The sequence below is a fragment of the Scyliorhinus torazame genome, unplaced genomic scaffold (assembly GCF_047496885.1).
Source record: "Scyliorhinus torazame isolate Kashiwa2021f unplaced genomic scaffold, sScyTor2.1 scaffold_268, whole genome shotgun sequence".
Lineage (NCBI taxonomy): Eukaryota > Metazoa > Chordata > Chondrichthyes > Carcharhiniformes > Scyliorhinidae > Scyliorhinus > Scyliorhinus torazame.
Genome location: NW_027307995.1, coordinates 62,765 through 134,853, shown reverse-complemented (window position 1 = coordinate 134,853; position 72,089 = coordinate 62,765). Strand labels below are relative to the sequence as shown.

Genomic DNA, 72,089 nt, shown 5'->3' with positions numbered 1-72,089 from the left:
TTGTGTACAGTGGGAGTGAACGGGAAGGGGTTTGGGCCCATTGGGATTGTGTAGAGTGGGAGTGAACGGGAAGGGGTTTGTGTCCTTTGGGACTGTGTACAGCGCGAGTGAACGGGAAGGGGTTTGTGTCCTTTGGGATTGTGTACAGTGGGAGTGAACGGGAAGGGGTTTGGGTCCATTGGGATTGTGTACGCTGGGAGTGAACGGGAAGGGGTTTGGGTCCATTGGGATTGTGTACGCTGGGAGTGAACAGGAAGAGGTTTTGGGTCCATTGGGATTGTGTACAGTGGGAGTGAACGGGAAGGGGTTTGGGTCCATTGGGATTGAGTACAGTGGGAGTGAACGGGAAGGGGTTTGGGTCCATTGGGATTGTGTACAGTGGGAGTGAATGGGAAGGGGTTTGCGTCCATTGGGATTGTGGACAGTGGGAGTGAACGGGAAGGTGTTTGGGTCCATTGGAATTGTGGACAGTGGGAGTGAACAGGAACGGGTTTGAGTCCAAATTGGATTGTATACAGTGGGAGTGAATGGGAAGGGGTTTGTGTCCATTGGGATTGTGTACAGTGGGAGTGAACGGGAAGGGGTTTGGGTCCATTGGGATTGTGTACAGTTGGAGTGAACGGGAAGTGGTTTGGGTCCATTCGGATTGTGTACATTGGGAGTGAACTGGAAGGGGTTTTTGTCCACTGGGATTGTGGACAGTGGGAGTGAACGGGAAGGGGTTTGGGCCCATTGGGATTGTGAACAGTGGGAGTGAACGGGAAAGGGTTTGGGTCCATTGGGATTGTGTACAGTAGGAGTGAACGGGAAGGAGTTTGGGTCCATTGGGATTGTGCACAGTGGGAGTGAACGGGAAAGGGTTTGGGTCCATTGGGATTGTGTACAGTAGGAGTGAACGGGAAGGAGTTTGGGTCCATTGGGATTATGTACAGTGGGAGTGAACGGGAAGGGGTTTGGGTCCATTTGGATTGTGCACAGTGGGAGTGAACGGGAAGGGATTTGGATCCATTGGGATTGTTTACAGTAGGAGTGAACGGGAAGGGGTTTGGGTCCATTGCGATTGTGGACAGTGGGAGTGAATGGGAAGGGGTTTTGGTCCATTGGGATTGTGTCCAGTGAGAGTGAACGGGAAGGGGTTTGAATCCATTGGGATTCTGGACAGTGGGAGTGAACGGGAAGGGGTTTGGGTCCATTGGGATTGTGTACAGTGGGAGCGAACGGGAAGGGGTTTGGTTCCATTGGGATTGTGTACAGTGGGAGTGAACGGGAAGGGGTTTGGGTCCATTGGGATTGTGTACAGTGGGAGCGAACGGGAAGGGGTTTGGTTCCATTGGGATTGTGGACAGTGGGAGTGAACGGGAAGGGGTTTGGGTCCATTGGGATTGTGCACAGTGGGAGTGAACGGGAAGGGCTTTGGGTCCATTGGGATTGTGTACAGTGGGAGTGAATGGGAAGGGGTTTGGGTCCATTGGGATTGTGTACAGTCGGAGTGAATGGGAAGGGGTTTGGGTCCATTGGGATTGTGTACAGTGGGAGTGAACGGGAATGGGTTTGGGTCCATTGGGATTCTGTACAGTGGGAGTGAACGGGAAGGGGTTTGGGTCCATTGGGATTGTGTACAGTCGGAGTGAATGGGAAGGGGTTTGGGTCCATTGGGATTATGTACAGTGGGAGTGAACGGGAATGGGTTTGGGTCCATTGGGATTGTGTACAGTGGGAGTGAACGGGAAGGGGTTTGGTTCCATTGGGATTGTGGACAGCGGGAGTGAACGGGAAGGGGTTTGGGTCCATTGGGATTGTGTACAGCGGGAGTGAACGGGAAAGGATTTGTGCCCATTGCGATTGTGCACAGTGGGAGTGAACGGGAAGGGGTTTGGGTCCATTGGGATTGTGTCCAGTGGGAGTGAACGGGAAGGGTTTTGGGTCCATTGGGATTGTGCACAGTGGGAGTGAACGGAAATTGGTTTGTGTCCATTGGGATTGTGTACAGTGGGAGTGAACGGGAAGGGGTTTGTGTCCATTGGGATTGTGGACAGCGGGAGGGAACGGGAAGGGGTTTGGGTGCATTGGGATTGTGTACAGTGGGAGTGAACGGGAAGGGGTTTGGGTCCATTGGGATTGTGTACAGTGGGAGTGAACGGGATGGGGTTTGGGTCCATTGGGATTGTGTACAGTGGGAGTGAACGGGATGGGGTTTGGGTCCATTGGGATTGTGGACAGTGGGAGTGAACGTGAAGGGATTTGTGTCCATTGGGATTGTGTACAGTGGGAGTGAACAGGAAGGGGTTGGTGTCCATTGCGATTGTGGACAGTGGGAGTGAACGGGAAGGGGTTTGGGTCCATTGGGATTGTGCACAGCGGGAGTGAACGGGAAGGGGTTTGTGTCCATTGGGATTGTGTACAGTGGGAGTGAACAGAAAGGGGTTTGGGTCCATTGGGATTGTGGACAGTGGGAGTGAACGGGGAGGGGTTTGGGTCCATTGGGATTGTGTCCAGTGGGAGTGAACGGGAAGGGGTTTGATTCCATTGGGATTGTGGACAGTGGGAGTGAACGGGAAGGGGTTTGGGTCCATTGGGATTGTGTACAGTGGGAGCGAACGGGAAGGGGTTTGTGTCCATTGGGATTGTGTACAGTGGGAGTGAACGGGAAGGGGTTTGGGTCCATTGGGATTGTGTACAGTGGGAGCGAACGGGAAGTGGTTTGGTTCCATTGGGATTGTGGACAGTGGGAGTGAACTGGAAGGGGTTTGGGTCCATTGGGATTGTGCACAGTGGGAGTGAACGGGAAGGGGTTTGGGTCCATTGGGATTGTGTACAGTCGGAGTCAATGGGAAAGGGTTTGGGTCCATTAGGATTGTGTACAGTGGGAGTGAACGGGAATGGGTTTGGGTCCATTGGGATTGTGTACAGTGGGAGTGAACGGGAAGGGGTTTGGTTCCATTGGGATTGTGGACAGCGGGAGTGAACGGGAAGGGGTTTGGGTCCATTGGGATTGTGTACAGTGGGAGTGAACGGGAAGGGGTTTTGATCCATTGGAATTGTGTACAGTGGGAGTGAACGGGAAGGGGTTTGGGTCCATTGGGATTGTTTACAGTGGGAGTGAACGGGAATGGGTTTGGGTCCATTGGGATTGTGTACAGTGGGAGTGAACGGGAAGGGGTTTGGGTCCATTGGGATTGTGTACAGTGGGAGTGAACGGGAAGGGGTTTGGGTCCATTCGGTTTGTGTACAGTGGGAGTGAATGGGAAGGGGTTTGGGTCCATTGGGATTGTGTACAGTGGGAGTGAACGGGAAGGGGTTTGGGTCCATTGGGATTATGTACAGTGGGAGTGAACGGGAAGGGGTTTGATCCATTGGGATTGTGTACAGTGGGAGTGAACGGGAAGGGGTTTGGGTCCATTGGGATTGTGTACAGCGGGAGTGAACAGAAAGGGGTTTGGGTCCATTGGGATTGTGGACAGTGGGAGTGAACGGGGAGGGGTTTGGGTCCATTGGGATTGTGTACAGTGGGAGCGAACGGGAAGGGGTTTGTGTCCATTGGGATTGTGTACAGTGGGAGTGAACGGGAAGGGGTTTGGGTCCATTGGGATTGTGTACAGTGGGAGCGAACGGGAAGTGGTTTGGTTCCATTGGGATTGTGGACAGTGGGAGTGAACTGGAAGGGGTTTGGGTCCATTGGGATTGTGCACAGTGGGAGTGAACGGGAAGGGGTTTGGGTCCATTGGGATTGTGTACAGTCGGAGTGAATGGGAAAGGGTTTGGGTCCATTAGGATTGTGTACAGTGGGAGTGAACGGGAATGGGTTTGGGTCCATTGGGATTGTGTACAGTGGGAGTGAACGGGAAGGGGTTTGGTTCCATTGGGATTGTGGACAGCGGGAGTGAACGGGAAGGGGTTTGGGTCCATTGGGATTGTGTACAGTGGGAGTGAACGGGAAGGGGTTTGTGTCCATTGGGATTGTGTACAGTGGGGGTGAACGGGAAGGGGGTTGGCACCATTGGGATTGTGGACAGTTGGAGTGAACGGGAAGGGTTGGGTCCATTGGGATTGTGTACAGTGGGAGTGAACGAGAAGGGGTTTTGGTCCATTGGGATTGTGGACAGTGGAGTGAACGGGAAGGGGCTTGTGTCCATTGGGATTGTGCACAGTGGGAGTGTATGGGAAGGGGTTTGTGTCCATTGGGATTGTGCACTGTGGGAGTGAACGGGAAGTGGTTTGGGTCCATTGGGATTGTGTACAGTGGGAGTGTATGGGAAGGGGTTTGGGTCCATTGGAATTGTGTAAAGTCGGAGTGAACGGGAAAGGGTTTGGGTCCATTGGGATTGTGCACAGTGAGAGTGAACGGGAAGGGGTTTGGGTCCATTGGGATTGTGTAGAGTGGGAGTGAACGGGAAGGGGTTTGTGTCCTTTGGGACTGTGTACAGTGGGAGTGAACGGGAAGGGGTTTGTGTCCTTTGGGACTGTGTACAGCGCGAGTGAACGGGAAGGGGTTTGTGTCCTTTGGGATTGTGTACAGTGGGAGTGAACGGGAAGGGGTTTGGGTCCATTGGGATTGTTTACGCTGGGAGTGAACGGGAAGGGGTTTGGGTCCATTGGGATTGTGTACGCTGGGAGTGAACAGGAAGGGGTTTGGGTCCATTGGGATTGTGTACAGTGGGAGTGAACGGGAAGGGGTTTGGGTCCATTGGGATTGAGTACAGTGGGAGTGAACGGGAAGGGGTTTGCGTCATTGGGATTGTGTACAGTGGGAGTGAACGGGAAGGGGTTTGTGTCCTTTGGGATTGTGTACAGTGGGAGTGAACGGGAAGGGGTTTGGGTCCATTGGGATTGTGTACAGCGCGAGTGAACGGGAAGGGGTTTGTGTCCTTTGGGATTGTGTACAGTGGGAGTGAACGGGAAGGGGTTTGGGTCCATTGGGATTGTGTACAGTGCGAGTAAACGGGAAGGGGTTAGGGTCCATTGGGATTGTGCACAGTGGGAGTGAACGGGAAGGGTTTTGGGTCCATTGGGATTGTGGACAGTGGGAGTGAACGGGAAGGGGTTTGGGTCCATTGGGATTGTGGACTGTGGGGGTGAAGGGGAAGGGGTTTGGGTCCATTGGGATTGTGTACAGTGGGAGTGAACGGGAAGGGGTTTGTGCCCATTGGGATTGTGTACAGTGGGGGTGAACGGGAAGGGGGTTGGGACCATTGGGATTGTGTACAGTGGGAGTGAACGGGAAGTGGTTTGGGTCCATTGGGATTGTGCACAGTGGGAGTGAACGGGAAGGGTTGGGTCCATTGGGATTGTGTACAGTGGGAGTGTATGGGAAGGGGTTTGGGTCCATTGGAATTGTGTAAAGTGGGAGTGAACGGGAAAGGGTTTGGGTCCATTGGGATTGTGCACAGTGGGGGTGAACGGGAAGGGGTTTGGGTCCATTGGGATTGTGTACAGTGGGAGTGAACGGGAAGGGGTATGGGTCTATTGGGATTGTGTACAGTGGGAGTGAACGGGAAGGGGTTTGGTTCCATTGGGATTGTGGACAGTGGGAGTGAACGGGAAGGGGTTTGGGTCCATTGGGATTGTGGACTGTGGGGGTGAAGGGGAAGGGGTTTGGGTCCATTGGGATTGTGTACAGTGGGAGTGAACGGGAAGGGGTTTGGGTCCATTGGGATTGTGTCCAGTGGGAGTGAACGGGAAGGGGTTTGGGTCCATTGGGATTGTGTACAGCGGGAGTGAACAGGAAGGGGTTTGGGTCCATTGGGATTGTGTACAGTGGGAGTGAACGGGATGGGGTTTGTGTCCATTGGGATTGTGTACAGTGGGAGTGTATGGGAAGGGGTTTGGGTCCATTGGAATTGTGTAAAGTGGGAGTGAACGGGAAAGGGTTTGGGTCCATTGGGATTGTGCACAGGGGGAGTGAACGGGAAGGGATTTGGGTCCATTAGGATTGTGTACAGTGGGGGTGAACGGGAAGGGGTTTGGGTCCATTGGGATTGTGTACAGTGGGAGTGAACGGGAAGGGGTATGGGTCTATTGGGATTGTGTACAGAGGGAGTGAATGGGAAGGGGTTGGGGTCGATTGGGGTTGTGTACATTGGGAGTGAACGGGAAGGGGTTTGGGTCCATTGGGATTGTGTACAGTGGGAGTGAACGGGAAGGGGTTTGCGTCATTGGGATTGTGTACAGTGGGAGTGAACGGGAAGGGGTTTGTGTCCTTTGGGATTGTGTACAGTGGGAGTGAACGGGAAGGGGTTTGGGTCCATTGGGATTGTGTACAGCGCGAGTGAACGGGAAGGGGTTTGTGTCCTTTGGGATTGTGTACAGTGGGAGTGAACGGGAAGGGGTTTGGGTCCATTGGGATTGTGTACAGTGCGAGTAAACGGGAAGGGGTTAGGGTCCATTGGGATTGTGCACAGTGGGAGTGAACGGGAAGGGTTTTGGGTCCATTGGGATTGTGGACAGTGGGAGTGAACGGGAAGGGGTTTGGGTCCATTGGGATTGTGGACTGTGGGGGTGAAGGGGAAGGGGTTTGGGTCCATTGGGATTGTGTACAGTGGGAGTGAACGGGAAGGGGTTTGTGCCCATTGGGATTGTGTACAGTGGGGGTGAACGGGAAGGGGGTTGGGACCATTGGGATTGTGTACAGTGGGAGTGAACGGGAAGTGGTTTGGGTCCATTGGGATTGTGCACAGTGGGAGTGAACGGGAAGGGTTGGGTCCATTGGGATTGTGTACAGTGGGAGTGTATGGGAAGGGGTTTGGGTCCATTGGAATTGTGTAAAGTGGGAGTGAACGGGAAAGGGTTTGGGTCCATTGGGATTGTGCACAGTGGGGGTGAACGGGAAGGGGTTTGGGTCCATTGGGATTGTGTACAGTGGGAGTGAACGGGAAGGGGTATGGGTCTATTGGGATTGTGTACAGTGGGAGTGAACGGGAAGGGGTTTGGTTCCATTGGGATTGTGGACAGTGGGAGTGAACGGGAAGGGGTTTGGGTCCATTGGGATTGTGGACTGTGGGGGTGAAGGGGAAGGGGTTTGGGTCCATTGGGATTGTGTACAGTGGGAGTGAACGGGAAGGTGTTTGTGCCCATTGGGATTGTGTACAGTGGGGGTGAACGGGAAGGGGGTTGGGACCATTGGGATTGTGTACAGTGGGAGTGAACGGGAAGTGGTTTGGGTCCATTGGGATTGTGCACAGTGGGAGTGAACGGGAAGGGTTGGGTCCATTGGGATTGTGTACAGTGGGAGTGTATGGGAAGGGGTTTGGGTCCATTGGAATTGTGTAAAGTGGGAGTGAACGGGAAAGGGTTTGGGTCCATTGGGATTGTGCACAGTGGGGGTGAACGGGAAGGGGTTTGGGTCCATTGGGATTGTGTACAGTGGGAGTGAACGGGAAGGGGTATGGGTCTATTGGGATTGTGTACAGAGGGAGTGAATGGGAAGGGGTTGGGGTCGATTGGGATTGTGTACATTGGGAGTGAACGGGAAGGGGTTTGGTTCCATTGGGATTGTGTACAGTGGGAGTGAACGGTAAGGGATTTGCGTCATTGGGATTGTGTACAGTGGGAGTGAACGGGAAGGGGTTTGTGTCCTTTGGGACTGTGTACAGCGCGAGTGAACGGGAAGGGGTTTGTGTCCTTTGGGATTGTGTACAGTGGGAGTGAACGGGAAGGGGTTTGGGTCCATTGGGATTGTGTACAGTGGGAGTGAACGGGAAGGGGTTTGTATCCTTTGGGACTGTGTACAGCGCGAGTGAACGGGAAGGGGTTTGTGTCCTTTGGGATTGTGTACAGTGGGAGTGAACGGGAAGGGGTTTGGGTCCATTGGGATTGTGTACAGTGGGAGTGAACGGGAAGGGGTTTGTGTCCATTGGGATTGAGTACAGTGGGAGTGAACGGGAAGGGGTTTTGGTCCATTGGGATTGTGTACAGTGGGAGTGAACGGGAAGGGGTTTGTGTCCATTGGGATTGTGTACAGCGGGAGTGAACGGGAAGGGGTTTGGGTCCATTGGGATTGTATACAGTGGGAGGGAACGGGAAGGGGTTTGGGTCCATTGGGATTGTGTACAGTGGGAGTGAATGGGAAGGGGTTTGTGTCCTTTGGGACTGTGTACAGTGGGAGTGAACGGGAAGGGGTTTGTGTCGTTTGGGACTGTGTACAGCGCGAGTGAACGGGAAGGGGTTTGTGTCAATTGGGATTGTGTACAGTGGGGGTGAACGGGAAGGGGGTTGGGACCATTGGGATTGTGTACAGTGGGAGTGAACGGGAAGTGGTTTGGGTCCATTGGGATTGTGCACAGTGGGGGTGAACGGGAAGGGGGTTGGGACCATTGGGATTGTGTACAGTGGGGGTGAACGGGAAGGGGTTTGGGTCCATTGGGATTGTGTACAGTGGGAGTGAACGGGAAGGGTTGGGTCCATTGGGATTGTGTACAGTGGGAGTGAACGGGAAGGGGTTTTGGTCCATTGGGATTGTGGACAGTGGAGCGAACGGGAAGGGGTTTGTGTCCATTGGGATTGTGCACAGTGGGAGTGAACGGGAAGTGGTTTGGGTCCATTGGGATTGTGTACAGTGGGAGTGTATGGGAAGGGGTTTGGGTCCATTGGGATTGTGCACAGTGGGAGTGAACGGGAAGGGGTTTGGGTCCATTGGGATTGTGTACAGTGAGAGTGAACGGGAAGGGGTTTGGGTCCATTGGGATTGTGTACAGTGGGAGTGAACGGGAAGGGGTTTGGGTCCATTGGGATTGTGTACAGTGGGGGTGAACGGGAAGGGGTTTGGGTCCATTGGGATGGTGTACAGTGGGAGTGAACGGGAAGGGGTATGGGTCTATTGGGATTGTGTACAGAGGGAGTGAATGGGAAGGGGTTGGGGTCGATTGGGATTGTGTACATTGGGAGTGAACGGGAAGGGGTTTGGTTCCATTGGGATTGTGTACAGTGGGAGTGAACGGGAAGGGGTTTGCGTCATTGGGATTGTGTACAGTGGGGGTGAACGGGAAAGGTTTGAGTCCATTGGGATTGTGTACAGTGGGAGTGAACGGGAAGGGGTTTGTGTCCTTTGGGACTGTATACAGTGGGATTGAACGGGAAGGGGTTTGGGTCCATTGGGATTGTGTAGAGTGGGAGTGAACGGGAAGGGGTTTGTGTCCTTTGGACTGTGTACAGTGGGAGTGAACGGGAAGGGGTTTGTGTCCTTTGGGACTGTGTACAGCGCGAGTGAACGGGAAGGGGTTTGTGTCCTTTGGGATTGTGTACAGTGGGAGTGAACGGGAAGGGGTTTGGGTCCATTGGGATTGTGTACGCTGGGAGTGAACGGGAAGGCGTTTGGGTCCATTGGGATTGTGTACGCTGGGAGTGAACGGGAAGGGGTTTGTGTCCATTGGGATTGTGTACAGTGGGAGTGAACGGGAAGGGGTTTGGGTCCATTGGGATTGTGTACAGTGGGAGTGAACGGGAAGGGGTTTGGGTCCATTGGGATTGAGTACAGTGGGAGTGAACGGGAAGGGGTTTGGGTCCATTGGGATTGTGTACAGTGGGAGTGAACGGGAAGGGGTTTGTGTCCATTGGGATTGTGTACAGCGGGAGTGAACGGGAAGGGGTTTGGGTCCATTGGGATTGTGTACAGTGGGAGTGAACGGGATGGGGTTTGTGTCCATTGGGATTGTGCACAGTGGGAGTGAACGGGAAGGGGTTTGGGTCCATTGGGATTGTGTACAGTGGGAGTGAACGGGAAGGGGTTTGGGTCCTTTGGGACTGTGTACAGCGCGAGTGAACGGGAAGGGGTTTGTGTCCTTTGGGATTGTGTACAGTGGGAGTGAACGGGAAGGGGTTTGGGTCCATTGGGATTGTGTACGCTGGGAGTGAACGGGAAGGGGTTTGGGTCCATTGGGATTGTGTACGCTGGGAGTGAACGGGAAGGGGTTTGGGTCCATTGGGATTGTGTAGAGTGGGAGTGAGCGGGAAGGGGTTTGGGTCCATTTGGATTGTGTACAGTGGGAGTGAACGGGAAGGGGTTTGGGTCCATTGGGATTGAGTACAGTGGGAGTGAACGGGAAGGGGTTTGGGTCCATTGGGATTGTGTACAGTGGGAGTGAACGGGAAGGGGTTTGTGTCCATTGGGATTGTGTACAGCGGGAGTGAACGGGAAGGGGTTTGGGTCCATTGGGATTGTGCACAGTGGGAGTGAACGGGAAGGGGTTTGGGTCCATTGGGATTGTGTACAGCGGGAGTGAACGGGAAGGGGTTTGGGTCCATTGGGATTGTGTACAGTGGGAGTGAGCGGGAAGGGGTTTGGGTCCATTGGGATTGTGTACAGCGCGAGTGAACGGGAAGGGGTTTGTGTCCTTTGGGATTGTGTACAGTGGGAGTGAGCGGGAAGGGGTTTGGGTCCATTGGGATTGTGTACAGTGGGAGTGAACGGGAAAGGGTTTGGGTCCATTGGGATTGTGTACAGTGGGAGTGAACGGGAAGGGGTTTGGGTCCATTGGGATTGTGTACAGTGGGAGTGAACGGGAAGGTGTTTGGGTCCTTTGGGACTGTGTACAGCGCGAGTGAACAGGAAGGGGTTTGTGTCCTTTGGGATTGTGTACAGTGGGAGTGAACGGGAAGGGGTTTGGGTCCATTGGGATTGTGTACGCTGGGAGTGAACGGGAAGGGGTTTGGGTCCATTGGGATTGTGTACGCTGGGGGTGAACGGGAAGGGGTTTGGGTCCATTGGGATTGTGTACAGTGGGAGTGAACGGGAAGGGGTTTGGGTCCATTGGGATTGTGTACAGTGGGAGTGAACGGGAAGGGGTTTGGGTCCATTGGGATTGAGTACAGTGGGAGTGAACGGGAAGGGGTTTGGGTCCATTGGGATTGTGTACAGTGGGAGTGAACGGGAAGGGGTTTGTGTCCATTGGGATTGTGTACAGTGGGAGTGAACGGGAAGGGGTTTGGGTCCATTGGGATTGTGTACAGTGGGAGTGAACGGGAAGGGGTTTGGGTCCATTGGGATTGTGTACAGTGGGAGTGAACGGGAAGGGGTTTGGGTCCATTGGAGTCTCTGGAATGTTTTTGTTGTTGTTGGTGTGTGAGGCTGGAATGTGTCCTTCGCCGGGCAGCTCCTCTGCAGAAATGTGCAGCTGGTACTTCTCACCAATGAACAGTCCCACCCTGTGCGTGAATGGAATCCCGGTTCGCAATGGGTGCAGTCAGCAGATTGCACCATCGGATGTAATCGGGCCCCGGTTGGAGCGAGAATGGTGAAGGGAGGTCGCCCTGCCCTCCGATCTGGCGCAATCGCCGCCCCGTCGCCAGGCCAGGTGAATTGTTCCGTTCCAGTGTATTTTCGCTGCCCCAGCTGGTCTTCAGCAAACCACGTGCCATAGACTCTCCGCTCGAACCAAGCTCAGCCCCACGGCTGCATGACATTTCCTGATCTCTCTGGATTATCGCGAAGCTACGCTGGAGACCCATTCTGAGGCGCCATTTGCCTTCGCCTGTACCTCTGCAGCCCCCCCCCCCCCCATCTTTTGTGTCCCCCTCCGCACTGAGATTCCTCTGATCCCCTTCCCTCGCTACTCACAGTCGGTGCCGGAGAATGGGGCGATGCGGGGGACACTGCCTCACGTTTGATGCTCTCCGGGTCTTTCAGAGTGGACCATCCTCCACCACCCTCTCCAGGAAGACCAAACATTTCAACACCGGCCAGCCCTCATGCCATGTTTCCAGCAAGGTGATTTTTCATCCATCCAGCAATGTCGCTGTTTTTTTCCAATGAGAATATATTAAAAAGAATCATGATTTTTACAACCGTGTGTGTGTGTCTCTCTCTGTCTCTCCCGTTGCTCCAATTCTTCCGCCTCTGCAGCTTTTCACATGTGAAAATCACTCCGCCTCCAATTGAGCCTATGGCTGACCCTCCCTCGACTCCGACTCAATCGAGCCTGTGGCTTATCCCTCCCTCGACTCCGCCCTCAATCGAGCCAGTGGCCAATCCACCTCCTCGTCAATCGAGCCTGTGGCTAATCCTCCTCCTCCTCGACTCCGCCCTTAATCGAGCCTGTGGCTAATCCTCCTCCTCCTCAACTCCGCCCTTAATCGAGCCTCTGGCTAATCCTCCTCCTCCTCGACTCCGCCCTTAATCGAGCCTGTGGCTAATCCTCCTCCTCCTCGACTCCGCCCTCAATCGAGCCAGTGGCTGACCTCCCTCGGGTCCACCCCCGCAATCTCCCAGTCTCCCCTTGATTTTCCATCTCGCCGTCCAACAATCTCTCGACCAGGGTCTGGGATCCACTCGGCGACTGAGCGACCCACAGTTCTCTGGGGGAGGGGCGGGGGTGAGAACTCCCAACATTCACATCCCTCCGAGCAAAGACACGTCGCCCCGCCTCCGTCCAAAATGGCCAGACCACCCAGCCAGGGGTGGGTGGCGAAACACCGAATTTCACTCCCAAAGGGTCGGCCTCTAAATTTATCCACTGCTCCCTCGTCCTAGACTCCCCCTGAACCTGTGGGACAGCCTCCCTCTCTCTCGCCACACCATCAGGTTCCCGTGGATATCCTGAAATCTCCGATCGAATCCCCCTCTTACTGTGGAAATTATAACAAAGACAAATTCTTCGAGGTTCGATATAAGGAAATTCATTTACACAAATATATGTGCGGAGAGAGAGTCTCCTGGCTTTTTAGCCAGTCCACAACACTCTGAGATTCGATTGCAGGAAGCATATCTTTATAGTCTGAAATAACAGCTTGAAGTAAACAGCCATGTTTATATTAAATAACAGTATGAAGTTTTACAACACCAGGTTAAAGTCCAACAGGTTTGTTTTGAATCACTAGCTTTCGGAGCGCTGCTCCTTCCTCAGGTGAATGAAGAGGTTCCAGAAACATATATATAGACAAATTCAAAGATGCCAGACAATGCTTGGAATGCGAGCATTAGCAGGTGATTAAATCTTTACAGATCCAGAGATGGGGTAACCCCAGGTTAAAGAGGTGTGAATTGTGTCAAGCCAGGACAGTTGGTAGGATTTCGCAGGCCAGATGGTGGGGGATGAATGTAATGTGACATGAATCCCAGGTCCCGGTTGAGGCCGCACTTATGTGTGCGGAACTTGGCTGTAAGTTTCCGCTCGGCGATTCTGCGTTGTCGCGCGTCCTGAAGGCCGCCTTGGAGAACGCTTACCCGGAGATCAGAGGCTGAATGCCCTCGACTGCTGAAGTGTTCCCCGACTGGAAGAGAACATTCCTGCCTGGTGATTGTCGCGCGATGTCCGTTCATTCGTTGTCGCAGCGTCTGCATGGTCTCGCCAATGTACCACGCTTCGGGACATCCTTTCAGGCATCTCCACATCATATATTAAATAAACCTTTGAAGGTATGTAAGATAAAATGCGTAGTATGTATGTTCTTGCCCTTGGCTAAAAACTCAAGTACACATTTTGTTACCTTTCGGGGGACAGTGTGTTTTCATAATAAGGGTGAGCCCAAAATATTAAGCAATATTTCGTTTATGTTACCTGACCTCCTTTCGTTCAAAAGCAGTGTTAAACTATAGAGTCAAGCATTTTCCCAGCATGCTTCTAAGTTGGCAACTCATTAATTTCCCTTCCACAATTCTTTTGGTAGGAGTGGGAAGAGGGGGGAGGAGGTTCTTGTGTCCCTGAAGATAGGGGTGAGCAGAGCTGGGGGGGGGGGGGGGGGGGAGGAAGAGAGACCAAAGCTTGTGGAAGTTTTGGGGGGAGCTGGGTGTCTTTTTTTTTTTGTTAAACCAAATTTTGGCATTTTTTTTCCCTCCAGGAGTTGGGTAAAGATTTTACCAAAGTTGGGGAAAGTTTCGAAGGAGTTTGATCAGAGCTTTTTTTTTTGGGGGGGGGGGGGGAGTTTCCCTTGGGTTGGGGTAAAGTTTGATCAGAGTTGGGGAAAGTTTTCAGGAGTTGGGGAAAGGTTTCAGGAGTTGTGAACGTTTCTCAGCAGCTGGGAAAAGTTTGATCAGAGTTTGGGAAAGTTTTCAGGAATTGGGAAAGTTTGATCAGAGTTGGGAAAGTTTCCCAGGAGTTGGGGAAAGTTTGATCAGAGTTGAGAAAGTTTTCAGGAGTTGGGGAAAGTTTGATCAGAGTTTGGGAAAGTTTTCAGGAGTTGGGGAAAGTTTGATCAGAGTTGAGAAAGTTTTCAGGAGTTGGGGAAAGTTTGATCAGAGTTTGGGAAAGTTTTCAGGAGTTGGGGAAAGTTTGATCAGAGTTGAGAAAGTTTTCAGGAGTTGGGGAAAGTTTGATCAGAGTTGGGAAAGTTTCCCAGGAGTTGGGGAAAGTTTGATCAGAGTTGAGAAAGTTTTCAGGAGTTGGGGAAAGTTTGATCAGAGTTGGGGAAAGTTTTGAGGAGTTGGGGAAAGTTTGATCAGAGTTGAGAAAGTTTTCAGGAGTTGGGGAAAGTTTGATCAGAGTTGGGGAAAGTTTTCAGGAGTTCGGGAAAGTTTGATCAGAGTTGGGGAAGTTTTCAGGAGTTGGGGAAAGTTTGATCAGAGTTGCGAAAGTTTCCCAGGAGTTGGGGAAAGTTTGATCAGAGTTGAGAAAGTTTTCAGGAGTTGGGGAAAGTTTGATCAGAGTTGGGTAAAGTTTCCCAGGAGTTTGGTTAACCCCCCCACCAAGAGATGGGCGCAGTTCCTCCCGTGTTTGAGCCAGTATTACGGAAGATCGGACGCAGTTTTCCGTTCCCGCCATCAGTCTCCCTCCCGCAAGATGTGATTTTTCTGAATGAATTGTTTTCACCTTGGCTCCGCCCCTCCTCAGCTGGTTGCCAGGGCGACGGCCTGTTTGTTTGCGCCTCCCCCCTCCACCAAACTCCCCCCTCAGGCCCCGCCCACACCCTCTTGTCCCGCCTCCCAACGCCCCTCCCCCCAAAGCCACAAAGCAGCACCCCCCACCCCCAGGACAGGGCTCAGCTCTCCAAGGTGTTGGACAGAGGCTGGTGTAATTGAACTTGTTCCTTTCCCCCCCACCCCCATCCCCCCCTCCCACCAGTCCCAAGACCCCTCAACAGGCCAGAGCTACATTGGCAGGTAACAGAGAGAGGGGGTCTTAACTGTACATGGGACAAAAATGGGGGGAAGCGAGAAAGGACAGGGGGGGGGTAACCGTCCCTCTGACAGTGCGGCACTCCCCCAGTACTGACCCTCTGACAGTGCAGAACTCCCTCAGTACGGACCCTCTGACAGTGCGGCGCTACCTCAGTACTGACCCTCTGACAGTGCGGCACTCCCTCAGTACTGACCCTCTGACAGTGCGGCACTCCCTCAGTACTGACCCTCTGGCAGGGCGGCACTCCCTCAGTACTGACCCTCTGACAGTGCAGCACTCCCTCAGTACCGACCCTCTGACAGTGCAGCACTCCCTCAGTACTGACCCTCTGACAGTGTGGCGCTCCCTCAGTACTGACCCTCTGACAGTGCAGCACTCCCTCAGTACTGACCCTCTGACAGTGCGGCGCTACCTCAGTACTGACCCTCTGACAGTGCGGCACTCCCTCAGTACTGACCCTCAGACAGTGCGACACTCCCTCAGTACTGACCCTCTGACAGTGCAGCACTCCCCCAGTACTGACCCTCTGACAGTGCAGCTCTCCCTCAGTACTGACCCTCTGACAGTGCGGTACTGCCTCAGTACTGACCCTCTGACAGTGCAGCACTCCCTCAGTACTTATCCTCTGACAGTGCAGCGCTCCCTCAGTACTGACCCTCTGACAGTGCGGCACTCCCTCAGTACTGACCCTCTGACAGTGCGGCACTCCCTCAGTACTGACCCTCTGACAGTGCGGCACTCCCCCAGTACTGACCCTCTGACAGTGCGGCACTCCCTCAGTACTGACCCTCTGACAGTGCAGCACTCCCTCAGTACTTATCCTCTGACAGTGCAGCGCTCCCTCAGTACTGACCCTCTGACAGTGCGGCACTCCCTCAGTACTTATCCTCTGACAGTGCAGCGCTCCCTCAGTACTGACCCTCTGACAGTGCGGCACTCCCTCAGTACTGACCCTCTGACAGTGCGGCACTCCCTCAGTACTGACCCTCTGACAGTGCGGCACTCCCTCAGTACTGACCCTCTGACAGTGCGGCACTCCCTCAGTACTGACCCTCTGACAGTGCAGCACTCCCTCAGTACTGCCCCTCTGACAGTGCGGCGCTCCCTCAGTACTGACCCTCTGACAGTACGGCACTCCCTCAGTATTGACCCTCTGACAGTGCAGCTGTCCCTCAGTACTGACCCTCTGACAGTGCGGCACTCCCTCAGTACTGACCCTCTGACAGTGCGGCACTCCCTCAGTACTGACCCTCTGACAGTGCAGCACTCCCTCAGTACTGACCCTCTGACAGTGCAGCACTCCCTCAGTACTGACCCTCTGAAAGTGCAGCACTCCCTCAGTACTGACCCTCAGGCAGTCCAGCACCCTCAGTCCTGACCCTCTGACAGTGCAGCACTCCCTCAGTACTGACCCTCTGATAGTGCAGCACTCCCTCAGTACGGACCCTCTGACAGTGCAGCACTCCCTCAGTACTGACTCTCTGACAATGCCGCACTCCCTCAGTACTGACCCTCTGACAGTGCGGCACTCCCTCAGTACTGACCCTCTGACAGCGCAGCACTCCCTCAGTACTGACCCTCTGGCAGTGCGGCACTCCCTCAGTACTGACCCTCTGACACTGCGGCTCCCTCAGTACTGACCCTCTGACACTGCGGCTCCCTCAGTACTGATCCTCTGACAGTGCGGCACTCCCTCAGTACTGACCCTCTGACAGTGCAGCACTCCCTCAGTACTGACCCTCTGACAGTGCGGCACTCCCTCAGTACTGACCCTCTGACAGTGCAGCATTCCCTCAGTACTGACCCTCTGACAGTGCAGCATTCCCTTAGTACTGACCCTCTGACAGTGCAGCACTCCCTCAGTACTGACCCTCTGACAGTGCAGCACTCCCTAAGTACTGACCCTCTGACAGTGCGGTGCTCCCTCAGTACTGACCCTCTGACAGTGCGGCACTCCCTCAGTACTGACCCTCTGACAGTGCGGCACTCCCTCAGTACTGACCCTCTGACAGTGCAGCACTCCCTCAGTACTGACCCTCTGACAGTGCAGCGCTCCCTCAGTACTGACCCTCTGACAGTGCAGCACTCCCTCAGTACTGACCCTCTGACAGTGCAGCACTCCCTCAGTACTAACCCTCTGACAGTGTGGCGCTCCCTCAGTACTGACCCTCTGACAGTGCAGCACTCCCTCAGTACTGACCCTCTGACAGTGCAGCACTCCCTCAGTACTGACCCTCTGACAGTGCAGCACTCCCTCAGTACTGACCCTCTGACAGTGAAGAACTCCCTCAGTACGGACCCTCTGACAGTGCGACACTCCCTCAGTAATGACCCTCTGACAGTGTGGCATTCCCTCAGTACTGACCCTCTGACAGTGCAGCACTCCCTCAGTACTGACCCTCTGACCGTGCGGCACTCCCTCAGTACTGACCCTATGACAGTGTGGCGTTCCCTCAGTACTGACCCTCTGACAGTGCAGCACTCCCTCGGTACTGACCCTCTGACAGTGCAGCTCTCCCTCAGTACTGACCCTCTGACAGTGCAGCACTCCCTCAGTACTGACCCTCTGACAGTGCAGAACTCCCTCAGTACTGACCCTCTGACAGGGCGGCGCGACCTCAGTACTGACCCTCTGACAGTGCGGCACTCCCTCAGTACTGACCCTCAGACAGTGCGACACTCCCTCAGTACTGACCCTCTGACAGTGCGGCACTCCCTCAGTACTGACCCTCTGACAGTGCGGCACTCCCTCAGTACTGACCCTATGACAGTGTGGCACTGCCTCAGTACTGACCCTCTGACAGTGCGGCGTTCCCTCAGTGCTGACCCTCTGACAGTGCAGCACTCCCTCAGTACTGACCCTCTGACAGTGCAGCTCTCCCTCAGTACTGACCCTCTGACAGTGCAGCACTCCCTCAGTATTGACCCTCTGACAGTCCAGCGCTCCCTCAGTACTGACCCTCTGACAGTGCGGCACTCCCTCAGTACTGACCCTCTGACAGTGCGGCACTCCCTCAGTACTGACCCTCTGACAGTGCAGCACTCCCTCAGTACTGACCCTCTGACAGTGCGGCACTCCCCCAGTACTGACCCTCTGACAGGGCGGCACTCCCTCAGTACTGACCCTCTGACAGTGCGGCACTCCCTCAGTACTGACCCTCTGACAGTGCAGCATTCCCTCAGTACTGACCCTCTGACAGTGCGGCACTCCCTCAGTACTGACCCTCTGACAGTGCAGCACTCCCTCAGTACTGACCCTCTGACAGTGCGGCACTCCCTTAGTACTGACCCTCTGACAGTGCGGCACTCCCTCAGTACTGACCCTCTGACAGTGCAGCACTCCCTCAGTACTGACCCTCTGACAGTGCTGCACTCCCTCACTACTGACCCTCTGACAGTGCGGCAGTCCCTCAGTACTGACCCTCTGACAGTGCGGCGCTCCCTCAGTACTGACCCTGTGACAGTGCAGCACTCCCTCAGTACTGACCCTCTGACAGTGCAGCACTCCCTCAGTACTGACCCTCTGACAGTGCAGCACTCCCTTAGTACTGACCCTCTGACAGTGCTGCACTACCTCAGTACTGACCCTCTGACAGTGCAGCACTCCCTCAGTACTGACCCTCTGATAGTGCAGCACTCCCTCAGTACTGACCCTCTGACAGTGCAGCACTCCCTCAGTACTGACCCTCTGACAGTGCGGCACTCCCTTAGTACTGACCCTCTGACAGTGCGGCACTCCCTCAGTACTGACCCTCTGACAGTGCAGCACTCCCTCAGTACTGACCCTCTGACAGTGCGGCACTCCCTCAGTACTGACCCTCTGACAGTGCGGCACTCCCCCAGTACTGACCCTCTGACAGTGCGGCACTCCCTCAGTACTGACCCTCTGACAGTGCAGCACTCCCTCAGTACTTATCCTCTGACAGTGCAGCGCTCCCTCAGTACTGACCCTCTGACAGTGCGGCACTCCCTCAGTACTTATCCTCTGACAGTGCAGCGCTCCCTCAGTACTGACCCTCTGACAGTGCGGCACTCCCTCAGTACTGACCCTCTGACAGTGCGGCACTCCCTCAGTACTGACCCTCTGACAGTGCGGCACTCCCTCAGTACTGACCCTCTGACAGTGCGGCACTCCCTCAGTACTGACCCTCTGACAGTGCAGCACTCCCTCAGTACTGCCCCTCTGACAGTGCGGCGCTCCCTCAGTACTGACCCTCTGACAGTACGGCACTCCCTCAGTATTGACCCTCTGACAGTGCAGCTGTCCCTCAGTACTGACCCTCTGACAGTGCGGCACTCCCTCAGTACTGACCCTCTGACAGTGCGGCACTCCCTCAGTACTGACCCTCTGACAGTGCAGCACTCCCTCAGTACTGACCCTCTGACAGTGCAGCACTCCCTCAGTACTGACCCTCTGAAAGTGCAGCACTCCCTCAGTACTGACCCTCAGGCAGTCCAGCACCCTCAGTCCTGACCCTCTGACAGTGCAGCACTCCCTCAGTACTGACCCTCTGATAGTGCAGCACTCCCTCAGTACGGACCCTCTGACAGTGCAGCACTCCCTCAGTACTGACTCTCTGACAATGCCGCACTCCCTCAGTACTGACCCTCTGACAGTGCGGCACTCCCTCAGTACTGACCCTCTGACAGCGCAGCACTCCCTCAGTACTGACCCTCTGGCAGTGCGGCACTCCCTCAGTACTGACCCTCTGACACTGCGGCTCCCTCAGTACTGACCCTCTGACACTGCGGCTCCCTCAGTACTGATCCTCTGACAGTGCGGCACTCCCTCAGTACTGACCCTCTGACAGTGCAGCACTCCCTCAGTACTGACCCTCTGACAGTGCGGCACTCCCTCAGTACTGACCCTCTGACAGTGCAGCATTCCCTCAGTACTGACCCTCTGACAGTGCAGCATTCCCTTAGTACTGACCCTCTGACAGTGCAGCACTCCCTCAGTACTGACCCTCTGACAGTGCAGCGCTCCCTAAGTACTGACCCTCTGACAGTGCGGTGCTCCCTCAGTACTGACCCTCTGACAGTGCGGCACTCCCTCAGTACTGACCCTCTGACAGTGCGGCACTCCCTCAGTACTGACCCTCTGACAGTGCAGCACTCCCTCAGTACTGACCCTCTGACAGTGCAGCGCTCCCTCAGTACTGACCCTCTGACAGTGCAGCACTCCCTCAGTACTGACCCTCTGACAGTGCAGCACTCCCTCAGTACTAACCCTCTGACAGTGTGGCGCTCCCTCAGTACTGACCCTCTGACAGTGCAGCACTCCCTCAGTACTGACCCTCTGACAGTGCAGCACTCCCTCAGTACTGACCCTCTGACAGTGCAGCACTCCCTCAGTACTGACCCTCTGACAGTGAAGAACTCCCTCAGTACGGACCCTCTGACAGTGCGACACTCCCTCAGTAATGACCCTCTGACAGTGTGGCATTCCCTCAGTACTGACCCTCTGACAGTGCAGCACTCCCTCAGTACTGACCCTCTGACCGTGCGGCACTCCCTCAGTACTGACCCTATGACAGTGTGGCGTTCCCTCAGTACTGACCCTCTGACAGTGCAGCACTCCCTCGGTACTGACCCTCTGACAGTGCAGCTCTCCCTCAGTACTGACCCTCTGACAGTGCAGCACTCCCTCAGTACTGACCCTCTGACAGTGCAGAACTCCCTCAGTACTGACCCTCTGACAGGGCGGCGCGACCTCAGTACTGACCCTCTGACAGTGCGGCACTCCCTCAGTACTGACCCTCAGACAGTGCGACACTCCCTCAGTACTGACCCTCTGACAGTGCGGCACTCCCTCAGTACTGACCCTCTGACAGTGCGGCACTCCCTCAGTACTGACCCTATGACAGTGTGGCACTGCCTCAGTACTGACCCTCTGACAGTGCGGCGTTCCCTCAGTGCTGACCCTCTGACAGTGCAGCACTCCCTCAGTACTGACCCTCTGACAGTGCAGCTCTCCCTCAGTACTGACCCTCTGACAGTGCAGCACTCCCTCAGTATTGACCCTCTGACAGTCCAGCGCTCCCTCAGTACTGACCCTCTGACAGTGCGGCACTCCCTCAGTACTGACCCTCTGACAGTGCGGCACTCCCTCAGTACTGACCCTCTGACAGTGCAGCACTCCCTCAGTACTGACCCTCTGACAGTGCGGCACTCCCCCAGTACTGACCCTCTGACAGGGCGGCACTCCCTCAGTACTGACCCTCTGACAGTGCGGCACTCCCTCAGTACTGACCCTCTGACAGTGCAGCATTCCCTCAGTACTGACCCTCTGACAGTGCAGCACTCCCTCAGTACTGACCCTCTGACAGTGCAGCACTCCCTCAGTACTGACCCTCTGACAGTGCGGCACTCCCTTAGTACTGACCCTCTGACAGTGCGGCACTCCCTCAGTACTGACCCTCTGACAGTGCAGCACTCCCTCAGTACTGACCCTCTGACAGTGCTGCACTCCCTCACTACTGACCCTCTGACAGTGCGGCAGTCCCTCAGTACTGACCCTCTGACAGTGCGGCGCTCCCTCAGTACTGACCCTGTGACAGTGCAGCACTCCCTCAGTACTGACCCTCTGACAGTGCAGCACTCCCTCAGTACTGACCCTCTGACAGTGCAGCACTCCCTTAGTACTGACCCTCTGACAGTGCTGCACTACCTCAGTACTGACCCTCTGACAGTGCAGCACTCCCTCAGTACTGACCCTCTGATAGTGCAGCACTCCCTCAGTACTGACCCTCTGACAGTGCAGCACTCCCTCAGTACTGACCCTCTGACAGTGCGGCACTCCCTTAGTACTGACCCTCTGACAGTGCGGCACTCCCTCAGTACTGACCCTCTGACAGTGCAGCACTCCCTCAGTACTGACCCTCTGACAGTGCGGCACTCCCTCAGTACTGACCCTCTGACAGTGCAGCACTCCCTCAGTACTGACCCTCTGACAGTGCGGCGCTCCCTCAGTACTGACCCTCTGACAGTGCAGCACTCCCTCAGTACTGACCCTCTGACAGTGCAGAACTCCCTCAGTACGGACCCTCTGACAGTGCGGCGCTACCTCAGTACTGACCCTCTGACAGTGCGGCACTCCCTCAGTACTGACCCTCTGACAGTGCGGCACTCCCTCAGTACTGACCCTCAGACAGTGCGACACTCCCTCAGTAATGACCCTCTGACAGTGTGGCATTCCCTCAGTACTGACCCTCTGACAGTGCGGCACTCCCTCAGTACTGACCCTCTGACCGTGCGGCACTCCCTCAGTACTGACCCTATGACAGTGTGGCGTTCCCTCAGTACTGACCCTCTGACAGTGCAGCACTCCCTCAGTACTGACCCTCTGACAGTGCAGCTCTCCCTCAGTACTGACCCTCTGACAGTGCGTCACTCCCTCAGTACTGACCCTCTGACAGTGCAGCACTCCCTCAGTACTGATCCTCTGACAGTACAGCTCTCCCTCAGTACTGACCCTCTGACAGTGCAGCACTCCCTCAGTACTGACGCTCCGACTGTGCAGCACTCCCTCAGTACTGACCCTCTGACAGTGCGGCACTCCCTCAGTACTGACCCTCTGACAGTGCGGCACTCCCTCAGTACTGACCCACTGAAGGTGTGGCACTCCCTCAGTACTGACCCTCTGACAGTGTGGCACTCCCTCAGTACTGACCCTCTGACAGTGCGGCGCTCCCTCAGTACTGACCCTCTGACAGTGCAGCACTCCCTCAGTACTGACCCTCTGACAGTGCGGCACTCCCTTAGTACTGACCCTCTGACAGTGCGGCACTCCCTCAGTACTGACCCTCTGACAGTGCAGCACTCCTTCAGTACTGACCCTCTGACAGTGCTGCACTCCCTCACTACTGACCCTCTGACAGTGCGGCAGTCCCTCAGTACTGACCCTCTGACAGTGCGGCGCTCCCTCAGTACTGACCCTGTGACAGTGCAGCACTCCCTCAGTACTGACCCTCTGACAGTGCAGCACTCCCTCAGTACTGACCCTCTGACAGTGCAGCACTCCCTTAGTACTGACCCTCTGACAGTGCTGCACTACCTCAGTACTGACCCTCTGACAGTGCAGCACTCCCTCAGTACTGACCCTCTGATAGTGCAGCACTCCCTCAGTACTGACCCTCTGACAGTGCAGCACTCCCTCAGTACTGACCCTCTGACAGTGCGGCACTCCCTTAGTACTGACCCTCTGACAGTGCGGCACTCCCTCAGTACTGACCCTCTGACAGTGCAGCACTCCCTCAGTACTGACCCTCTGACAGTGCGGCACTCCCTCAGTACTGACCCTCTGACAGTGCAGCACTCCCTCAGTACTGACCCTCTGACAGTGCAGCGCTCCCTCAGTACTGACCCTCTGACAGTGCAGCACTCCCTCAGTACTGACCCTCTGACAGTGCAGAACTCCCTCAGTACGGACCCTCTGACAGTGCGGCGCTACCTCAGTACTGACCCTCTGACAGTGCGGCACTCCCTCAGTACTGACCCTCTGACAGTGCGGCACTCCCTCAGTACTGACCCTCAGACAGTGCGACACTCCCTCAGTAATGACCCTCTGACAGTGTGGCATTCCCTCAGTACTGACCCTCTGACAGTGCGGCACTCCCTCAGTACTGACCCTCTGACCGTGCGGCACTCCCTCAGTACTGACCCTATGACAGTGTGGCGTTCCCTCAGTACTGACCCTCTGACAGTGCAGCACTCCCTCAGTACTGACCCTCTGACAGTGCAGCTCTCCCTCAGTACTGACCCTCTGACAGTGCGTCACTCCCTCAGTACTGACCCTCTGACAGTGCAGCACTCCCTCAGTACTGATCCTCTGACAGTGCAGCTCTCCCTCAGTACTGACCCTCTGACAGTGCAGCACTCCCTCAGTACTGACGCTCCGACTGTGCAGCACTCCCTCAGTACTGACCCTCTGACAGTGCGGCACTCCCTCAGTACTGACCCTCTGACAGTGCGGCACTCCCTCAGTACTGACCCACTGAAGGTGTGGCACTCCCTCAGTACTGACCCTCTGACAGTGTGGCACTCCCTCAGTACTGACCCTCTGACAGTGCGGCGCTCCCTCAGTACTGACCCTCTGACAGTGCGGCACTCCCTCAGTACTGACCCTCTGACAGTGTGGAACTCCCTCAGTACTGACCCTCTGACAGTGCAGCACTCCCTCAGTACTGACCCTCTGACAGTGCGGCGCTCCCTCAGTACTGACCCTCTGACAGTGCAGCACTCCCTCAGTACTGACCCTCTGACAGTGCAGAACTCCCTCAGTACGGACCCTCTGACAGTGCGGCGCTACCTCAGTACTGACCCTCTGACAGTGCGGCACTCCCTCAGTACTGACCCTCTGACAGTGCGGCACTCCCTCAGTACTGACCCTCTGACCGTGCGGCACTCCCTCAGTACTGACCCTATGACAGTGTGGCGTTCCCTCAGTACTGACCCTCTGACAGTGCAGCACTCCCTCAGTACTGACCCTCTGACAGTGCGGCGCTCCCTCAGTACTGACCCTCTGACAGTGCGGCACTCCCTCAGTACTGACCCTCTGACAGTGCGGCACTCCCTCAGTACTGACCCTCTGACAGTGCAGCTCTCCCTCAGTACTGACCCTCTGACAGTGCGGCACTCCCTCAGTACTGACCCTCTGACAGTGCGGCACTCCCTCAGTACTGACCCTCTGACAGTGCGGCACTCCCTCAGTACTGACCCTCTGACCGTGCGGCACTCCCTCAGTACTGACCCTATGACAGTGTGGCGTTCCCTCAGTACTGACCCTCTGACAGTGCAGCACTCCCTCAGTACTGACCCTCTGACAGTGCGGCGCTCCCTCAGTACTGACCCTCTGACAGTGCGGCACTCCCTCAGTACTGACCCTCTGACAGTGCGGCACTCCCTCAATACTGACCCTCTGACAGTGCAGCTCTCCCTCAGTACTGACCCTCTGACAGTGCAGCTCTCCCTCAGTACTGACCCTCTGACAGTGCGGCACTCCCTCAGTACTGACCCTCTGACAGTGCGGCACTCCCTCAGTGCTGACCCTCTGACAGTGCAGCACTCCCTCAGTACTGATCCTCTGACAGTGCAGCTCTCCCTCAGTACTGACCCTCTGACAGTACGGCACTCCCTCAGTACTGACCCTCTGACAGTGCGGCGCTCCCTCAGTACTGACCCTCTGACAGTGCGGCACTCCCTCAGTACTGACCCTCTGACAGTGCGGCACTCCCTCAGTACTGGCCCTCTGACAGTGCAGCACTCCTTCAGTACTGACCCTCTGACAATGCTGCACTCCCTCACTACTGACCCTCTGACAGTGCGGCAGTCCCTCAGTACTGACCCTCTGACAGTGCGGCGCTCCCTCAGTACTGACCCTGTGACAGTGCAGCACTCCCTCAGTACTGACCCTCTGACAGTGCAGCACTCCCTCAGTACTGACCCTCTGACAGTGCAGCACTCCCTTAGTACTGACCCTCTGACAGTGCTGCACTACCTCAGTACTGACCCTCTGACAGTGCAGCACTCCCTCAGTACTGACCCTCTGATAGTGCAGCACTCCCTCAGTACTGACCCTCTGACAGTGCAGCACTCCCTCAGTACTGACCCTCTGACAGTGCGGCACTCCCTTAGTACTGACCCTCTGACAGTGCGGCACTCCCTCAGTACTGACCCTCTGACAGTGCAGCACTCCCTCAGTACTGACCCTCTGACAGTGCGGCACTCCCTCAGTACTGACCCTCTGACAGTGCAGCACTCCCTCAGTACTGACCCTCTGACAGTGCGGCGCTCCCTCAGTACTGACCCTCTGACAGTGCAGCACTCCCTCAGTACTGACCCTCTGACAGTGCAGAACTCCCTCAGTACGGACCCTCTGACAGTGCGGCGCTACCTCAGTACTGACCCTCTGACAGTGCGGCACTCCCTCAGTACTGACCCTCTGACAGTGCGGCACTCCCTCAGTACTGACCCTCAGACAGTGCGACACTCCCTCAGTAATGACCCTCTGACAGTGTGGCATTCCCTCAGTACTGACCCTCTGACAGTGCGGCACTCCCTCAGTACTGACCCTCTGACCGTGCGGCACTCCCTCAGTACTGACCCTATGACAGTGTGGCGTTCCCTCAGTACTGACCCTCTGACAGTGCAGCACTCCCTCAGTACTGACCCTCTGACAGTGCAGCTCTCCCTCAGTACTGACCCTCTGACAGTGCGTCACTCCCTCAGTACTGACCCTCTGACAGTGCAGCACTCCCTCAGTACTGATCCTCTGACAGTGCAGCTCTCCCTCAGTACTGACCCTCTGACAGTGCAGCACTCCCTCAGTACTGACGCTCCGACTGTGCAGCACTCCCTCAGTACTGACCCTCTGACAGTGCGGCACTCCCTCAGTACTGACCCTCTGACAGTGCGGCACTCCCTCAGTACTGACCCACTGAAGGTGTGGCACTCCCTCAGTACTGACCCTCTGACAGTGTGGCACTCCCTCAGTACTGACCCTCTGACAGTGCGGCGCTCCCTCAGTACTGACCCTCTGACAGTGCGGCACTCCCTCAGTACTGACCCTCTGACAGTGTGGAACTCCCTCAGTACTGACCCTCTGACAGTGCAGCACTCCCTCAGTACTGACCCTCTGACAGTGCGGCGCTCCCTCAGTACTGACCCTCTGACAGTGCAGCACTCCCTCAGTACTGACCCTCTGACAGTGCAGAACTCCCTCAGTACGGACCCTCTGACAGTGCGGCGCTACCTCAGTACTGACCCTCTGACAGTGCGGCACTCCCTCAGTACTGACCCTCTGACAGTGCGGCACTCCCTCAGTACTGACCCTCTGACCGTGCGGCACTCCCTCAGTACTGACCCTATGACAGTGTGGCGTTCCCTCAGTACTGACCCTCTGACAGTGCAGCACTCCCTCAGTACTGACCCTCTGACAGTGCGGCGCTCCCTCAGTACTGACCCTCTGACAGTGCGGCACTCCCTCAGTACTGACCCTCTGACAGTGCGGCACTCCCTCAGTACTGACCCTCTGACAGTGCAGCTCTCCCTCAGTACTGACCCTCTGACAGTGCGGCACTCCCTCAGTACTGACCCTCTGACAGTGCGGCACTCCCTCAGTACTGACCCTCTGACAGTGCGGCACTCCCTCAGTACTGACCCTCTGACCGTGCGGCACTCCCTCAGTACTGACCCTATGACAGTGTGGCGTTCCCTCAGTACTGACCCTCTGACAGTGCAGCACTCCCTCAGTACTGACCCTCTGACAGTGCGGCGCTCCCTCAGTACTGACCCTCTGACAGTGCGGCACTCCCTCAGTACTGACCCTCTGACAGTGCGGCACTCCCTCAATACTGACCCTCTGACAGTGCAGCTCTCCCTCAGTACTGACCCTCTGACAGTGCAGCTCTCCCTCAGTACTGACCCTCTGACAGTGCGGCACTCCCTCAGTACTGACCCTCTGACAGTGCGGCACTCCCTCAGTGCTGACCCTCTGACAGTGCAGCACTCCCTCAGTACTGATCCTCTGACAGTGCAGCTCTCCCTCAGTACTGACCCTCTGACAGTACGGCACTCCCTCAGTACTGACCCTCTGACAGTGCGGCGCTCCCTCAGTACTGACCCTCTGACAGTGCGGCACTCCCTCAGTACTGACCCTCTGACAGTGCGGCACTCCCTCAGTACTGGCCCTCTGACAGTGCGGCACTCCCTCAGTACTGACCCTCTGACAGTGCGGCACTCCCTCAGTACTGACCCTCTGACAGTGCGGCACTCCCTCAGTACTGAACCCCTGACAGTGCGGCACTCCCTCAGTACTGACCCTCTGACAGTGCGGCACTCCCTCAGTACTGACCCTCTGACAGTGCGGCACTCCCTCAGTACTGACCCTCTGACAGTGCGGCACTCCCTCAGTACTGACCCTCTGACAGTGCGGCACTCCCTCAGTACTGACCCTCTGACAGTGCGGCACTCCCTCAGTACTGACCCTCTGACAGTGCGGCACTCCCTCAGTACTGACCCTCTGACAGTGCGGCACTCCCTCAGTACTGACCCTCTGACAGTGCGGCACTCCCTCAGTACTGACCCTCTGACAGTGCGGCACTCCCTCAGTACTGACCCTCTGACAGTGCGGCACTCCCTCAGTACTGACCCTCTGACAGTGTCCCTCAGTACTGACCCCCTGACAGTGCGGCACTCCCTCAGTACTGACCCTCTGACAGTGCGGCACTCCCTCAGTACTGACCCTCTGACAGTGCAGCACTCCCTCAGTACTGACCCTCTGACAGTGCAGCACTCCCTCAGTACTGACCCTCTGACAGTGCGGCGCTCCCTCAGTACTGACCCTCTGACAGTGCGGCACTCCCTCAGTACTGACCCTCTGACAGTGCGGCACTCCCTCAGTACTGACCCTCTGACAGTGCGGCACTCCCTCAGTACTGACCCTCTGACAGTGTGGCACTCCCTCAGTACTGACCCTCTGACAGTGCGGCACTCCCTCAGTACTGACCCTCTGACAGTGCGGCACTCCCTCAGTACTGACCCTCTGACAGTGCGGCACTCCCTCAGTACTGACCCTCTGACAGTGCGGCACTCCCTCAGTACTGACCTTCTGACAGTGCGGCACTCCCTCAGTACTGACCCTCTGACAGTGCGGCACTCCCTCAGTACTGACCCTCTGACAGTGCGGCACTCCCTCAGTACTGACCCTCTGACAGTGCGGCACTCCCTCAGTACTGACCCTCTGACAGTGCGGCACTCCCTCAGTACTGACCCTCTGACAGTGCGGCACTCCCTCAGTACTGACCCTCTGACAGTGCGGCACTCCCTCAGTACTGACCCTCTGACAGTGCGGCACTCCCTCAGTACTGACCCCCTGACAGTGCGGCACTCCCTCAGTACTGACCCTCTGACAGTGCGGCACTCCCTCAGTACTGACCCTCTGACAGTGCGGCACTCCCTCAGTACTGACCCTCTGACAGTGCGGCGCTCCCTCAGTACTGACCCTCTGACAGTGCGGCGCTCCCTCAGCACTGACCCTCTGACAGTGCGGCACTCCCTCAGCACTGACCCTCTGACAGTGCGGCACTCCCTCAGTACTGACCCTCTGACAGTGCAGCATTCCCTCAGTACTGACCCTCTGACAGTGCAGCACTCCCTCAGTACTGACCCTCTGACAGTGCAGCACTCCCTCAGTACTGACCCTCTGACAGTGCGGCACTCCCTTAGTACTGACCCTCTGACAGTGCGGCACTCCCTCAGTACTGACCCTCTGACAGTGCAGCACTCCCTCAGTACTGACCCTCTGACAGTGCTGCACTCCCTCACTACTGACCCTCTGACAGTGCGGCAGTCCCTCAGTACTGACCCTCTGACAGTGCGGCGCTCCCTCAGTACTGACCCTGTGACAGTGCAGCACTCCCTCAGTACTGACCCTCTGACAGTGCAGCACTCCCACAGTACTGACCCTCTGACAGTGCAGCACTCCCTTAGTACTGACCCTCTGACAGTGCTGCACTCCCTCAGTACTGACCCTCTGACAGTGCGGCGCTCCTTCAGTACTGACCCTCTGACAGTGCGGCACTCCCTCAGTACTGACTCTTTAACAGTGCGACACTCCCTCAGTACTGACCCTCTGACAGTGTGGCACTCCCTCAGTACTGACCCTGACAGTGCGGCACTCCCTCAGTACTGACCCTCTGACAGTGCAGCACTCCCTCAGTACTGACCCTCTGACAGTGCGGTGCTCCTTCAGTACTGACCCTCTGGCAGTGCTGCACTCCCTCAGTACTGACTCTTTAACAGTGCGACACTCCCTCAGTACTGACCCTCTGACAGTGCGGCACTCCCTCAGTACTGACCCTCTGACAGTGCAGCACTCCCTCAGTACTGACCCTCTGACAGTGCGGCACTCCCTCAGTACTGACCCTGTGACAGTGTGGCACTCCCTCAGTACTGACCCTGACAGTGCGGCACTCCCTCAGTACTGACCCTCTGACAGTGCGGCACTCCCTCAGTACTGACCCTCTGACAGTGCGGCACTCCCTCAGTACTGACCCACTGAAGGTGTGGCACTCCCTCAGTACTGACCCTCTGACAGTGTGGCACTCCCTCAGTACTGACCCTCTGACAGTGCGGCGCTCCCTCAGTACTGACCCTCTGACAGTGCGGCACTCCCTCAGTACTGACCCTCTGACAGTGCGGCACTCCCTCAGTACTGACCCTCTGACAGTGCGGCACTCCCTCAGTACTGACCCTCTGACAGTGCGGCACTCCCTCAGTACTGACCCTCTGACAGTGCGGCACTCCCTCAGTACTGACCCTCTGACAGTGCGGCACTCCCTCAGTACTGACCCTCTGACAGTGCGGCACTCCCTCAGTACTGACCCTCTGACAGTGCGGCACTCCCTCAGTACTGACCCTCTGACAGTGCGGCACTCCCTCAGTACTGACCCTCTGACAGTGCGGCACTCCCTCAGTACTGACCCTCTGACAGTGCGGCACTCCCTCAGTCCTGACCCTCTGACAGTGCGGCACTCCCTCAGTACTGACCCTCTGACAGTGCGGCACTCCCTCAGTACTGACCCTCTGACAGTGCGGCACTCCCTCAGTACTGACCCTCTGACAGTGCGGCACTCCCTCAGTACTGACCCTCTGACAGTGTCCCTCAGTACTGACCCCCTGACAGTGCGGCACTCCCTCAGTACTGACCCTCTGACAGTGCGGCACTCCCTCAGTACTGACCCTCTGACAGTGCAGCACTCCCTCAGTACTGACCCTCTGACAGTGCAGCACTCCCTCAGTACTGACCCTCTGACAGTGCGGCGCTCCCTCAGTACTGACCCTCTGACAGTGCAGCACTCCCTCAGTACTGACCCTCTGACAGTGCGGCACTCCCTCAGTACTGACCCTCTGACAGTGCGGCACTCCCTCAGTACTGACCCTCTGACAGTGCGGCACTCCCTCAGTACTGACCCTCTGACAGTGCGGCACTCCCTCAGTACTGACCCTCTGACAGTGCGGCACTCCCTCAGTACTGACCCTCTGACAGTGCGGCACTCCCTCAGTACTGACCCTCTGACAGTGCGGCACTCCCTCAGTACTGACCTTCTGACAGTGCGGTACTACCTCAGTACTGACCCTCTGACAGTGCGGCACTCCCTCAGTACTGACCCTCTGACAGTGCGGCACTCCCTCAGTACTGACCCTCTGACAGTGCGGCACTCCCTCAGTACTGACCCTCTGACAGTGCGGCACTCCCTCAGTACTGACCCTCTGACAGTGCGGCACTCCCTCAGTACTGACCCTCTGACAGTGCGGCACTCCCTCAGTACTGACCCTCTGACAGTGCGGCACTCCCTCAGTACTGACCCCCTGACAGTGCGGCACTCCCTCAGTACTGACCCTCTGACAGTGCGGCACTCCCTCAGTACTGACCCTCTGACAGTGCGGCACTCCCTCAGTACTGACCCTCTGACAGTGCGGCGCTCCCTCAGTACTGACCCTCTGACAGTGCGGCGCTCCCTCAGCACTGACCCTCTGACAGTGCGGCACTCCCTCAGCACTGACCCTCTGACAGTGCAGCACTCCCTCAGTACTGACCCTCTGACAGTGCAGCACTCCCTCAGTACTGACCCTCTGACAGTGCGGCGCTCCTTCAGTACTGACCCTCTGGCAGTGCTGCACTCCCTCAGTACTGACTCTTTAACAGTGCGACACTCCCTCAGTACTGACCCTCTGACAGTGTGGCACTCCCTCAGTACTGACCCTGACAGTGCGGCACTCCCTCAGTACTGACCCTCTGACAGTGCAGCACTCCCTCAGTACTGACCCTCTGACAGTGCGGTGCTCCTTCAGTACTGACCCTCTGGCAGTGCTGCACTCCCTCAGTACTGACTCTTTAACAGTGCGACACTCCCTCAGTACTGACCCTCTGACAGTGCGGCACTCCCTCAGTACTGACCCTCTGACAGTGCAGCACTCCCTTAGTACTGACCCTGACAGTGCGGCACTCCCTCAGTACTGACCCTCTGACAGTGCGGCACTCCCTCAGTACTGACCCTCTGACAGTGTGGCACTCCCTCAGTACTGACCCTGACAGTGCGGCACTCCCTCAGTACTGACCCTCTGACAGTGCAGCACTCCCTCAGTACTGACCCTCTGACAGTGCAGCACTCCCTCAGTACTGACCCTCTGACAGTGCGGCACTCCCTCAGTACTGACCCTCTGACAGTGCGGCACTCCCTCAGTACTGACCCTCTGACAGTGCGGCACTCCCTCAGTACTGACCCTCTGACAGTGCAGCACTCCCTCAGTACTGACCCTCTGACAGTGCAGCTCTCCCTCAGTACTGACCCTCTGGCAGTGCGGCACTCCCTCAGTACTGACCCTCTGACAGTACGGCACTCCCTCAGTACTGACCCTCTGACAGTGCGGCACTCCCTCAGTACTGACCCTCTGACAGTGCGGCACTCCCTCAGTACTGACCCTCTGACAGTGCAGCACTCCCTCAGTACTGACCCTCTGACAGTGCAGCTCTCCCTCAGTACTGACCCTCTGACAGTGCGGCACTCCCTCAGGACTGACCCTCTGACAGTGCAGCACTCCCTCAGTACTGACCCTCTGACAGTGCAGCACTCCCTCAGTACTGACCCTCTGACAGTGCAGCACTCCCTCAGTACTGACCCTCTGACAGTGAAGAACTCCCTCAGTACGGACCCTCTGACAGTGCGACACTCCCTCAGTAATGACCCTCTGACAGTGTGGCATTCCCTCAGTACTGACCCTCTGACAGTGCAGCACTCCCTCAGTACTGACCCTCTGACCGTGCGGCACTCCCTCAGTACTGACCCTATGACAGTGTGGCGTTCCCTCAGTACTGACCCTCTGACAGTGCAGCACTCCCTCGGTACTGACCCTCTGACAGTGCAGCTCTCCCTCAGTACTGACCCTCTGGCAGTGCGGCACTCCCTCAGTACTGACCCTCTGACAGTGCGGCGCTCCCTCAGTACTGACCCTCTGACAGTGCGGCACTCCCTCAGTACTGATCCTCTGACAGTGCGGCACTCCCTCAGTACTGACCCTCTGGCAGTGCGGCACTCCCTCAGTACTGACCCTCTGACAGTGCAGCACTCCCTCAGTACTGACCCTCTGACAGTGCAGCACTCCCTCAGTACTGACCCTCTGACAGTGCAGAACTCCCTCAGTACGGACCCTCTGACAGTGCGGCACTCCCTCAGTACTGACCCTCTGACAGTGCAGCACTCCCTCAGTACTGACCCTCTGACAGTGCAGAACGACCTCAGTACTGACCCTCTGACAGGGCGGCGCGACCTCAGTACTGACCCTCTGACAGTGCGGCACTCCCTCAGTACTGACCCTCAGACAGTGCGACACTCCCTCAGTACTGACCCTCTGACAGTGCGGCACTCCCTCAGTACTGACCCTCTGACAGTGCGGCACTCCCTCAGTACTGACCCTATGACAGTGTGGCACTGCCTCAGTACTGACCCTCTGACAGTGCGGCGTTCCCTCAGTGCTGACCCTCTGACAGTGCAGCACTCCCTCAGTACTGACCCTCTGACAGTGCAGCTCTCCCTCAGTACTGACCCTCTGACAGTGCAGCACTCCCTCAGTATTGACCCTCTGACAGTCCAGCGCTCCCTCAGTACTGACCCTCTGACAGTGCGGCACTCCCTCAGTACTGACCCTCTGACAGTGCGGCACTCCCTCAGTACTGACCCTCTGACAGTGCAGCACTCCCTCAGTACTGACCCTCTGACAGTGCGGCACTCCCCCAGTACTGACCCTCTGACAGGGCGGCACTCCCTCAGTACTGACCCTCTGACAGTGCGGCACTCCCTCAGTACTGACCCTCTGACAGTGCAGCATTCCCTCAGTACTGACCCTCTGACAGTGCAGCACTCCCTCAGTACTGACCCTCTGACAGTGCAGCACTCCCTCAGTACTGACCCTCTGACAGTGCGGCACTCCCTTAGTACTGACCCTCTGACAGTGCGGCACTCCCTCAGTACTGACCCTCTGACAGTGCAGCACTCCCTCAGTACTGACCCTCTGACAGTGCTGCACTCCCTCACTACTGACCCTCTGACAGTGCGGCAGTCCCTCAGTACTGACCCTCTGACAGTGCGGCGCTCCCTCAGTACTGACCCTGTGACAGTGCAGCACTCCCTCAGTACTGACCCTCTGACAGTGCAGCACTCCCACAGTACTGACCCTCTGACAGTGCAGCACTCCCTTAGTACTGACCCTCTGACAGTGCTGCACTACCTCAGTACTGACCCTCTGACAGTGCAGCACTCCCTCAGTACTGACCCTCTGATAGTGCAGCACTCCCTCAGTACTGACCCTCTGACAGTGCAGCACTCCCTCAGTACTGACCCTCTGACAGTGCGGCACTCCCTTAGTACTGACCCTCTGACAGTGCGGCACTCCCTCAGTACTGACCCTCTGACAGTGCAGCACTCCCTCAGTACTGACCCTCTGACAGTGCGGCACTCCCTCAGTACTGACCCTCTGACAGTGCAGCACTCCCTCAGTACTGACCCTCTGACAGTGCGGCGCTCCCTCAGTACTGACCCTCTGACAGTGCAGCACTCCCTCAGTACTGACCCTCTGACAGTGCAGAACTCCCTCAGTACGGACCCTCTGACAGTGCGGCGCTACCTCAGTACTGACCCTCTGACAGTGCGGCACTCCCTCAGTACTGACCCTCTGACAGTGCGGCACTCCCTCAGTACTGACCCTCAGACAGTGCGACACTCCCTCAGTAATGACCCTCTGACAGTGTGGCATTCCCTCAGTACTGACCCTCTGACAGTGCGGCACTCCCTCAGTACTGACCCTCTGACCGTGCGGCACTCCCTCAGTACTGACCCTCTGACCGTGCGGCACTCCCTCAGTACTGACGCTCCGACTGTGCAGCACTCCCTCAGTACTGACCCTCTGACAGTGCGGCACTCCCTCAGTACTGACCCTCTGACAGTGCGGCACTCCCTCAGTACTGACCCACTGAAGGTGTGGCACTCCCTCAGTACTGACCCTCTGACAGTGTGGCACTCCCTCAGTACTGACCCTCTGACAGTGCGGCGCTCCCTCAGTACTGACCCTCTGACAGTGCGGCACTCCCTCAGTACTGACCCTCTGACAGTGTGGAACTCCCTCAGTACTGACCCTCTGACAGTGCAGCACTCCCTCAGTACTGACCCTCTGACAGTGCGGCTCTCCCTCAGTACTGATCCTCTGACAGTGCGACACTCCCTCAGTACTGACCCTCTGACAGTGCAGCACTCCCTCAGTACTGACCCTCTGACAGTGCGGCACTCCCTCAGTACTTACCCTCTGACAGTGCAGCACTCCCTCAGTACTGACCCTCTGACAGTGCGGCGCTCCCTCAGTACTGACCCTCTGACAGTGCAGCACTCCCTCAGTACTGACCCTCTGACAGTGCAGAACTCCCTCAGTACGGACCCTCTGACAGTGCGGCGCTACCTCAGTACTGACCCTCTGACAGTGCGGCACTCCCTCAGTACTGACCCTCTGACAGTGCGGCACTCCCTCAGTACTGACCCTCTGACTGTGCGGCACTCCCTCAGTACTGACCCTATGACAGTGTGGCGTTCCCTCAGTACTGACCCTCTGACAGTGCAGCACTCCCTCAGTACTGACCCTCTGACAGTGCGGCGCTCCCTCAGTACTGACCCTCTGACAGTGCGGCACTCCCTCAGTACTGACCCTCTGACAGTGCGGCACTCCCTCAGTACTGACCCTCTGACAGTGCAGCTCTCCCTCAGTACTGACCCTCTGACAGTGCGGCACTCCCTCAGTACTGACCCTCTGACAGTGCGGCACTCCCTCAGTACTGACCCTCTGACAGTGCGGCACTCCCTCAGTACTGACCCTCTGACCGTGCGGCACTCCCTCAGTACTGACCCTATGACAGTGTGGCGTTCCCTCAGTACTGACCCTCTGACAGTGCAGCACTCCCTCAGTACTGACCCTCTGACAGTGCGGCGCTCCCTCAGTACTGACCCTCTGACAGTGCGGCACTCCCTCAGTACTGACCCTCTGACAGTGCGGCACTCCCTCAATACTGACCCTCTGACAGTGCAGCTCTCCCTCAGTACTGACCCTCTGACAGTGCGGCACTCCCTCAGTACTGACCCTCTGACAGTGCGGCACTCCCTCAGTGCTGACCCTCTGACAGTGCAGCACTCCCTCAGTACTGATCCTCTGACAGTGCAGCTCTCCCTCAGTACTGACCCTCTGACAGTACGGCACTCCCTCAGTACTGACCCTCTGACAGTGCGGCGCTCCCTCAGTACTGACCCTCTGACAGTGCGGCACTCCCTCAGTACTGACCCTCTGACAGTGCGGCACTCCCTCAGTACTGGCCCTCTGACAGTGCGGCACTCCCTCAGTACTGACCCTCTGACAGTGCGGCACTCCCTCAGTACTGACCCTCTGACAGTGCGGCACTCCCTCAGTACTGACCCCCTGACAGTGCGGCACTCCCTCAGTACTGACCCTCTGACAGTGCGGCACTCCCTCAGTACTGACCCTCTGACAGTGCGGCACTCCCTCAGTACTGACCCTCTGACAGTGCGGCACTCCCTCAGTACTGACCCTCTGACAGTGCGGCACTCCCTCAGTACTGACCCTCTGACAGTGCGGCACTCCCTCAGTACTGACCCTCTGACAGTGCGGCACTCCCTCAGTACTGACCCTCTGACAGTGCGGCACTCCCTCAGTACTGACCCTCTGACAGTGCGGCACTCCCTCAGTACTGACCCTCTGACAGTGCGGCACTCCCTCAGTACTGACCCTCTGACAGTGCGGCACTCCCTCAGTACTGACCCTCTGACAGTGTCCCTCAGTACTGACCCCCTGACAGTGCGGCACTCCCTCAGTACTGACCCTCTGACAGTGCGGCACTCCCTCAGTACTGACCCTCTGACAGTGCAGCACTCCCTCAGTACTGACCCTCTGACAGTGCAGCACTCCCTCAGTACTGACCCTCTGACAGTGCGGCGCTCCCTCAGTACTGACCCTCTGACAGTGCAGCACTCCCTCAGTACTGACCCTCTGACAGTGCGGCACTCCCTCAGTACTGACCCTCTGACAGTGCGGCACTCCCTCAGTACTGACCCTCTGACAGTGCGGCACTCCCTCAGTACTGACCCTCTGACAGTGCGGCACTCCCTCAGTACTGACCCTCTGACAGTGCGGCACTCCCTCAGTACTGACCCTCTGACAGTGCGGCACTCCCTCAGTACTGACCCTCTGACAGTGCGGCACTCCCTCAGTACTGACCTTCTGACAGTGCGGCACTCCCTCAGTACTGACCCTCTGACAGTGCGGCACTCCCTCAGTACTGACCCTCTGACAGTGCGGCACTCCCTCAGTACTGACCCTCTGACAGTGCGGCACTCCCTCAGTACTGACCCTCTGACAGTGCGGCACTCCCTCAGTACTGACCCTCTGACAGTGCGGCACTCCCTCAGTACTGACCCTCTGACAGTGCGGCACTCCCTCAGTACTGACCCTCTGACAGTGCGGCACTCCCTCAGTACTGACCCCCTGACAGTGCGGCACTCCCTCAGTACTGACCCTCTGACAGTGCGGCACTCCCTCAGTACTGACCCTCTGACAGTGCGGCACTCCCTCAGTACTGACCCTCTGACAGTGCGGCGCTCCCTCAGTACTGACCCTCTGACAGTGCGGCGCTCCCTCAGCACTGACCCTCTGACAGTGCGGTGCTCCTTCAGTACTGACCCTCTGGCAGTGCTGCACTCCCTCAGTACTGACTCTTTAACAGTGCGACACTCCCTCAGTACTGACCCTCTGACAGTGCGGCACTCCCTCAGTACTGACCCTCTGACAGTGCAGCACTCCCTCAGTACTGACCCTCTGACAGTGCGGCACTCCCTCAGTACTGACCCTGTGACAGTGTGGCACTCCCTCAGTACTGACCCTGACAGTGCGGCACTCCCTCAGTACTGACCCTCTGACAGTGCGGCACTCCCTCAGTACTGACCCTCTGACAGTGCGGCACTCCCTCAGTACTGACCCACTGAAGGTGTGGCACTCCCTCAGTACTGACCCTCTGACAGTGTGGCACTCCCTCAGTACTGACCCTCTGACAGTGCGGCGCTCCCTCAGTACTGACCCTCTGACAGTGCGGCACTCCCTCAGTACTGACCCTCTGACAGTGCGGCACTCCCTCAGTACTGACCCTCTGACAGTGCGGCACTCCCTCAGTACTGACCCTCTGACAGTGCGGCACTCCCTCAGTACTGACCCTCTGACAGTGCGGCACTCCCTCAGTACTGACCCTCTGACAGTGCGGCACTCCCTCAGTACTGACCCTCTGACAGTGCGGCACTCCCTCAGTACTGACCCTCTGACAGTGCGGCACTCCCTCAGTACTGACCCTCTGACAGTGCGGCACTCCCTCAGTACTGACCCTCTGACAGTGCGGCACTCCCTCAGTACTGACCCTCTGACAGTGCGGCACTCCCTCAGTACTGACCCTCTGACAGTGCGGCACTCCCTCAGTACTGAAATCTGACAGTGCGGCACTCCCTCAGTACTGACCCTCTGACAGTGCGGCACTCCCTCAGTACTGACCCTCTGACAGTGCGGCACTCCCTCAGTACTGACCCTCTGACAGTGTCCCTCAGTACTGACCCCCTGACAGTGCGGCACTCCCTCAGTACTGACCCTCTGACAGTGCGGCACTCCCTCAGTACTGACCCTGACAGTGCAGCACTCCCTCAGTACTGACCCTCTGACAGTGCAGCACTCCCTCAGTACTGACCCTCTGACAGTGCGGCGCTCCCTCAGTACTGACCCTCTGACAGTGCAGCACTCCCTCAGTACTGACCCTCTGACAGTGCGGCACTCCCTCAGTACTGACCCTCTGACAGTGCGGCACTCCCTCAGTACTGACCCTCTGACAGTGCGGCACTCCCTCAGTACTGACCCTCTGACAGTGCGGCACTCCCTCAGTACTGACCCTCTGACAGTGCGGCACTCCCTCAGTACTGACCCTCTGACAGTGCGGCACTCCCTCAGTACTGACCCTCTGACAGTGCGGCACTCCCTCAGTACTGACCTTCTGACAGTGCGGTACTCCCTCAGTACTGACCCTCTGACAGTGCGGCACTCCCTCAGTACTGACCCTCTGACAGTGCGGCACTCCCTCAGTACTGACCCTCTGACAGTGCGGCACTCCCTCAGTACTGACCCTCTGACAGTGCGGCACTCCCTCAGTACTGACCCTCTGACAGTGCGGCACTCCCTCAGTACTGACCCTCTGACAGTGCGGCACTCCCTCAGTACTGACCCTCTGACAGTGCGGCACTCCCTCAGTACTGACCCCCTGACAGTGCGGCACTCCCTCAGTACTGACCCTCTGACAGTGCGGCACTCCCTCAGTACTGACCCTCTGACAGTGCGGCACTCCCTCAGTACTGACCCTCTGACAGTGCGGCGCTCCCTCAGTACTGACCCTCTGACAGTGCGGCGCTCCCTCAGCACTGACCCTCTGACAGTGCGGCACTCCCTCAGCACTGACCCTCTGACAGTGCAGCACTCCCTCAGTACTGACCCTCTGACAGTGCAGCGCTCCCTCAGTACTGACCCTCTGACAGTGCGGCGCTCCTTCAGTACTGACCCTCTGGCAGTGCTGCACTCCCTCAGTACTGACTCTTTAACAGTGCGACACTCCCTCAGTACTGACCCTCTGACAGTGTGGCACTCCCTCAGTACTGACCCTGACAGTGCGGCACTCCCTCAGTACTGACCCTCTGACAGTGCAGCACTCCCTCAGTACTGACCCTCTGACAGTGCGGTGCTCCTTCAGTACTGACCCTCTGGCATTGCTGCACTCCCTCAGTACTGACTCTTTAACAGTGCGACACTCCCTCAGTACTGACCCTCTGACAGTGCGGCACTCCCTCAGTACTGACCCTCTGACAGTGCAGCACTCCCTCAGTACTGACCCTCTGACAGTGCGGCACTCCCTCAGTACTGACCCTGTGACAGTGTGGCACTCCCTCAGTACTGACCCTGACAGTGCGGCACTCCCTCAGTACTGACCCTCTGACAGTGCGGCACTCCCTCAGTACTGACCCTGTGACAGTGTGGCACTCCCTCAGTACTGACCCTGACAGTGCGGCACTCCCTCAGTACTGACCCTCTGACAGTGCAGCACTCCCTCAGTACTGACCCTCTGACAGTGCAGCACTCCCTCAGTACTGACCCTCTGACAGTGCGGCACTCCCTCAGTACTGACCCTCTGACAGTGCGGCACTCCCTCAGTACTGACCCTCTGACAGTGCGGCACTCCCTCAGTACTGACCCTCTGACAGTGCAGCACTCCCTCAGTACTGACCCTCTGACAGTGCAGCTCTCCCTCAGTACTGACCCTCTGGCAGTGCGGCACTCCCTCAGTACTGACCCTCTGACAGTACGGCACTCCCTCAGTACTGACCCTCTGACAGTGCGGCACTCCCTCAGTACTGACCCTCTGACAGTGCGGCACTCCCTCAGTACTGACCCTCTGACAGTGCAGCACTCCCTCAGTACTGACCCTCTGACAGTGCAGCTCTCCCTCAGTACTGACCCTCTGACAGTGCGGCACTCCCTCAGGACTGACCCTCTGACAGTGCAGCACTCCCTCAGTACTGACCCTCTGACAGTGCGGCACTCCCTCAGTACTGACCCTCTGACAGTGCAGCACTCCCTCAGTACTGACCCTCTGACAGTGCAGCTCTCCCTCAGTACTGACCCTCTGACAGTGCGGCACTCCCTCAGTACTGACCCTCTGACAGTACGGCACTCCCTCAGTACTGACCCTCTGACAGTGCGGCACTCCCTCAGTACTGACCCTCTGACAGTGCGGCACTCCCTCAGTACTGACCCTCTGACAGTGCAGCACTCCCTCAGTACTGACCCTCTGACAGTGCAGCTCTCCCTCAGTACTGACCCTCTGACAGTGCGGCACTCCCTCAGGACTGACCCTCTGAGAGAGGCCTGGGTGGAAGTGCACCCACCCACAGAGCTGCCTGCGATCAGTGTGCTGTCCAGCGGGTAACGAGAAAGGTGAATGTTCCCCTCGGCCACTCGGTTAGGAGTATCAGAGCGAGGACATCTCGCTGCAGGTACACGGGGCGTTGGTGAGGCCGCTCCTGGAGCGCGGCGTCCTGTTCCCGGTCTCCCTACCCAAGGAAGGAACACCCTTGCCCCTCGAGGGAGGGTAACGGAGGTTTCACCAGGACTGGCTCCCGGGGAGAGAGGGATTGTCCTGCCCACGAGGAGAGATCGAGGAGAACGGGTCCACATTATATCGCGTGTCGCTGAGTGAGCCTGTCCGGCCCTGGCTCGATGATGGGCGAGGTAGTCTGGAGGGGGCCCAATGGTGCATTTCGTCAGCTGTTTTAATGCCATTGCCTCGAGGCGACCGACCCCTCGTTGAGTCTGGTGGCCTTCGGAAGGCGCAGGCGTCTCCCAAAGGCCACCACAGGCGGCAGTACAAGTGACCGCCATCTCGGTGGGGGGGGGTGCTGGGGTCGATCGGAGGGTGGGGGTCGGCGTATCGAAGGGCGTATTCGGCGGGAGGTTTTGAAGTTAGGATGTAGAATGGTCGATTGTTCTCACTCAGGCTCTTCCACCCTGTCTCCCCCCCCCCCCCCCGTTCTCCCCACAGCTTCAATGTGCGTTGCAGTGGCCGGCTCCCACCCAGACGCGAACCCCCGCCTGCGACGCCCGCCAGCCCCGCCATGACTTACCGCAGCAGCGGCTTCTTCCGCCGGTCGCCGCCCCCGCCCGTGCCCCTGCTGCCCCCGCCGCCCCCCCCCCCCCCAGCTGCGGGCCGGCCTGGCGCTGGCCAGCCTGGGGGGCATCGCCCAGATCACGCCCTCCCTCTTCCTCAGCAGCGGCAACGTGGCGGCCAACCGGCACACGGTGTACACCCGGGGCGTGACCTGCATCGTCAACGCCACCATGGAGTTGAGCAGCCCGCGGTGGCCCGACATCGAGTACCTGAAGGTGCCCCTGCCCGACCTGCCCCACGCCCCGCTCTCCCTCTACTTCGACACCGTGGCCGACAAGATCCAGCAGGTGGCGCGGAAGAACGGCCGGACGCTGGTGCACTGCGTGGCGGGGGTCAGTCGCTCCTCCACCCTCTGCATCGCCTACCTGATGAAGCACCACAAGCAGAGCCTGCTGGAGGCCCACGACTGGGTGAAGGCCCGCCGACCCGTCATCCGGCCAAACTACGGCTTCTGGCGGCAGCTGATCGACTACGAGAGGCGCCTCTTTGGCAAGAACAGTGTGCGGATGGTACCCACGCCCGTGGGGATGATACCCGACGTCTACGAGAAGGAAACAAGAGGACTCATCCCTTATTGGTCCTTTAGATAAAGATTCCCAAAACACAACCGGGTCACCGCCTCATCATTGGGGGGGGGGGGGGGGGGGGGGGGGGGGGGGGGGCGGGGTCTGTACTCATTGGAGTTCAGAAGGATGAGGGGACGGGGAGAGGATGTTTCCACATGGAGGAAAAACTAGAAGCAGATCAGGGTGTCTGGGTTGAGGGAGGGGAGAGTGACTGGGTTGAGGGAGGGGAGGGTGACTGGGTTGAGGGAGGGGAGGGTGAGTCGGTTGAGGGAGGGTGACTGGGTTGAGGGAGGGGAGGGTGACTGGGTTGGGGGAGGGGAGGGTGACTGGGTTGAGGGAGGGGAGGGTGACTGGGTTGAGGGTGGGGAGGGTGATTTGGTTGAGGGTGGGGAGGGTGATTTGGTTGAGGGTGGGGAGGGTGACTGGGTTGAGGGTGAGTGACTGGGTTGAGGGAGGGGAGGGTGACTGGGTTGAGGGAGGGGAGGGTGACTGGGTTGAGGGAGGGGAGGGTGATTTGGTTGAGGGTGGGGAGGGTGACTCGGTTGAGGGAGGGGAGGGTGACTGGGTTGAGGGAGGGGAGGGTGACTGGGCTGAGGGAGGGGAGAGTGAGGGTGGGGAGGGCGAGTCGGTTGAGGGGGGGAGACTGGGTTGAGGGAGGGGAGGGTGAGTCGGTTGAGGGACAGTGACTGGTTTGAGGGATGGGAGAGTGACTGGGTTGAGGGTGAGTGACTGGGTTGAGGGAGGGGAGGGTGACTGGGTTGAGGGAGGGTGACTGGGTTGAGGGAGGGGAGGGTGACTGGGTTGAGGGAGGGTGACTGGGTTGAGGGAGGGGAGGGTGACTGGGTTGAGGGAGGGGCGGGTGACTGGGTTGAGGGAGGGGAGGGTGACTGGGCTGAGGGAGGGGAGAGTGAGGGTGGGGAGGGCGAGTCGGTTGAGGGGGGGAGACTGGGTTGAGGGAGGGGAGGGTGACTGGGTTGAGGGAGGGGAGGGTGACTGGGTTGAGGGAGGGGAGAGTGACTGGGTTGAGGGAGGGGAGGGTGACTGGGTTGAGGGAGGGGAGGGTGACTGGGTTGAGGGAGGGGAGGGTGACTGGGTTGAGGGAGGGTGACTGGGTTGAGGGAGGGGAGGGTGACTGGGTTGAGGGAGGGGAGAGTGAGGGTGGGGAGGGCGAGTCGGTTGAGGGAGGGTGACTGGGTTGAGGGAGGGTGACTGGGTTGAGGGAGGGGAGAGTGTCTGGGTTGAGGGAGGGGAGGGTGACTGGGTTGAGGGAGGGGAGGGTGACTGGGTTGAGGGAGGGGAGGGTGACTGGGTTGAGGGAGGGTGACTGGGTTGAGGGAGGGGAGGGTGACTGGGTTGAGGGATGGGAGAGTGACTGGGCTGAGGGAGGGGAGGGTGACTGGGTTGAGGGAGGGGCGGGTGACTGGGTTGAGGGAGGGGAGAGCGACTGGGTTGAGGGAGGGGAGGGTGACTGAGCTGAGGGAGGGGAGAGAGGGTGGGGAGGGCGAGTCGGTTGAGGGAGGGTGACCGGGTTGAGGGAGGGGAGGGCGAGTCGGTTGAGGGAGGGGAGGGTGACTGTGTTGAGGGAGGGGAGGGCGAGTCGGTTGAGGGAGGGGAGGGTGACTGGGCTGAGGGAGGGGAGAGTGACTGGGTTGAGGGAGGGGAGGGTGAGTCGGTTGAGGGAGGGGAGGGTGACTGGGTTGAGGGAGGGAAAGGTGACTGGGTTGAGGGAGGGGAGGGTGATTGGGTTGAGGGAGGGGAGGGTGACTGGGTTGAGGGAGGGGAGGGTGAGTCGGTTGAGGGAGGGGCGGGTGACTGGGTTGAGGGAGGGGAGGGTGATTGGGTTGAGGGAGGGGAGAGCGACTGGGTTGAGGGAGGGGAGGGTGACTGGGCTGAGGGAGAGGAGAGTGAGGGTGGGGAGGGCGAGTCGGTTGATGGAGGGAGACTGGGTTGAGGGAGGGGAGGGTGACTGGGTTGAGGGAGGGGAGGGTGACTGGGTTGAGGGAGGGTGACTGGGTTGAGGGAGGGGAGGGTGACTGGGTTGAGGGAGGGGAGGGTGACTGGGTTGAGGGAGGGGAGGGTGACTGGGTTGAGGGAGGGTGACTGGGTTGAGGGAGGGGAGGGTGACTGGGTTGAGGGAGGGAAGGGTGACTGGGTTGAGGGAGGGGAGAGTGAGGGTGGGGAGGGTGAGTCGGTTGAGGGAGGGGAGGGTGACTGGGTTGAGGGAGGGGAGGGTGACTGGGTTGAGGGAGGGGAGAGTGACTGGGTTGAGGGAGGGGAGGGTGACTGGGTTGAGGGAGGGTGACTGGGTTGAGGGAGGGGAGGGTGACTGGGTTGAGGGAGGGGAGGGTGACTGGGTTGAGGGAGGGGAGGGTGACTGGGTTGAGGGAGGGGAGAGTGAGGGTGGGGAGGGTGAGTCGGTTGAGGGAGGGGAGGGTGACTGGGTTGAGGGAGGGGGAGGGTGACTGGGTTGAGGGAGGGGAGAGTCAGGGTGGGGAGGGCGAGTCGGTTGAGGGAGGGAGACTGGGTTGAGGGAGGGAGACTGGATTGAGGGAGGGGAGGGTGACTGGGCTGAGGGAGGGGAGAGTCAGGGTGGGGAGGGCGAGTCGGTTGAGGGAGGGAGACTGGGTTGAGGGAGGGGAGGGTGACTGGGTTGAGGGAGGGGAGGGTGACTGGATTGAGGGAGGGGAGGGTGACTGGGTTGAGGGAGAGTGACTGGGTTGAGGGAGGGGAGGGTGACTGGGTTGAGGGAGGGGAGGGTGACTGGGTTGAGGGAGGGGAGGGTGACTGGGTTGAGGGAGGGGAGGGTGACTGGGTTGAGGGAGGGGAGGGTGACTGGGTTGAGGGAGGGGAGGGTGACTGGGTTGAGGGAGGGGAGGGTGACTGGGTTGAGGGAGGGGAGGGTGACTGGGTTGAGGGAGGGGAGGGTGACTGGGTTGAGGGAGGGGAGGGTGACTGGCTTGAGGGAGGGGAGGGTGACTGGCTTGAGGGAGGGGAGGGTGACTGGGTTGAGGGAGGGGAGGGCGAGTCGGTTGAGGGAGGGTGACTGGGTTGAGGGAGGGGAGGGTGACTGGGTTGAGGGAGGGGAGAGTGAGGGTGGGGAGGGTGAGTCGGTTGAGGGAGGGTGACTGGGTTGAGGGAGGGGAGGGTGACTGGGTTGAGGGAGGGGAGGGTGAGTCCGTTGAGGGAGGGGAGGGTGACTGGTTTGAGGGAGGGGAGGGTGACTGGGTTGAGGGAGTGGAGTGGGTTGAGGGAGGGGAGGGAGAGACGGTTGAGGGAGGGGAGGGTGACTGGTTTGAGGGAGGGGAGGGGAGAGTGAGTCGGTTGAGGTAGGGAATATACAGTGAATGGTAGAACCCTCAAGACTATTGAAAGTCAAAGAGATCTAGGAGTACAGGTCCACAGGTCATTGAAAGGGGCAACACAGGTGGAGAAGGTAGTCAAGAAGGCATACGGCATGCTTGCCTTCATTGGCCGGGGCATTGAGTATAAGAATTGGCAAGTCATGTTGCAGCTGTATAGAACCTTAGTTAGACCACACTTGGAGTATAGTGTTCAATTCTGGTCGCCACACTACCAGAAGGATGTGGAGGCTTTAGCGAGGGTGCAGAAGAGATTTACCAGAATGTTGCCTGGTATGGAGGGCATAAGCTATGAGGAGCGATTGAATAAACTCGGTTTGTTCTCACTGGAACGAAGGAGGTTGAGGGGCGACCTGATAGAGGTATACAAAATTATGAGGGGCATAGACAGAGTGGATAGACAGAGGCTTTTCCCCAGGGTAGAGGGGTCAATTACTAGGGGGCACAGGTTTAAGGTGAGAGGGGCAAGGTTTAGAGTAGATGTACGAGGCAAGTTTTTTACGCAGAGGGTAGTGGGTGCCTGGAACTCACTACCGGAGGAGGTGGTGGAAGCAGGGACGATAGGGACATTTAAGGGGCATCTTGACAAATATATGAATAGGATGGGAATAGAGGGATACGGACCCAGGAAGTGTAGAAGATTGTAGTTTAGTCGGGCAGCATGGTCGGCACGGGCTTGGAGGGCCGAAGGGCCTGTTCCTGTGCTGTACATTTCTTTGTTCTAATCTCATTGTGAAGAGAAATCTGGCCTGGATCTTGGTGTAGATCTTAATCATACAGTGGAGCGAGCTCTGTACTGGATCACAGTGAAGATTTTAATCCCGTTAAGGAGATATCTGCCCCATTCCTGTATCTGGAGGGGAGGGGGGTAGACAGCTTCCTGAGGGGGACCCAACTGACGGGGGAGCAGCAGAGGGGCAGATTGAGGGACTTGCCAGTCCACCAGAGTCGATTTGCAGCCTGTGACCCAGCCCCACATCTTATCCTGAGATTTGTCAAGCCTGGGGAGGGTGCAGGAGGGAGGGAGGGAGGGTGGAGGAGGGAGGGAGGGAGGGTGGAGGAGGGAGGGAGGGAGGAGGAGGGAGGGAGGGAGGGTGAGGAGGGAGGGAGGGAGGGTGGAGGAGGGAGGGAGGGAGGAGGAGGAGGGAGGGAGGGAGGGTGAGGAGGGAGGGAGGGAGGGTGAGGTGGGAGGGAGGGAGGGTGGAGGAGGGAGGGAGGGAGGAGGAGGAGGGAGGGAGGGAGGGTGAGGAGGGAGGGAGGGAGGGTGAGGTGGGAGGGAGGGAGGGTGAGGAGGGAGGGAGGGAGGGTGAGGAGGGAGGGAGGGAGGGTGAGGAGGGAGCAGTCTGCTCTGCAAGGTGATGGCGGTGTTCCTGCTCAGAGAGATGGTGTCTGATACAGTTTGTGTGATAAGTAAACCCATCGGACACTCTCTCCGGGTACATTAACCCATCGGACGCTCTCCCCGGGTACATTAACCCATCGGACACTCTCTCCCCGGGTACATTAACCCATCGGACACTCTCTCCCCGGGTACATTAACCCATCGGACACTCTCCCCGGGTACATTAACCCATCGGACACACTCTCCCCGGGTACATTAACCCATCGGACACACTCTCCCCGGGTACATTAACCCATCGGACACACTCCCCGGGTACATTAACCCATCGGACACACTCTCCCCGGGTACATTAACCCATCGGACACACTCTCCCCGGGTACATTAACCCATCGGACACACTCTCCCCGGGTACATTAACCCATCGGAAACTCTCCCGGGTACATTAACCCATCGGACACTCTCCCCGGGTACAATAAACCATCGGACACACTCTCCCCGGGTACATTAACCCATCGGAAACTCTCCCGGGTACATTAACCCATCGGATACTCTCCCCGGGTACATTAACCCATCGGACACTCTCCCCGGGTACATTAACCCATCGGACACTCTCCCCGGGTACATTAACCCATCGGAAACTCTCCCGGGTACATTAACCCATCGGACACTCTCCCCGGGTACATTAACCCATCGGACACTCTCCCCGGGTACATTAACCCATCGGACACTCTCCCCGGGTACATTAACCCATCGGACACTCTCCCCGGGTACATTAACCCATCGGACACTCTCCCCGGGTACATTAACCCATCGGAAACTCTCTCCCCGGGTACATTAACCCATCGGACACTCTCCCCGGGTACATTAACCCATCGGACACTCTCTCCCCGGGTACATTAACCCATCGGACACTCTCCCCGGGTACATTAACCCATCGGACACTCTCCCCGGGTACATTAACCCATCGGAAACTCTCCCGGGTACATTAACCCATCGGACACTCTCCCCGGGTACATTAACCCATCGGACACTCTCCCGGGGTACATTAACCCATCGGACACTCTCCCCGGGTACATTAACCCATCGGACACTCTCCCCGGGTACAATAAACCATCGGACACACTCTCCCCGGGTACATTAACCTATCGGAAACTCTCCCGGGTACATTAACCCATCGGATACTCTCCCCGGGTACATTAACCCATCGGACACTCTCCCCGGGTACATTAACCCATCGGACACTCTCCCCGGGTACATTAACCCATCGGACACTCTCCCGGGGTACATTAACCCATCGGACACTCTCCCCGGGTACATTAACCCATCGGACACTCTCCCCGGGTACATTAACCCATCGGACACTCTCCCCGGGTACATTAACCCATCGGAAACTCTCCCGGGTACATTAACCCATCGGACACTCTCCCCGGGTACATTAACCCATCGGACACTCTCCCCGGGTACATTAACCCATCGGACACTCTCCCCGGGTACATTAACCCATCGGACACTCTCCCCGGGTACATTAACCCATCGGACACTCTCCCCGGGTACATTAACCCATCGGAAACTCTCTCCCCGGGTACATTAACCCATCGGACACTCTCCCCGGGTACATTAACCCATCGGACACTCTCTCCCCGGGTACATTAACCCATCGGACACTCTCTCCCCGGGTACATTAACCCATCGGACACTCTCCCCGGGTACATTAACCCATCGGAAACTCTCCCGGGTACATTAACCCATCGGACACTCTCCCCGGGTACATTAACCCATCGGACACTCTCCCCGGGTACATTAACCCATCGGACACTCTCCCCGGGTACATTAACCCATCGGAAACTCTCCCGGGTACATTAACCCATCGGACACTCTCCCCGGGTACATTAACCCATCGGACACTCTCCCCGGGTACATTAACCCATCGGACACTCTCCCCGGGTACATTAACCCATCGGACACTCTCCCCGGGTACATTAACCCATCGGACACTCTCCCCGGGTACATTAACCCATCGGAAACTCTCTCCCCGGGTACATTAACCCATCGGACACTCTCCCCGGGTACATTAACCCATCGGACACTCTCTCCCCGGGTACATTAACCCATCGGACACTCTCCCCGGGTACATTAACCCATCGGACACTCTCCCCGGGTACATTAACCCATCGGAAACTCTCCCGGGTACATTAACCCATCGGACACTCTCCCCGGGTACATTAACCCATCGGACACTCTCCCGGGGTACATTAACCCATCGGACACTCTCCCCGGGTACATTAACCCATCGGACACTCTCCCCGGGTACAATAAACCATCGGACACACTCTCCCCGGGTACATTAACCTATCGGAAACTCTCCCGGGTACATTAACCCATCGGATACTCTCCCCGGGTACATTAACCCATCGGACACTCTCCCCGGGTACATTAACCCATCGGACACTCTCCCCGGGTACATTAACCCATCGGACACTCTCCCGGGGTACATTAACCCATCGGACACTCTCCCCGGGTACATTAACCCATCGGACACTCTCCCCGGGTACATTAACCCATCGGACACTCTCCCCGGGTACATTAACCCATCGGAAACTCTCCCGGGTACATTAACCCATCGGACACTCTCCCCGGGTACATTAACCCATCGGACACTCTCCCCGGGTACATTAACCCATCGGACACTCTCCCCGGGTACATTAACCCATCGGACACTCTCCCCGGGTACATTAACCCATCGGACACTCTCCCCGGGTACATTAACCCATCGGAAACTCTCTCCCCGGGTACATTAACCCATCGGACACTCTCCCCGGGTACATTAACCCATCGGACACTCTCTCCCCGGGTACATTAACCCATCGGACACTCTCTCCCCGGGTACATTAACCCATCGGACACTCTCCCCGGGTACATTAACCCATCGGACACTCTCCCCGGGTACATTAACCCATCGGACACTCTCCCCGGGTACATTAACCCATCGGACACTCTCCCCGGGTACATTAACCCATCGGACACTCTCCCCGGGTACATTAACCCACACGAAACTCACCCCGGGTACATTAACCCATCGAAAACTCTCTCCCCGGGTACATTAACCCATCGGACACTCTCCCCGGGTACATTAACCCATCGGACACTCTCTCCCCGGGTACATTAACCCATCGGACACTCTCCCCGGGTACATTAACCCATCGGACACTCTCCCCGGGTACATTAACCCATCGGACACTCTCCCCGGGTACAATAACCCATCGGACACTCTCCCCGGGTACATTAACCCATCGGACACTCTCCCCGGGTACATTAACCCATCGGACACTCTCCCCGGGTACAATAACCCATCGGACACTCTCCCCGGGTACATTAACCCATTGTACACTCTCCCCGGGTACATTAACCCATCGGACACTCTCCCCGGGTACATTAACCCATCGGAAACTCTCCCGGGTACATTAACCCATCGGACACTCTCCCCGGGTACATTAACCCATCGGACACTCTCCCCGGGTACATTAACCCATCGGACACTCTCCCCGGGTACATTAACCCATCGGAAACTCTCCCGGGGTACATTAACCCATCGGACACTCTCCCCGGGTACATTAACCCATCGGACACTCTCCCCGGGTACATTAACCCATCGGACACTCTCCCCGGGTACATTAACCCATCGGACACTCTCCCCGGGTACATTAACCCATCGGACACTCTCCCCGGGTACATTAACCCATCGGAAACTCTCCCGGGTACATTAACCCATCGGACACTCTCCCCGGGTACATTAACCCATCGGACACTCTCCCGGGGTACATTAACCCATCGGACACTCTCCCCGGGTACATTAACCCATCGGACACTCTCCCCGGGTACAATAAACCATCGGACACACTCTCCCCGGGTACATTAACCCATCGGAAACTCTCCCGGGTACATTAACCCATCGGATACTCTCCCCGGGTACATTAACCCATCGGACACTCTCCCCGGGTACATTAACCCATCGGACACTCTCCCCGGGTACATTAACCCATCGGACACTCTCCCCGGGTACATTAACCCATCGGACACTCTCCCGGGGTACATTAACCCATCGGACACTCTCCCCGGGTACATTAACCCATCGGACACTCTCCCCGGGTACATTAACCCATCGGACACTCTCCCCGGGTACATTAACCCATCGGAAACTCTCCCGGGTACATTAACACATCGGACACCCTCCCCGGGTACATTAACCCATCGGACACTCTCCCCGGGTACATTAACCCATCGGACACTCTCCCCGGGTACATTAACCCATCGGAAACTCTCCCCGGGTACATTAACCCATCGGACACTCTCCCCGGGTACATTAACCCATCGGAAACTCTCTCCCCGGGTACATTAACCCATCGGACACTCTCCCCGGGTACATTAACCCATCGGACACTCTCTCCCCGGGTAGATTAACCCATCGGACACTCTCCCCGGGTACATTAACCCATCGGACACTCTCCCCGGGTACATTAACCCATCGGACACTCTCCCCGGGTACAATAACCCATCGGACACTCTCCCCGGGTACATTAACCCATCGGACACTCTCCCCGGGTACATTAACCCATCGGACACTCTCACCGGGTACAATAACCCATCGGACACTCTCCCCGGGTACATTAACCCATCGTACACTCTCCCCGGGTACATTAACCCATCGGACACTCTCCCCGGGTACATTAACCCATCGGAAACTCTCCCGGGTACATTAACCCATCGGACACTCTCCCCGGGTACATTAACCCATCGGACACTCTCCCCGGGTACATTAACCCATCGGACACTCTCCCCGGGTACATTAACCCATCGGAAACTCTCCCGGGGTACATTAACCCATCGGACACTCTCCCCGGGTACATTAACCCATCAGACACTCTCCCCGGGTACATTAACCCATCGGACACTCTCCCCGGGTACATTAACCCATCGGACACTCTCCCCGGGTACATTAACCCATCGGACACTCTCCCCGGGTACATTAACCCATCGGAAACTCTCCCGGGTACATTAACCCATCGGACACTCTCCCCGGGTACATTAACCCATCGGACACTCTCCCCGGGTACATTAACCCATCGGACACTCTCCCCGGGTACATTAACCCATCGGACACTCTCCCCGGGTACATTAACCCATCGGACACTCTCCCCGGGTACATTGACCCATCGGAAACTCTCCCGGGTACATTAACCCATCGGACACTCTCCCCGGGTACATTAACCCATCGGACACACTCTCCCGGGTACATTAACCCATCGGACACTCTCCCCGGGTACATTAACCCATCGGACACTCTCTCCCCGGGTAGATTAACCCATCGGACACTCTCCCCGGGTACATTAACCCATCGGACACTCTCCCCGGGTACATTAACCCATCGGACACTCTCCCCGGGTACAATAACCCATCGGACACTCTCCCCGGGTACATTAACCCATCGGACACTCTCCCCGGGTACATTAACCCATCGGACACTCTCCCCGGGTACAATAACCCATCGGACTCTCTCCCCGGGTACATTAACCCATCGTACACTCTCCCCGGGTACATTAACCCATCGGACACTCTCCCCGGGTACATTAACCCATCGGAAACTCTCCCGGGTACATTAACCCATCGGACACTCTCCCCGGGTACATTAACCCATCGGACACTCTCCCCGGGTACATTAACCCATCGGACACTCTCCCCGGGTACATTAACCCATCGGAAACTCTCCCGGGGTACATTAACCCATCGGACACTCTCCCCGGGTACATTAACCCATCAGACACTCTCCCCGGGTACATTAACCCATCGGACACTCTCCCCGGGTACATTAACCCATCGGACACTCTCCCCGGGTACATTAACCCATCGGACACTCTCCCCGGGTACATTAACCCATCGGAAACTCTCCCGGGTACATTAACCCATCGGACACTCTCCCCGGGTACATTAACCCATCGGACACTCTCCCCGGGTACATTAACCCATCGGACACTCTCCCCGGGTACATTAACCCATCGGACACTCTCCCCGGGTACATTAACCCATCGGACACTCTCCCCGGGTACATTGACCCATCGGAAACTCTCCCGGGTACATTAACCCATCGGACACTCTCCCCGGGTACATTAACCCATCGGACACACTCTCCCGGGTACATTAACCCATCGGACACTCTCCCCGGGTACATTAACCCATCGGACACTCCCCGGGTACAATAACCCATCGGACACTCTCCCCGGGTACATTAACCCATCGGACACACTCTCCCCGGGTACATTAACCCATCGGACTCACTCTCCCGGGTACATTAACCCATCGGACACTCTCCCCGGGTACATTAACCCATCGGACACTCTCTCCGGGTACATGAACCCATCGGACACACTCTCCCCGAGTACATTAACCCATCGGACTCTCTCCCCGGGTACATTAACCCATCGGACACTCTCCCCGGGTACATTAACCCATCGGACACTCTCCCCGGGTACATTAACCCATCGGACACTCTCTCCCCGGGTACATTAACCCATCGGACACTCTCTCCCCGGGTACATTAACCCATCGGACACTCTCTCCCCGGGTACATTAACCCATCGGACACTCTCCCCGGGTACATTAACCCATCGGACACACTCTCCCCGGGTACATTAACCCATCGGACACACTCTCCCCGGGTACATTAACCCATCGGACACACTCTCCCCGGGTACATTAACCCATCGGACACACTCTCCCCGGGTACATTAACCCATCGGACACACTCTCCCCGGGTACATTAACCAATCGGACACACTCTCCCCGGGTACATTAACCCATCGGAAACTCTCCCGGGTACATTAACCCATCGGACACTCTCCCCGGGTACAATAAACCATCGGACACATTCTCCCCGGGTACATTAACCCATCGGAAACTCTCCCGGGTACATTAACCCATCGGATACTCTCCCCGGGTACATTAACCCATCGGACACTCTCCCCGGGTACATTAACCCATCGGACACTCTCCCCGGGTACATTAACCCATCGGACACTCTCCCCGGGTACAATAACCCATCGGACACTCTCCCGGGGTACATTAACCCATCGGACACTCTCCCCGGGTACATTAACCCATCGGACACTCTCCCCGGTTACATTAACCCATCGGACACTCTCCCCGGGTACATTAACCCATCGGAAACTCTCCCGGGTACATTAACCCATCGGACACTCTCCCCGGGTACATTAACCCATCGGACACTCTCCCCGGGTACATTAACCCATTGGACACTCTCCCCGGGTACATTAACCCATCGGACCCTCTCCCCGGGTACATTAACCCATCGGACACGCTCCCCGGGAACATTAACCCATCGGACACTCTCTCCCCGGGTACATTAACCCATCGGACACTCTCCCCGGGTACATTAACCCATCGGACACTCTCTCCCCGGGTACATTAACCCATCGGACACTCTCCCCGGGTACATTAACCCATCGGACACTCTCCCCGGGTACATTAACCCATCGGACACTCTCCCCGGGTACAATAACCCATCGGACACTCTCCCCGGGTACATTAACCCATCGGACACTCTCCCCGGGTACATTAACCCATCGGACACTCTCTCCGGGTACAATAACCCATCGGACACTCTCCCCGGGTACATTAACCCATCGGACACTCTCCCCGGGTACATTAACCCATCGGACACTCTCCCCGGGTACATTAACCCATCGGAAACTCTCCCGGGTACATTAACCCATCGGACACTCTCCCCGGGTACATTAACCCATCGGACACTCTCCCCGGGTACATTAACCCATCAGAAACTCTCCCGGGTACATTAACCCATCGGACACTCTCCCCGGGTACATTAACCCATCGGACACTCTCCCCGGGTACATTAACCCATCGGACACTCTCCCCGGGTACATTAACCCATCGGACAATCTCCCCGGGTACATTAACCCATCGGACACTCTACCCGGGTACATTAACCCATCGGAAACTCTCCCGGGTACATTAACCCATCGGACACTCTCCCCGGGTACATTAACCCATCGGACACACTCTCCCGGGTACATTAACCCATCGGACACTCTCCCCGGGTACATTAACCCATCGGACACTCTCTCCGGGTACATTAACCCATCGGACACACTCTCCCCGAGTACATTAACCCATCGGACTCTCTCCCCGGGTACATTAACCCATCGGACACTCTCCCCGGGTACATTAACCCATCGGACACTCTCCCCGGGTACATTAACCCATCGGACACTCTCTCCCCGGGTACATTAACCCATCGGACACTCTCTCCCCGGGTACATTAACCCATCGGACACACTCTCCCCGGGTACATTAACCCATTGTAAACACTCTCTCTCCCCGGGTGCATTAACCCATTGTAAACACTCTCTCTCCCCGGGTACATTAACCCATTGTAAACTCTCTCTCTCCCCGGGTACATTAACCCATTGTAAACACTCTCTCTCCCCGGGTACATTAACCCATTGTAACCTCTCACTCTCCCCGGGTACATTAACACATTGTAAACTCTCTCTCTCTCCCCGGGTACATTATCCCATTGTAAACTCTCTCTCCCTCCCCGGGTACATTAATCCATTGTAAACTCTCTCTCTCCCCGGGTACATTAACCCATTGTAAACACTCTCTCTCTCCGGGTACATTAACCCATTGTAAACTCTCTCTCTCCCCGGGTACATTAACCCATTGTAAACTCTCTCTCTCTCCCCGGGTACATTAACCCATTGTAAACACTCTCTCTCCCCGGGTACATTAACCCATTGTAAACTCTCTCCCCGGGTACTTTAACCCACTGTAAACTCTCTCTCTCTCCCCGGGTACATCAACCCATTGTAAACTCTCTCTCTCTCCCGGGTACATTAACCCATTGTAAACTCTCTCTCTCCCCGGGTACATTAACCCATTGTAAACACTCTCTCTCCCCGGGTACATTAACCCATTGTAAACTCTCTCCCTCCCCGGGTACATTAACCCATTGTATACTCTCTCTCTCCCCGGGTACATTAACCCATTGTAAACACTCTCTCGCTACCCGGGTACATTAACCCATTGTAAACTCTCTCTCTCCCCCGGGTACATTAACCCATTGTAAACTCTCTCTCTCCGGGTACATTAACCCATTGTAAACTCTCTCTCTCCCCGGGTACATTAACCCTTTGTAAACACTCTCTCGCTCCCCGGGTACATTAACCCATTGTAAACTCTCTCTCTCTCCCCGGGTACTTTAACCCATTGGAAACTCTCTCTCTCCCCGGGTACATTAACCCATTGTAAACACTCTCTCTCCCCGGGTACATTAACCCGTTGTAAACATTCTCCCTCCCGGGTACATTAACCCATTGTAAACTCTCTCTCTCCCCGGGTACATTAACCCATTGTAAACTCTCTCTCTCCCCGGGTACATTAACCCATTGTAAACTCTCTCTCTCCCCGGGTACATTAACCCGTTGTAAACACTCTCCCTCCCGGGTACATTACCCCATTGTAAACTCTCTCTCTCCCCGGGTACATTAACCCATTGTAAATTCTCTTTCTCCCCGGGTACATTAACCCATTGTAAACTCTCTCTCTCCCCGGGTACATTAACCCATTGTAAACACTCTCTCTCTCCCCGGGTACATTAACCCATTATAAACTCGCTCTCTCCCCGGGTACATTAACCCATTGTAAACACTCTCTCTCTCCGGTTACATTAATCCATTGTAAACTCTCTCTCCCCGGGTACATTAACCCATTGTAAACTCTCTCTCTCCCCGGGTACATTAACCCATTGTAAACTCTCTATCTCCCCGGATACATTAACCCATTGTAAACTCTCTCTCTCCCCGGGTACATTAACCCATTGTAAACACTCTCTCGCTCCCCGGGTACATTAACCCATTGTAAACACTCTCTCTCCCCAGGTACATTAACCCATTGTAAACTCTCTCTCTCTCCGGGTACATTAACCCATTGTAAACTCTCTCTCTCTCCCCGGGTACATTAACCCATTGTAAATACTCTCTCGCTCCCCGGGTACATTAACCCATTGTAAACACTCTCTCTCCCCGGGTACATTAACCCATTGTAAACTCTCTCTCGCCCCGGATACATTAACCCATTGTAAACTCTCTCTCTCCCCGGGTACATTAACCCATTGTAAACTCTCTCTCCCCGGATACATTAACCCATTGTAAACTCTCTCTCTCTCTCCCGGGTACATTAACCCATTGTAAACACTCTCCCTCCCCGGATACATTAACCCATTGTAAACTCTCTCTCTATCCCCGGGTACATTAACACATTGTAAACCCTCTCTCACCGGGTACATTAACCCATTGTAAACACTCTCTCTCCCCGGGTACATTAACCCATTGTAAACACTCTCTCCCTCCCCGGATACATTAACACATTGTAAACTCTCTCTCCCCGGGTACATTAACCCATTGTAAACTCTTTCTCTCCCCGGGTACATTAACCCATTGTAAACACTCTCTCTCCCGGGTACATTAACCCATTGTAAATACTCTCTCTCGCCGGGTACATTAACCCATTGAAAACTCTCTCTCTCCCGGGTACATTAACCCATTGTAAACACCCTCTCTCCCCGGGTACATTAACCCATTGTAAACTCTCTCTCTCTCACCGGTTACATTAACCCATTGTAAACACTCTCTCTCTCCCCGGGTACAGTAACCCATTGTAAAATCTCTCTCTCCCCGGGTACATTAAACCATTGTAAACTCTCTCTCTCTCCCCGGGTACATTAACCCATTGTAAACTCTCTCTCCCCGGATACATTAACCCATTGTAAACTCTCTCTCTCTCTCCCGGGTACATTAACCCATTGTAAACACTCTCCCTCCCCGGATACATTAACCCATTGTAAACTCTCTCTCTATCCCCGGGTACATTAACACATTGTAAACCCTCTCTCACCGGGTACATTAACCCATTGTAAACACTCTCTCTCCCCGGGTACATTAACCCATTGTAAACACTCTCTCCCTCCCCGGGTACATTAACACATTGTAAACTCTCTCTCCCCGGGTACATTAACCCATTGTAAACTCTCTCTCTCCCCGGGTACATTAACCCATTGTAAACACTCTCTCTCCCGGGTACATTAACCCATTGTAAATACTCTCTCTCGCCGGGTACATTAACCCATTGAAAACTCTCTCTCTCCCGGGTACATTAACCCATTGTAAACACCCTCTCTCCCCGGGTACATTAACCCATTGTAAACTCTCTCTCTCTCACCGGTTACATTAACCCATTGTAAACACTCTCTCTCTCCCCGGGTACAGTAACCCATTGTAAAATCTCTCTCTCTCCCCGGGTACATTAAACCATTGTAAACTCTCTCTCTCTCCCCGGGTACATTAACCCATTGTAAACTCTCTCTCTCTCCCCGGTACATTAACCCATTGTAAACTCTCTCTCTCTCTCCGGGTACATTAACCCATTGTAAACGCTCTCTCTCTCCCCGGGTACATTAACCCATTGAAAACACTCTCTCTCCCCGGGTACATTAACCCATTGTAAACTCTCTCTCTCCCCGGATACATTAACCCATTGTAAACTCTCTCTCTCTCTCCCGGGTACATTAACCCATTGTAAACTCTCTCTCCCCGGATACATTAACCCATTAGAAACTCTCTCTCTCCCCGGGTACATTAACCCATTGTAAACACTCTCTCTCCAGGTACATTAACCCATTGTAAACTCTCTCTCTCTCCGGGTACATTAACCCATTGTAAACACTCTCTCTCCCCGGGTACATTAACCCATTGTAAACTCTCTCTCTCTCCGGGTACATTAACCCATTGTAAACACTCTCTCTCCCCGGGTACATTAACCCATTGAAAACACTCTCTCTCCCCGGGTACATTAACCCATTGTAAACTCTCTCTCTCTCCGGGTACATTAACCCAATGTAAACACTCTCTCTCCCCGGGTACATTAACCCATTGTAAACTCTCTCACTCTCCGGGTACATCAACCCATTGTAAACTCTCTCTCTCTCCGGGTACAATAACCCATTGTAAACACTCGCTCTCTACCCGGGTACATTAACCCATTGTAAACTCTCTCTCTCTCCCCGGATACATTAACCCATTGTAAACTCTCTCTCTCTCCCCGGGTACATCAACGCATTGTAAACTCTCTCTCTCTCCCGGGTACATTAACCCATTGTAAACTCTCTCTCTCCCCGGGTACATTAACCCATTGTAAACACTCTCTCTCCCCGGGTACATTAACCCATTGTAAACTCTCTCCCTCCCCGGGTACATTAACCCATTGTATACTCTCTCTCTCTCCCCGGGTACATTAACCCATTGTAAACACTCTCTCGCTCCCCGGGTACATTAACCCATTGTAAACTCTCTCTCTCCCCCGGGTACATTAACCCATTGTAAACTCTCTCTCTCCGGGTACATTAACCCATTGTAAACTCTCTCTCTCCCCGGGTACATTAACCCTTTGTAAACACTCTCTCGCTCCCCGGGTACATTAACCCATTGTAAAATCTCTCTCCCCGGATACATTAACCCATTGTAAACTCTCTCTCTCTCTCCCGGGTACATTAACCCATTGTAAACACTCTCCCTCCCCGGATACATTAACCCATTGTAAACTCTCTCTCTCCCCGGGTACATTAACACATTGTAAACCCTCTCTCCCCGGGTACATTAACCCATTGTAAACACTCTCTCTCCCCAGGAACATTAACCCATTGTAAACACTCTCTCCCCGGGTACATTAACCCATTGTAAACTCTCTCTCTCCCCGGGTACATTAACCCATTGTAAACACTCTCTCTCCCGGGTACATTAACCCATTGTAAACACTCTCTCGCCGGGTACATTAACCCATTGTAAACTCTCTCTCTCCCGGGTACATTAACCCATTGTAAACACTCTCTCTCCCCGGGTACATTAACCCATTGTAAACTCTCTCTCCCCTTGTACATTAACCCATTGTAAACTCTCTCTCTCTCACCGGTTACATTAACCCATTGTAAACACTCTCTCTCTCCCCGGGTACAGTAACCCATTGTAAAATCTCTCTCTCTCCCCGGGTACATTAACCCATTGTAAACTCTCTCTCTCTCCCCGGGTACATTAACCCATTGTAAACTCTCTCTCTCTCTCCGGGTACATTAACCCATTGTAAACGCTCTCTCTCTCCCCGGGTACATTAACCCATTGTAAACTCTCTCTCTCCACGGATACATTAACCCATTGTAAACTCTCTCTCTCTCTCCCGGGTACATTAACCCATTGTAAACTCTCTCTCCCCGGGTACATTAACCCATTGTAAACTCTCTCCCACCGGGTACATTAACCCATTGTAAACACTCTCTCTCCCCGGATACATTAACCCATTATAAACTCTCTCTCTCCCCGGGTACATTAACCCTTTGTAAACTCTCTCTCCCCGGGTACATTAACCCATTGTAAACTCTCTCTCGCTCCCGGGTACATTAAACCATTGTAAACACTCTCTCGCCCCGGGTACATTAACCCATTGTAAACTCTCTCTCTCTCCGGGTACATTAACCCATTGTAAACACTCTCCCCGGGTACATTAACCAATCGGACACACTCTCCCCGGGTACATTAACCCATCGGAAACTCTCCCGGGTACATTAACCCATCGGACACTCTCCCCGGGTACAATAAACCATCGGACACATTCTCCCCGGGTACATTAACCCATCGGAAACTCTCCCGGGTACATTAACCCATCGGATACTCTCCCCGGGTACATTAACCCATCGGACACTCTCCCCGGGTACATTAACCCATCGGACACTCTCCCCGGGTACATTAACCCATCGGACACTCTCCCCGGGTACATTAACCCATCGGACACTCTCCCGGGGTACATTAACCCATCGGACACTCTCCCCGGGTACATTAACCCATCGGACACTCTCCCCGGTTACATTAACCCATCGGACACTCTCCCCGGGTACATTAACCCATCGGAAACTCTCCCGGGTACATTAACCCATCGGACACTCTCCCCGGGTACATTAACCCATCGGACACTCTCCCCGGGTACATTAACCCATTGGACACTCTCCCCGGGTACATTAACCCATCGGACACTCTCCCCGGGTACATTAACCCATCGGACACGCTCCCCGGGAACATTAACCCATCGGACACTCTCTCCCCGGGTACATTAACCCATCGGACACTCTCCCCGGGTACATTAACCCATCGGACACTCTCTCCCCGGGTACATTAACCCATCGGACACTCTCCCCGGGTACATTAACCCATCGGACACTCTCCCCGGGTACATTAACCCATCGGACACTCTCCCCGGGTACAATAACCCATCGGACACTCTCCCCGGGTACATTAACCCATCGGACACTCTCCCCGGGTACATTAACCCATCGGACACTCTCTCCGGGTACAATAACCCATCGGACACTCTCCCCGGGTACATTAACCCATCGGACACTCTCCCCGGGTACATTAACCCATCGGACACTCTCCCCGGGTACATTAACCCATCGGAAACTCTCCCGGGTACATTAACCCATCGGACACTCTCCCCGGGTACATTAACCCATCGGACACTCTCCCCGGGTACATTAACCCATCGGAAACTCTCCCGGGTACATTAACCCATCGGACACTCTCCCCGGGTACATTAACCCATCGGACACTCTCCCCGGGTACATTAACCCATCGGACACTCTCCCCGGGTACATTAACCCATCGGACACTCTCCCCGGGTACATTAACCCATCGGACACTCTACCCGGGTACATTAACCCATCGGAAACTCTCCCGGGTACATTAACCCATCGGACACTCTCCCCGGGTACATTAACCCATCGGACACACTCTCCCGGGTACATTAACCCATCGGACACTCTCCCCGGGTACATTAACCCATCGGACACTCTCTCCGGGTACATTAACCCATCGGACACACTCTCCCCGAGTACATTAACCCATCGGACTCTCTCCCCGGGTACATTAACCCATCGGACACTCTCCCCGGGTACATTAACCCATCGGACACTCTCCCCGGGTACATTAACCCATCGGACACTCTCTCCCCGGGTACATTAACCCATCGGACACTCTCTCCCCGGGTACATTAACCCATCGGACACACTCTCCCCGGGTACATTAACCCATTGTAAACACTCTCTCTCCCCGGGTGCATTAACCCATTGTAAACACTCTCTCTCCCCGGGTACATTAACCCATTGTAAACTCTCTCTCTCCCCGGGTACATTAACCCATTGTAAACACTCTCTCTCCCCGGGTACATTAACCCATTGTAACCTCTCACTCTCCCCGGGTACATTAACACATTGTAAACTCTCTCTCTCTCCCCGGGTACATTAACCCATTGTAAACTCTCTCTCCCTCCCCGGGTACATTAATCCATTGTAAACTCTCTCTCTCCCCGGGTACATTAACCCATTGTAAACACTCTCTCTCTCCGGGTACATTAACCCATTGTAAACTCTCTCTCTCCCCGGGTACATTAACCCATTGTAAACTCTCTCTCTCTCCCCGGGTACATTAACCCATTGTAAACACTCTCTCTCCCCGGGTACATTAACCCATTGTAAACTCTCTCCCCGGGTACTTTAACCCACTGTAAACTCTCTCTCTCTCCCCGGGTACATCAACCCATTGTAAACTCTCTCTCTCTCCCGGGTACATTAACCCATTGTAAACTCTCTCTCTCCCCGGGTACATTAACCCATTGTAAACTCTCTCTCTCTCTCCGGGTACATTAACCCATTGTAAACGCTCTCTCTCTCCCCGGGTACATTAACCCATTGAAAACACTCTCTCTCCCCGGGTACATTAACCCATTGTAAACTCTCTCTCTCCCCGGATACATTAACCCATTGTAAACTCTCTCTCTCTCTCCCGGGTACATTAACCCATTGTAAACTCTCTCTCCCCGGATACATTAACCCATTAGAAACTCTCTCTCTCCCCGGGTACATTAACCCATTGTAAACACTCTCTCTCCAGGTACATTAACCCATTGTAAACTCTCTCTCTCTCCGGGTACATTAACCCATTGTAAACACTCTCTCTCCCCGGGTACATTAACCCATTGTAAACTCTCTCTCTCTCTCCGGGTACATTAACCCATTGTAAACACTCTCTCTCCCCGGGTACATTAACCCATTGAAAACACTCTCTCTCCCCGGGTACATTAACCCATTGTAAACTCTCTCTCTCTCCGGGTACATTAACCCAATGTAAACACTCTCTCTCCCCGGGTACATTAACCCATTGTAAACTCTCTCACTCTCCGGGTACATCAACCCATTGTAAACTCTCTCTCTCCCCGGGTACATTAACCCATTGTAAACACTCTCTCTCTCCGGGTACATTAACCCATTGTAAACTCTCTCTCTCCCCGGGTACATTAACCCATTGTAAACTCTCTCTCTCTCCCCGGGTACATTAACCCATTGTAAACACTCTCTCTCCCCGGGTACATTAACCCATTGTAAACTCTCTCCCCGGGTACTTTAACCCACTGTAAACTCTCTCTCTCTCCCCGGGTACATCAACCCATTGTAAACTCTCTCTCTCTCCCGGGTACATTAACCCATTGTAAACTCTCTCTCTCCCCGGGTACATTAACCCATTGTAAACTCTCTCTCTCTCTCCGGGTACATTAACCCATTGTAAACGCTCTCTCTCTCCCCGGGTACATTAACCCATTGAAAACACTCTCTCTCCCCGGGTACATTAACCCATTGTAAACTCTCTCTCTCCCCGGATACATTAACCCATTGTAAACTCTCTCTCTCTCTCCCGGGTACATTAACCCATTGTAAACTCTCTCTCCCCGGATACATTAACCCATTAGAAACTCTCTCTCTCCCCGGGTACATTAACCCATTGTAAACACTCTCTCTCCAGGTACATTAACCCATTGTAAACTCTCTCTCTCTCCGGGTACATTAACCCATTGTAAACACTCTCTCTCCCCGGGTACATTAACCCATTGTAAACTCTCTCTCTCTCTCCGGGTACATTAACCCATTGTAAACACTCTCTCTCCCCGGGTACATTAACCCATTGAAAACACTCTCTCTCCCCGGGTACATTAACCCATTGTAAACTCTCTCTCTCTCCGGGTACATTAACCCAATGTAAACACTCTCTCTCCCCGGGTACATTAACCCATTGTAAACTCTCTCACTCTCCGGGTACATCAACCCATTGTAAACTCTCTCTCTCTCCGGGTACAATAACCCATTGTAAACACTCGCTCTCTACCCGGGTACATTAACCCATTGTAAACTCTCTCTCTCTCCCCGGATACATTAACCCATTGTAAACTCTCTCTCTCTCCCCGGGTACATCAACGCATTGTAAACTCTCTCTCTCTCCCGGGTACATTAACCCATTGTAAACTCTCTCTCTCCCCGGGTACATTAACCCATTGTAAACACTCTCTCTCCCCGGGTACATTAACCCATTGTAAACTCTCTCCCTCCCCGGGTACATTAACCCATTGTATACTCTCTCTCTCTCCCCGGGTACATTAACCCATTGTAAACACTCTCTCGCTCCCCGGGTACATTAACCCATTGTAAACTCTCTCTCTCCCCCGGGTACATTAACCCATTGTAAACTCTCTCTCTCCGGGTACATTAACCCATTGTAAACTCTCTCTCTCCCCGGGTACATTAACCCTTTGTAAACACTCTCTCGCTCCCCGGGTACATTAACCCATTGTAAAATCTCTCTCCCCGGATACATTAACCCATTGTAAACTCTCTCTCTCTCTCCCGGGTACATTAACCCATTGTAAACACTCTCCCTCCCCGGATACATTAACCCATTGTAAACTCTCTCTCTCTCCCCGGGTACATTAACACATTGTAAACCCTCTCTCCCCGGGTACATTAACCCATTGTAAACACTCTCTCTCCCCAGGAACATTAACCCATTGTAAACACTCTCTCCCCGGGTACATTAACCCATTGTAAACTCTCTCTCTCCCCGGGTACATTAACCCATTGTAAACACTCTCTCTCCCGGGTACATTAACCCATTGTAAACACTCTCTCGCCGGGTACATTAACCCATTGTAAACTCTCTCTCTCCCGGGTACATTAACCCATTGTAAACACTCTCTCTCCCCGGGTACATTAACCCATTGTAAACTCTCTCTCCCCTTGTACATTAACCCATTGTAAACTCTCTCTCTCTCACCGGTTACATTAACCCATTGTAAACACTCTCTCTCTCCCCGGGTACAGTAACCCATTGTAAAATCTCTCTCTCTCCCCGGGTACATTAACCCATTGTAAACTCTCTCTCTCTCCCCGGGTACATTAACCCATTGTAAAGTCTCTCTCTCTCTCCGGGTACATTAACCCATTGTAAACGCTCTCTCTCTCCCCGGGTACATTAACCCATTGTAAACTCTCTCTCTCCACGGATACATTAACCCATTGTAAACTCTCTCTCTCTCTCCCGGGTACATTAACCCATTGTAAACTCTCTCTCCCCGGGTACATTAACCCATTGTAAACTCTCTCCCACCGGGTACATTAACCCATTGTAAACACTCTCTCTCCCCGGATACATTAACCCATTATAAACTCTCTCTCTCCCCGGGTACATTAACCCTTTGTAAACTCTCTCTCCCCGGGTACATTAACCCATTGTAAACTCTCTCTCGCTCCCGGGTACATTAAACCATTGTAAACACTCTCTCGCCCCGGGTACATTAACCCATTGTAAACTCTCTCCCTCTCCGGGTACATTAACCCATTGTAAACACTCTCCCCGGGTACATTAACCAATCGGACACACTCTCCCCGGGTACATTAACCCATCGGAAACTCTCCCGGGTACATTAACCCATCGGACACTCTCCCCGGGTACAATAAACCATCGGACACATTCTCCCCGGGTACATTAACCCATCGGAAACTCTCCCGGGTACATTAACCCATCGGATACTCTCCCCGGGTACATTAACCCATCGGACACTCTCCCCGGGTACATTAACCCATCGGACACTCTCCCCGGGTACATTAACCCATCGGACACTCTCCCCGGGTACATTAACCCATCGGACACTCTCCCGGGGTACATTAACCCATCGGATACTCTCCCCGGGTACATTAACCCATCGGACACTCTCCCCGGGTACATTAACCCATCGGACACTCTCCCCGGGTACATTAACCCATCGGACACTCTCCCCGGGTACATTAACCCATCGGACACTCTCCCGGGGTACATTAACCCATCGGACACTCTCCCCGGGTACATTAACCCATCGGACACTCTCCCCGGTTACATTAACCCATCGGACACTCTCCCCGGGTACATTAACCCATCGGAAACTCTCCCGGGTACATTAACCCATCGGACACTCTCCCCGGGTACATTAACCAATCGGACACTCTCCCCGGGTACATTAACCCATTGGACACTCTCCCCGGGTACATTAACCCATCGGACACTCTCCCCGGGTACATTAACCCATCGGACACGCTCCCCGGGAACATTACCCATCGGACACTCTCTCCCCGGGTACATTAACCAATCGGACACTCTCCCCGGGTACATTAACCCATCGGACACTCTCTCCCCGGGTACATTAACCCATCGGACACTCTCCCCGGGTACATTAACCCATCGGACACTCTCCCCGGGTACATTAACCCATCGGACACTCTCTCCGGGTACAATAACCCATCGGACACTCTCCCCGGGTACATTAACCCATCGGACACTCTCCCCGGGTACATTAACCCATCGGACACTCTCTCCGGGTACAATAACCCATCGGACACTCTCCCCGGGTACATTAACCCATCGGACACTCTCCCCGGGTACATTAACCCATCGGACACTCTCCCCGGGTACATTAACCCATCGGAAACTCTCCCGGGTACATTAACCCATCGGACACTCTCCCCGGGTACATTAACCCATCGGACACTCTCCCCGGGTACATTAACCCATCGGAAACTCTCCCGGGTACATTAACCCATCGGACACTCTCCCCGGGTACATTAACCCATCGGACACTCTCCCCGGGTACATTAACCCATCGGACACTCTCCCCGGGTACATTAACCCATCGGACACTCTCCCCGGGTACATTAACCCATCGGACACTCTACCCGGGTACATTAACCCATCGGAAACTCTCCCGGGTACATTAACCCATCGGACACTCTCCCCGGGTACATTAACCCATCGGACACACTCTCCCGGGTACATTAACCCATCGGACACTCTCCCCGGGTACATTAACCCATCGGACACTCTCTCCGGGTACATTAACCCATCGGACACACTCTCCCCGAGTACATTAACCCATCGGACTCTCTCCCCGGGTACATTAAACCATCGGACACTCTCCCCGGGTACATTAACCCATCGGACACTCTCCCCGGGTACATTAACCCATCGGACACTCTCTCCCCGGGTACATTAACCCATCGGACACTCTCTCCCCGGGTACATTAACCCATCGGACACACTCTCCCCGGGTACATTAACCCATTGTAAACACTCTCTCTCCCCGGGTGCATTAACCCATTGTAAACACTCTCTCTCCCCGGGTACATTAACCCATTGTAAACTCTCTCTCTCCCCGGGTACATTAACCCATTGTAAACACTCTCTCTCCCCGGGTACATTAACCCATTGTAACCTCTCACTCTCCCCGGGTACATTAACACATTGTAAACTCTCTCTCTCTCCCCGGGTACATTAACCCATTGTAAACTCTCTCTCCCTCCCCGGGTACATTAATCCATTGTAAACTCTCTCTCTCCCAGGGTACATTAACCCATTGTAAACACTCTCTCTCTCCGGGTACATTAACCCATTGTAAACTCTCTCTCTCCCCGGGTACATTAACCCATTGTAAACTCTCTCTCTCTCCCCGGGTACATTAACCCATTGTAAACACTCTCTCTCCCCGGGTACATTAACCCATTGTAAACTCTCTCCCCGGGTACTTTAACCCACTGTAAACTCTCTCTCTCTCCCCGGGTACATCAACCCATTGTAAACTCTCTCTCTCTCCCGGGTACATTAACCCATTGTAAACTCTCTCTCTCCCCGGGTACATTAACCCATTGTAAACACTCTCTCTCCCCGGGTACATTAACCCATTGTAAACTCTCTCCCTCCCCGGGTACATTAACCCATTGTATACTCTCTCTCTCCCCGGGTACATTAACCCATTGTAAACACTCTCTCGCTCCCCGGGTACATTAACCCATTGTAAACTCTCTCTCTCCCCCGGGTACATTAACCCATTGTAAACTCTCTCTCTCCGGGTACATTAACCCATTGTAAACTCTCTCTCTCCCCGGGTACATTAACCCTTTGTAAACACTCTCTCGCTCCCCGGGTACATTAACCCATTGTAAACTCTCTCTCTCTCCCCGGGTACATTAACCCATTGGAAACTCTCTCTCTCCCCGGGTACATTAACCCATTGTAAACACTCTCTCTCCCCGGGTACATTAACCCGTTGTAAACATTCTCCCTCCCGGGTACATTAACCCATTGTAAACTCTCTCTCTCCCCGGGTACATTAACCCATTGTAAACTCTCTCTCTGCCCGGGTACATTAACCCATTGTAAACTCTCTCTCTCCCCGGGTACATTAACCCGTTGTAAACACTCTCCCTCCCGGGTACATTACCCCATTGTAAACTCTCTCTCCCCCGGGTACATTAACCCATTGTAAATTCTCTTTCTCCCCGGGTACATTAACCCATTGTAAACTCTCTCTCTCCCCGGGTACATTAACCCATTGTAAACACTCTCTCGCTCCCCGGGTACATTAACCCATTGTAAACACTCTCTCTCCCCAGGTACATTAACCCATTGTAAACTCTCTCTCTCTCCGGGTACATTAACCCATTGTAAACTCTCTCTCTCTCCCCGGGTACATTAACCCATTGTAAATACTCTCTCGCTCCCCGGGTACATTAACCCATTGTAAACACTCTCTCTCCCCGGGTACATTAACCCATTGTAAACTCTCTCTCGCCCCGGATACATTAACCCATTGTAAACTCTCTCTCTCCCCGGGTACATTAACCCATTGTAAACTCTCTCTCCCCGGATACATTAACCCATTGTAAACTCTCTCTCTCTCTCCCGGGTACATTAACCCATTGTAAACACTCTCCCTCCCCGGATACATTAACCCATTGTAAACTCTCTCTCTATCCCCGGGTACATTAACACATTGTAAACCCTCTCTCACCGGGTACATTAACCCATTGTAAACACTCTCTCTCCCCGGGTACATTAACCCATTGTAAACACTCTCTCCCTCCCCGGGTACATTAACACATTGTAAACTCTCTCTCCCCGGGTACATTAACCCATTGTAAACTCTCTCTCTCCCCGGGTACATTAACCCATTGTAAACACTCTCTCTCCCGGGTACATTAACCCATTGTAAATACTCTCTCTCGCCGGGTACATTAACCCATTGAAAACTCTCTCTCTCCCGGGTACATTAACCCTTTGTAAACACCCTCTCTCCCCGGGTACATTAACCCATTGTAAACTCTCTCTCTCTCACCGGTTACATTAACCCATTGTAAACACTCTCTCTCTCCCCGGGTACAGTAACCCATTGTAAAATCTCTCTCTCTCCCCGGGTACATTAAACCATTGTAAACTCTCTCTCTCTCCCCGGGTACATTAACCCATTGTAAACTCTCTCTCTCTCCCCGGTACATTAACCCATTGTAAACTCTCTCTCTCTCTCCGGGTACATTAACCCATTGTAAACGCTCTCTCTCTCCCCGGGTACATTAACCCATTGAAAACACTCTCTCCCCAGATACATTAACCCATTAGAAACTCTCTCTCTCCCCGGGTACATTAACCCATTGTAAACACTCTCTCTCCAGGTACATTAACCCATTGTAAACTCTCTCTCTCTCCGGGTACATTAACCCATTGTAAACACTCTCTCTCCCCGGGTACATTAACCCATTGTAAACTCTCTCTCTCTCCGGGTACATTAACCCATTGTAAACACTCTCTCTCCCCGGGTACATTAACCCATTGAAAACACTCTCTCTCCCCGGGTACATTAACCCATTGTAAACTCTCTCTCTCTCCGGGTACATTAACCCAATGTAAACACTCTCTCTCCCCGGGTACATTAACCCATTGTAAACTCTCTCACTCTCCGGGTACATCAACCCATTGTAAACTCTCTCTCTCTCCGGGTACAATAACCCATTGTAAACACTCGCTCTCTACCCGGGTACATTAACCCATTGTAAACTCTCTCTCTCTGCCCGGATACATTAACCCATTGTAAACTCTCTCTCTCTCCCCGGGTACATCAACGCATTGTAAACTCTCTCTCTCTCCCGGGTACATTAACCCATTGTAAACTCTCTCTCTCCCCGGGTACATTAACCCATTGTAAACACTCTCTCTCCCCGGGTACATTAACCCATTGTAAACTCTCTCCCTCCCCGGGTACATTAACCCATTGTATACTCTCTCTCTCTCCCCGGGTACATTAACCCATTGTAAACACTCTCTCGCTCCCCGGGTACATTAACCCATTGTAAACTCTCTCTCTCCCCCGGGTACATTAACCCATTGTAAACTCTCTCTCTCCGGGTACATTAACCCATTGTAAACTCTCTCTCTCCCCGGGTACATTAACCCTTTGTAAACACTCTCTCGCTCCCCGGGTACATTAACCCATTGTAAAATCTCTCTCCCCGGATACATTAACCCATTGTAAACTCTCTCTCTCTCTCCCGGTTACATTAACCCATTGTAAACACTCTCCCTCCCCGGATACATTAACCCATTGTAAACTCTCTCTCTCTCCCCGGGTACATTAACACATTGTAAACCCTCTCTCCCCGGGTACATTAACCCATTGTAAACACTCTCTCTCCCCAGGAACATTAACCCATTGTAAACACTCTCTCCCCGGGTACATTAACCCATTGTAAACTCTCTCTCTCCCCGGGTACATTAACCCATTGTAAACACTCTCTCTCCCGGGTACATTAACCCATTGTAAACACTCTCTCGCCGGGTACATTAACCCATTGTAAACTCTCTCTCTCCCGGGTACATTAACCCATTGTAAACACTCTCTCTCCCCGGGTACATTAACCCATTGTAAACTCTCTCTCTCCCCTTGTACATTAACCCATTGTAAACTCTCTCTCTCTCACCGGTTACATTAACCCATTGTAAACACTCTCTCTCTCCCCGGGTACAGTAACCCATTGTAAAATCTCTCTCTCTCCCCGGGTACATTAACCCATTGTAAACTCTCTCTCTCTCCCCGGGTACATTAACCCATTGTAAACTCTCTCTCTCTCTCCGGGTACATTAACCCATTGTAAACGCTCTCTCTCTCCACGGATACATTAACCCATTGTAAACTCTCTCTCTCTCTCCCGGGTACATTAACCCATTGTAAACTCTCTCTCCCCGGGTACATTAACCCATTGTAAACTCTCTCCCACCGGGTACATTAACCCATTGTAAACACTCTCTCTCCCCGGATACATTAACCCATTATAAACTCTCTCTCTCCCCGGGTACATTAACCCTTTGTAAACTCTCTCTCCCCGGGTACATTAACCCATTGTAAACTCTCTCTCGCTCCCGGGTACATTAAACCATTGTAAACACTCTCTCTCCCCGGGTACATTAACCCATTGTAAACTCTCTCTCTCTCCGGGTACATTAACCCATTGTAAACACTCTCTCTCCCCGGGTACATTAACCCATTGAAAACACTCTCTCTCCCCGGGTACATTAACCCATTGTAAACTCTCTCTCTCTCCGGGTACATTAACCC

General features: G+C 55.3%; 1 pseudogene; it reads left to right on the top strand.

The window, feature by feature from the left end:
* The first annotated feature begins 14,886 nt into the window (after positions 1 to 14,886).
* LOC140406121 (dual specificity protein phosphatase 14-like) lies at positions 14,887 to 42,505 on the top strand (annotated as a pseudogene).
* Positions 42,506 to 72,089: the final 29,584 nt, after the last annotated feature.